General features: G+C 42.7%; 1 protein-coding gene across 1 annotated transcript; it reads right to left on the bottom strand.

Moving 5' to 3' along the window:
* Positions 1-42695: 42695 nt before the first annotated feature.
* LOC110520033 (protein Wnt-10a-like) lies at positions 42696-70688 on the bottom strand. Its single transcript, XM_021597002.3, has 4 exons — positions 70188-70688; positions 68426-68691; positions 65125-65498; positions 42696-43768 (listed from the first exon to the last, which is right to left on the bottom strand). Exons 1-4 carry the CDS (start codon positions 70289-70291, stop codon positions 43307-43309), a joined length of 1206 nt encoding a protein of 401 aa, XP_021452677.2. The 5' UTR covers positions 70292-70688; the 3' UTR covers positions 42696-43306.
* Positions 70689-72089: the final 1401 nt, after the last annotated feature.

Here is a 72089-nt window from a genome sequence, read left to right as displayed (position 1 = left end):
GGTTCAATTCAGCTCTTTTATGTGTAATTGTTCAACAAAGTTGAATTAAGTATGCCAATAACTGGTCAGGGCCACCAACAACCCAAACCACTTAGCCGGGTGTTTTTGTTTGGAAGTTAATGATTTAATTTGAGTTGTCAGAGACCCAACGTGTATTTCAAGGATATTTATTTTTTCATTTAGTCTCCCACTCGATTCCAAGAAGAAATAGAAACTACTCCGAACACTACTGCACATGGAGTGACAGTGCTATTTATGATAGTGTGAGTGCCAGTGCTGGTCCACAGGCTGGTCTATGCCATGGGGTTAATTAAAGGGTCCGTCTGAGATTCAAACAACAACAATGTGATCACTTTGGTTCTGTCTTCTGGTAAGACAGTTGAACTAAGCTCACGAGGCATTTTAAAGTGATACTCTTCACGAATCAATGTCTACGTTATTATTAATCGGACGCTAGAATCCACGTTTGGAGAAACGGCGCTGCTGTTCGACCCCCCCCAGCGCCTTTGTTATTGTTTTTGTTCTGTTGATGAAATGGAGCAGAGGAGCGACCGTCAGTGTTCGTTGTTTGAAGTAGCTTCTTTGTTGTTGTAATATCACAAGCGGAAGTGATATGGATTCTAGCTTCAAAAGTCCAAAAATGGATGTACCAATCCCATATAACCCCTTTAAGTGTGTAGTCAAGTAGTGTGCTGTGAGAGCCCCAGCGGGGATGTCCTTCTACCATCCATCTGTGTCGGCCAGCTTTGTCTGTCTAACCACAGGGACCCAGGGCCCTGGGCTGTTCCGACTTTCTTGTGGAGACCGCTCCTCAATGCCTGTAAAAGGTGTAATCTTGAAAGAATGCCAAATGGGAGAGAAGCTTCCCTGAGCCAAACAGGGCTGGGAAAGTAGCTCAGCCAGGTATAAATGACAGCTTTAAAAACTTTTACCCCAGACAGGGTCTCTGCAGTGCAAAGCCTGTAGATGGTCATTAACAAAGACGGTGAAATCAACGTGAAATACTTACGTCGGGCAGTGGCTGCCAGAGCAACATAATATCAGGTGTTAGTAGGACGGAACAGTGAAAAAGGAAAGGAATAAGTTAATATTTTGACCAACATGGTTAATTACATTTTCCAAAGCGTTAGGTCTGACCTAAATCTGGCAATGATGCGCTAAAAACAACTCGTAAAAACAACTCGTTTATGTAATGTAACTCATATAGAGAGTATTTTGTCTATCATGTAAGGTCATCATGATCAGAAGGGTGTGTGTATGTGTGTGCGTGTGTGCATGTGTGCGTGTGTGTGTGTGCGCGTGTGGACGTGTTTAACTATACTTGTGGGGACCAGTTTGACTAACTGGGGACATTTTGTTGGTCCCCACAAGTTCAAATGCTATTTCTAGGGGTTTTTGGGTTAAGTTTTGAATTAGCATTAGGGTTAGAATTAGGTTTAGGGTTAGGGGCTAGGGTTAGTTTTTGGGTTAGGAGCTAGGGTTAGGTTTAGGTTGAGGGTTAATGTTAGGTTTTAGGGTTAAGGTTAGGGTTAGGGTACGGGTTAGAGTTAGGTTTAGAGTTTTGTTTAGGGTTAGGGGTTTGAGAAAATAGAATTTTGAATGGGACCAAATTGTGTGTACCCACAAGGTTAGTTTGTGTGTGTGTGTGTGTGCACGTGCATGTGTGTGTCTGTGTGATTTGTTTATATGTTATGCTCTGCCCCCAACATGCTCCCATTGCATTGAGCTTGGATTGTGGGATGATGCTACGACAGAATGTATGACGGGAATGCACCATACAGATTGGAGCTATTGAATGGTTTATCAGCTGGAGGATGTGGGTGTGGTTTCTCAACGACATAGACATGTTAACACACTGAGAGCCCACAACCATGATCTATTCAATGTTGGGCTGCAAGGCTTGGGCTGCACCCCAGATTGCATCCCTATTCCCTACAATGGCCCTGGTCAAAAGTGGTGGACTAGAAGGGTGCCATTTGGGACACAGCCTTGGTGCTGGTTCTCGTTATTGAGGAGAAACTAGATTAAAACAAAAATGTTTTCATATCGGCCTCCTCTGGAGTCACTCTAACCTCTCAGCTGACCTTCCCTTCTCAGCTAGCTGTTATGGTTTTGACCTAGAGATCTCAGCTGTCATTTTTTCCAGAATCAATAAACCAAGAAAGAGTTTACAGTAGTACTGGATACACTCTGTTATCTGACATCTGTTGTCTGTGTAGTGAATTTTTGTTGAGATCAGGAGGCCTATAAAACGTAGGCCTATCTGTAACAGAGAGTGCGTTTCCCGTTCTGTCCTGTAGGGAGAGTAGATCCCCAGTCTCGGCCAGCCCTGCCGCCACAGCTGGTTACACACCTGTTAGCCAGATGTCACAGAGAGAGGAGAAAATGAGCTTGACGTTTGTAATTTTGTGGAACTTCTCTTTTTTCACCCATTTTTCTTATGCTGGCCAGTGATATTATTTCTCTTTCCTCGTCCAGAGCATGTTTACACAAGTGCATATTAATGTAGAAGAAGGTGAGGTGTAGCAAAGCTGCACCTGAAGACAGGACAGCAGGCATTGGGGAATCCCGACCACGTCAACCACTCCTTAGGCAGAAAGGTCATGCCATATCAAAAAGTTCTGTGGTTAAATATTTAAGCAATAAGGCACCTCAGGGGTTTGTGGTATACGGCAAATATTCCACAGCTAAGGGCTGTTCTTAGCCGTGGTATATTGGCCATATACCACAAACCCCTGAGGTGCCTTATTGCTATTATAAACTGGTTATCAATGTAATTAGAGCAGTAAAAATAACAGTTTTGTCATACCCGTGTTGTACGGTTTGATATACCACGGCTGTCAGCCAATCAGCATTCAGGGCTCAAACCATCCTGTTTATAATTGATTTTAAATCCTCTTTTATATGCTTTGACACATAACTGTAATTAGTGTATGTGGACAGGAGGGGGTGGCAAGCAGAAGCTCAATGCTCTAGTCCTGGTATTCCCAAACTGGGGTACCCGCAATGCCGTCGAGGGTACGCCAAATAAAAATGGGATTCACATTTTAAAAAACATTTAAGATAAAAAATATTTTATTTAACAAAAAAATGTCTTCACATTTTCAAACAGGCCATTTATATTTTCCAATGGGGCTATACATTTGGGTGAGTTTTTTTTCTCTCGTCTGAGTAGCCTAGTTTCACTAAAAAGTAATTGAAACCATCTAGTGTTCAGCGAAATAACAACAAAATGTCAGATACAGGTAGCCCAGTCAAATAATTAACATCCAATCACATTAGATGGTTTAATTAAGATGACTTTCAAGCAGTAAGACATGTATAAAAGCAACAGATACCATTAATAAGAAGGGGCTAGAAGTGTATTATATGGTGAGCTACCGAGTGGTTAGGACAGACAAGCCCCATACGATTGTGAAGGACTTAATTCTTCCTGCTGCAGCAGATATGGCTGAGACAAAGCTGGGGAAAAGACCCCAAAAAACAATACAGACAATGACTTCATCAAACAACACTGTTTCACGACGCATCAGTGACATGACAGGAGATGTTTTGACACAATGACTGCTTCGCATACAAGCCAGTGAATTCTATGCGTTACAGCTGGATGAGTCAACAGACGGGCTTCTGTAAAAATTGAATTCAATCTGAACCCACTGCCAGATTTCTGGATTGGGCTCCGCTCAGAGTATGCTGCCTTGGCACATCACGCTGTTAAGACAGTGATGCCCTTTGCGACCACTACCTACAGCCGAGTGGATTCTCGGCCCTCACTAGCATGAAAACTAAATACAGGCACAGACTGTGTGTGGGAAATGATTTAAGACTGAGACCCAACATTGCAGAGTTATGTGCATCCTTTCAAGCACACCCTTCTCATTAACCTGTGGTGAGTTATTCACAATTTTCGATGATCAAATGAGGTTTTATATGTAAGATGGTTAAATAAAGAGCAAAATGATTGATTATTATTATATTATTATTTGTTCCCTGGTCCCATGAGAGCTCTTTGTCACTTCCCACGAGCCTGGGTTGTGACAAAAATTCACACCCATTCTTATGTTTAATAAATGTATCGTGTAGTGTGTGTGTGTGTGGCAGGCTTACAATGATGGCAAAAAAACTCAAATTTGAGAGTGCGCTGACCCTGGTGCTAGAGGGGGTATGCAGCTGGAGGTTGAATGTTTGAAGGGGTACGGGACTATAAAAAGTTTGGGAACCACTGCTCTAGTCTACTTGATCTAATGTACATTTGTGATTCAGAGGTAAAAAAAACGACAAAACAAAGGGAGACACATAATATTTTTTTCAAGCCTGCATGAGAAGCTGTAACAATCAAATGCTTAGAGTAACATTGTGGTGTCTTCAATCTAGTCTTTCTGCAGGTAAAAAGTGTTTCGGTTCTAGTTGGTTGCAGCGTAAAGCAGGGCCTTGGCTTAATTATTCCCTGTGTTCTGAGTAAATCTGCTCACACATAGGCTTGGCTTTGAAGGCAGTCCTGCTAATCCCCAACCTGTCAGCTGGAGAGAGGGAGACAGGGAGAGGGGGGTAGAGAGAGAGAGAGAGAGAGAGAGAGGGGGAGAGAGAGAGAGGGGGGAGGGAGAGAGAGAGAGAGAGAGGGGGAGAGAGAGAGAGGGGGGAGGGAGAGAGAGAGAGAGAGAGAGAGAGAGAGTATACAATGTTATCAACATCCATGTTGAATTCCCTCTACACAAGAATGCTCCTCCTCCTATTTTGACTGTTATAAGAAGAAGAAAAATCTGAGTGGCAGCTATTGGAGGTATTTTTGCAGATGGTGAACTGAACATGTGCATGTTTTCTTGTGTATTTTTGGATTTCACTCGATATTAAATGCACAAATGAATGAGTGCATGGCAGTTTTTATTTATGCAACCACAAAATAAAAAATAAAGAGAAGACATCTCCAAATGAAAGTATAGGTCTTTAATATTTGTAAAGGAAGCCACAGAGAGGGTGTTCCCGTTGGAGCAGGGGCCAGCAGCCCGTCAGTGGTGGCTGGAGTCCATAGGTTGTTTGATCCCTGAGTCGGATTCCCTGGAAACACTGAACGTTCTCTTCAACCAGACAGTTCAGATCCTCTGGTTCGCCTGCTGGAAGCATTAGTCAAGTCAGCAGTGGACTGGCCCTGATTCTCCTCAGCTGCACACTGCTCTACCAACGGGATCCGCTCAAGAACCACTCGAGAACCACTCGAGTACCTCAACATGTGTCATAGTCACATTTTTACAGAGAGCTGTGTTGTGAAACATATATATGCTAGGCCTTACCATAGTACTTACAAAGTTGTTTTCAAGATGGGAAGAAGTCCTACCTATGCCCGTTAGGAAAATCTCACATCCGACAGAAAAGATTAGGTGATACAGGCTGATATGCGGATAGCATTGGGGAAAGGTGACTGGAGTCCTAAGATGGAGTCCTCACTACTCAGGTCTTATTATCTGAAAGGGTCAAAGGTTAGGTTGGGGTTAGAGAGTAGACTATGTGCGTGACATAAAGAAAAGAAACATTGTTTTCGTAGAGTTCATAACAATGATTACCCCAACACCCAAATGAAGGCAAGCTGCAGAGGATCGGTTGCTGTGATCTTAATGGGTCCAATTAGTAAAATAACGACCAACAAAGCAATGGTGGATGGAGTTAAAGAGGTTTAGAGAAACAAAACAAAACAGAAAACATTTACACTGGAAAATGTAATGGCCCTATTACATTTTATGACAGTGAGAAACCAGGACAGACCCTGGATGCCTCCCAAATAGCACCCTAAATAGCACGCTAGTGCACTTCTTCTTGACTAGAGCTCTATAAGCCCTCTTTAGGGAACCATGTAGGGAATAGGGTGCAATTTGGGGGGCGCACAACATGGGAACAGAGACAATACAAGACAAAACATGAAGTTCTTATTATATCTTATTTTCTTGGGGGTACAACTTTGAAAAGAAGATACAATCACGCTTTGATGTATCAGCCGCTACCTCAAAGAAGGGCTCATAGGCCGTCGGTACAGGCAAGGTGCAGGCAAGGAACTTGGGGAAGTGTAATCATCTGTGTGTGTGACCACAGCAGAGCGTTCACTGATGGCGGTGGACTGGGCCCTGACATTCCCACGGAGTCATCCTGATGGGCATCGGCCATCGCCATGTGTGAAGTAGCACAGGGGAACCACATCATCGGCCGGCCCCGCCCAGTTAACCCACAGCTCCCAGTCACACACCAGATAGGAATCCAACAGATCCCTCCCTAGCAGCAATGACCATTAAATACACAGAGACAGGCCCGCCATATGGAACCAAGCAGGATTTGTCGAAAACTCATTTTCAGAATCGTGTGGATATGATTGTGGTGTGCGCTGGTGGGAAAATTCACAAACAATTTACAGTGAAGCATGGGAAAGCAGTTTGAATTCAATAATACTGTGCTAGATCGACCATCTAATGCAGTCTGTCACTCTCTGAAATATTGGGATTATTATGTGTAATTGAAAGGCATTACATTTCTAGCATGTTCCAAATTTTAAACGAGTGAAAATATATGATTGAGGATTTATCATGGAGAGTCTGGGGGTGTTGAAACAACACATGTTGTACAGGTTCTCTACATAGCGCGCAACTTTGGACCAGGCAAATGGCACTGTATTTTTTCATTTTCCATTGGTTTTGTCTTGTCTTCCATCACACCTGGTTTCAATCCCATCAATTAGATGTTGTGTATTTAACCCTCTGTTTCCCCTCATGTCTTTGTCAGCGATTGTTTGTATGTTACATCGGTTGTATGCTAGTGCAAGTCATGTTGCTGGTGTGCGACGGGTTTTCTACCTTTTTATATTATTTGTGTATATTTTGGTTCAGAGTTTTGTTAGCATTTATTAAACTGCTCCATTTATACCAAGTTCACTCTCCTGCGCCTGACTTCCCTGCCACCAGCACGCACCTATTACACCCAGGACCAATTTTTGGTGTTCAGTCAATGTCCACAAACGGTAAAAAAAAAAGGAAATACATTTAGGTTTACCCAAATAAAAAAAGGTAATGTTGCGGTTTTATAAAAAAAGGAAGGATTTTTTAAAATCTCTCTTTTAAACAAAAAAAGGGGGCAGGTAACCTAGTGGCTAGCGCGTTGGGCTAGTAACCAAAAGGTTGCTAGATCGAATCCCCGAGCTGACAAGGTTCAAATCTGTCGTTCTGCCCCTGAACAAGACAATTAACCCACTGTCCCTAGGCTATCATTGTAAATATGAATTTGTTCTTAACTAACTTGCCTAACTAAATAAATGTTACATTTTTAAAAAATGAAATGAATGCTTTTTGCATTTTTATTGAGGAAACCACTAGGAAAAATGAAGTGTCACTGTCCAATGTTAATAGAAGTTCAGAAGAATGCCATTATGAGGAATGATGAACGCTTTTGACCTTTACAGTAGTAAATGACTTAATTATTGCAACAGGATGTTAATAGGTACTTTGTGAGTTCTCTGGTGTCTGGTTGTCTCTATAGCTGGCAGCTCTCCAGGAGCAAAGACATGTCGCATTGATAGCAGTAAAAGATCAATGAAAATATCATTTTTGTGACTTATGTTTATGTTGTATATACCGTATAGCATGTGTATCTCTTATGTGTGAATAGTGCAGTTATATGTTTACTACATATCTTTCTTTATCTTATCCGACTCCATTATTTCACCATAAAACAAAACGACATTTGACCATTTCAAAATATGCATAGATTTGTCACCTCATTGCCATCTGGATCTGCACAAAGAAAGCACGTCCAGAAAAGTACCAAGGAAGACCATTTCATATTTTCTCTGAGAAACATTTTCTTGCTAAATGTATTCCCTATTTGATCATATCCATTTTGAAAAGTAACAAAGCCAGACTGAGGAGGTTGCAATGTTGTGATTTAAGGATAAAATGGTGGCGGGGCACATAGTACAATGGCCAGAACAAGTCATGTTTCAACTGCTCCCTGATTCAGCCACCACTGGCGGAGCACAGAGCTTAAGATGAAAGTCTGTGTTTTGTGATTCATATCTCAGTGATGTGGTCCCAGCTGGTCTGTCAGGTTTACATGCCCTGCTCGTAAATTGGCACCAGAGTGTCAGGGCACCAGAGTGTGTGCAGTGTGGCAGTCTGTGGCGGGTGACTATAAAGGGCTGGATTATCATCTGGATACAATTGTGTCATTACAGTCTACTTCTGTCTGTAAGTATGGGGACGGTAAATACCCTGACGATAATGACTGAAATACCCCCCCCCCCCCCCACCCCTTAGACTCACTCAAACCAATCACTGAAGCCACACAAGTCGTGACAAGTAAGTTGGACCTACTTTGACCTCTGACCCCTGTGACTCACTCCTTCCCATAATGTTTTATTTGGACAAGTAGTCATCCACTTTTCACTATGTTTGGTAAGTCCGTTAAAAACAGCGCAGGAAAGAGATCACTTGTCGATATGACTGGAACTGTGAGAGGAATCCATGAGAATACAAACCTTGGGAGTAATCACAACAGCAGACAAATGCACTATTTGCACGTTTACTGCTAAGACTGTTCTATTCGCCAGCTTTCTTTTGTTTTTTTTAATTCCCTTGGAAAACTAGACCTGAACTAGTTGTCACAAAAATGCCTGCAATTTATCCTCAAGAGAATTGTCCCAAATCCAAAAGTGATGATGACTTTTAAATATATATATATTTTTACGGCAGACAACTTGTTTTAATTTGAACCGCATTGCAGGTCTTCTGAGTCCAGTATGTCTTGAGGTTTCAAGTTACACCTGGGAATTGAGTTAAGTAGTCATTACCTCATCACAAAATACTTTAAGTAGGTCTCTGTCATTTCCCCCCTTACAGGATCTTATATCCTGCCTTTAGCGACTCATTAAACATCTTTATCCTTCGTAAGTGACAACCGTTCATTCTCGGGCCCTGCGATTAACATCACCCTGTTATTTGGCTTCAAGCTGTCTCATCCCTCACAGAGGACAGGTCAAAGTCACAGCTATTACACTTAAGCTTGTGGTCATAACTTAGCCTGAAATCAAAGGCCTAACTGCATGCAAACAAACTGACTCCCCTGTGAGGTGTTTGACATCTTACCTGCGAGAGGGGCTCAACCAGTAATTGTCTAAGTTTACAGTTTACCCATGTCATGGCACTCTTTAATCTAGATATGCAGATTGGATGGGACGTCATGACGGATGGAAACAAATTAAGCCCTGTGTGACAGAGGTTTGACTAGTTGTGTGGTCTGATTCCATCAATGTGGCCTGCAGATGCCTGATCAGAAAGTCAGTCCAAATACAGCCAGGGATTTTAACATCCTATCTCTTCTAATGTTTTGACGACATCCAAATAAAAAAAACGGCCATCCAAAATGATCAGTCAAATAATAAGTTATTAGTCACGCTTTCCATATTGGGACAGCCTCAGTCACAAACAACAATGTCAAACCTGCCATCCAGCGGTTCCAGGATGGCCTGGTTTTGATGTTGAGATCATGTGTACTGGGATGTCTAATGAAACTTAAGGTCATTCTGAAGAAAGCCACTGCCTCTTTTCTACGACAACTATTTGGACAAACATGGGTACAGGGTCAAGAAAGAGGATTTCGACACCCACCATCTTAGATTGTTCTGAAATCGTTTCTGTAAACAGATAGTAGTAACAGATACAATTAGCATTCCTGAAACATTCATTTTTTGAAATCTAATTTGATCTCTGAGAAATAAAGCTAATTGGTTGCACCCAAATTGGCAATTTAAATGTATAGAATTCAGATAATATTCATTTAAAATAGTACCCAACATCCGATTTGGACCAAACTATTTCATACCAATGAGTAAGATTAGGAATACCCCAAAAATGTCAAAAGCCACCCACGGACCCACCACACCCCAACAACCAGTATACAGTATAAGTTCTATATGTTTGACGAGGAATATGGATCTTTGGCTTGGAGCATTGCTTCTCCATACTATGTAATGTATTTTGTTTGAGTTATTTGTGTATATTTTTTTTACCCTGTTCAGAGAAATTAGTCAGTAGCTAGGTTTCAATCCAATTGGCGAAAGATCTTCATGTGAATATTCTAAAATCAGCATACAAACATATCCCCACCAGAGATTCCATTCAATTGACTTGTTTCCATTCAATTGCGGATAAAAGGTTGTGCATGATTACGTGGTGAGCATAAAATAACTTTTGCTGTTAAATTGCCATGTACTGAATAAAAAAATACAAGTTCAATGGGTTTACATCACATTTTCAACTCTGCTGATGGTTTTGTCACAAAAAAGGTTGCATTATATCATTAAGGATTACTTATACCATATCCATCATTAAGTTTGCTGATGGTGGTAGGCCTGATCACCGACAACGATGAGACAGCCTATAGGGAGGAGGTCAGAGACCTGGCAGAGTGGTGCCAGGACAACAACCTCTCCCTGAACAACCTCTCCAGGTGATACTTTGGACAGACCGCACCACCCTCTGGAGAGCCCTGCGGTTGAGGGGAGATGCCGTTGACGTACCAGGCGGCGATACAGCCCAACAGGATGCTCTCAATTGTGCATCTGTAAACGCTTGTGAGGGTTTTAGGTGACAAGCCAAATTTCTTCAGCCTCCTGAGGTTGAAGAGGCGCTGTTGCGCTTTCTTCACCACACTGTGTGGGTGGACCATTTCAGATCGTCAGTGATGTGTATGCCGAGGAACTTGAAGCTTTCCACCTGCTCAACTGCGGTCCCGTTGATATGGATAGGGGGGTGCTCCCTCTGCTGTTTCCTGAAGTCCACAATCAGTTCCTTTGTTTTGTCGACATTTAGTGAGAGACTGTTTCCTTGGCACCTCACTCCAGGGCCCTCACGTCCTCTCTGTAGACTGTCTTGTCATTGTGGGTAATCAGGCCTACTATTGTTATGCCGTCTGCAAACTTGATGATTGAGTTGGAGGCATGCATGGCCACGCAGTCATGGGTGAACAGGGAGTACAGGAGGGGGCTGAGCACGCACCCTTGTGGGGCCCCTGTGTTGAGGAGGGCTGATGTGGAGGTGTTGTTTCCTACCTTCAACACCAGGGGGCGTCCCGCCAGGAATTCCAGGACCCAGTTGCACAAGGCGGGTTCAGACCCAAGGCCTCAAGCGTACTGATGAGCTTGGAGGGTACTATGGTGTTGAATGCTGAGCTATAGTCAATAAATAGCATTCTTACATAGGTATTCCTCTTGTCCAGATGGCATAGGGCAGTGTGCAGTGCGATGGTGATTGCATCATCTATTGGGGCGGTAAGCAAATTGAAGGGGGTCTAGGGTGTCAGGTAAGGTAGAGCTGAAATGATCCTTAACTAGCCTCTCAAAGCACTTCATGATGACAGAAGTGAGTGCTATGGGGTGATTGTGATTTAGTTCAGTTACCTTTGCTTTCTTGGGTACAGGAACAATGGTGGAAATCTTGAAGAAAGTAGGGACAGCAGACTGGGATAGGGAGAGATTGAATATGTCTGTAAACACTTCATCCAGCTGGTCAGTACATGCTCTGAGGACGCGGCTAGGGATGTCGACTGGGCTGGCAGCCCTGTGATGATTAACACGCTTAAATGTCTTACTCACGTCGGCCATGGAGAAGGAGAGTCCACAGTCGTCTGTAGCGGGCCGCAGTGGCACTGTGTTATCCTCAAGGTGGACCGAGAAAGTGTTTAGCTTGTCCGGAAGCAAGACATCGGTGTCCGCGATGTGGCTGGTTTCGCCTTTGTAGCCCATGATTGTCTGTAGATCCTGCCACATATATTTCGTGTCAGAGCTGTTGAACTGCGACTCCGCTTTGTCTCTATACTGACGTTTTGCCTGTTATTTTTGCCTTACGGAGGGAATAACTACACAGTTTGTATTCAGCCATATTCCCAGTTGCCTTGCCATGGTTAAATACGGTGGTTCGAGCTTTTAGTTTTGCGCGAATGCTGCCATCTATCCACGGTTTCTGGTTAGGGTAGGTTTTAATAAACTCACCAAAATAAGAAGCATCCTTTCACTGTCAACAGCGTTTATTTTCAGCAAACTTAACGTGTAAATATTTGTATGAACGTAACAAGATTCAACAACTGATACATAAACTGAACAAGTTCCACAGACATGTGACTAACAGAAATTGAATAATGTGTCCCTGTACAAATGGGGGGGATCAAAGTCAAAAGTTAGTCAATATCTGGTGTGGCCACCAGCTGCATTAAGAGCTGCAGTGCATCTCCTCCTCATGGACTGCACCAGATTTGCCAGTTCTTGCTGTGAGATGTTACCCCACTCTTCCACCAAGGCACCTGCAAGTTCTCTGACATTTCTGGGGGGAATGGCCCTAGCCCTCACCCTCCAATCCAACAGGTCCTAGACGTGCTCAATGGGATTGAGATCCGGGCTCTTCGCTGGCCATGGCAGAACACTGACATTCCTGTCTTGCAGGAAATTACGCACAGAACAAGCAGTATGGCTGGTGGCATTGTCATGCTGGAGGGTCGTGTCAGAATGAGCCTGCAGGAAGGGTAACACATGAGGGAGGAGGATGTCTTCCCTGTAACGCACAGCGTTGAGATTGCCTGCAATGACAACAAGCTCAGTCCGATGATGCTGTGACACACCGCCCCAGACCATGACGGACCATCCACCTCCAAATCAGGACTCTTGGTAATGCTCATTCCTTCAACGATAAACGCGAATCCGACCATCACCCCTGGTGAGACAAAACCGGGACTCATCAGTGAAGAGCACTTTTTGCTAGTCCTGTCTGGTCCAGCGACAGTGGGTTTGTGCCCATAGGCGACGTTGTTGCCGGTGATGTCTGGTGAGTACCTGCCTTACAACAGGCCTACAAGCCCTTAGTCCGGCCTCTCTCAGTCCATTGAGGACAGTCTGAGCACTGATGGAGGGATTCTGCGTTCCTGGTGTAACTCGGGCAGTTGTTGTTGCCATCCTATACCTGTCGTGTAGGTGTGATGTTCGGATGTCCCAATCCTGTGCAGGTGTTGTTACACGTGGTCTGCCACTGCGAGGACGATCAGCTGTCCGTCCTGTCTCCCTGTAGAGCTGTCTTAGGCGTCTCACAGTACAGACATTGCAATGTATTGCCCTGGCCACATCTGCAGTCCTCATGCCTCCTTGCAGCATACCTAAGGCACGTTCATGCAGATGAGTAGGGACCCTGGGCATCTTTCTTCTGGTGTTTTTCAGAGTCAGTAGAAAGGCCTATTTAGTGTCCTAAGTTTTCATATCTGTGACCTTAATCGCCTACCGTCTGTAAGCTGTTAGTGTCTTAACAACCGTTCCACAGGTGCATGTTCATTAATTGTTTATGGTTCATTGAACAAGCATAGGAAACAGTGTTTAAACCCTTTACAATGAAGATCTGTGACGTTATTTTGATTTTTACGAATTAGGTTTAGGTACATCTCCTATACACTTCCTAATAAAGTCAGTCACCTTATCCGTGTATTTGTCAAATGTTATTCTTTGAGTCTTCCCAGGAACATATCCCAGTCCGTGTGATCAAGACGATCTTGAAGCGTGGATTCCGATTGGTCAGACCAGCGTTGAAAAGTCCTTAGCACAGGTACTTCCTGTTTGAGTTTAGCCTGTAGGAAGGGAGGAGCCAAATGGAGTCATGATCAGACTTTCCGAAAGGATGGTGGGAAGGGGAGGGCCTTGTTTGCATTTCAAAAAGCTGAGTGGCAGTGGTCTGTTTTCTCAGAGCGAGTGCTACAGTCAATGTGTTGGTTGCGTTTTCCTCAAATTTGCTTTGTTAAAATCCCCGGCTACAATAGCCTCTGATCCAAAACCAAACAATTTGTCATTCTCTTAGCAGCCTAATGCTTCAACCCAACTCGTTAAATAGTCCAACAAGTTACAGGGCTGTGGTGCAATTCTCATATTAAGTTTTCCTACAAGTCCAAAAAGTTAATAGAGAATTGGTCTAGGTATCACATTTGAAGGGAAGGCCCAGGTGCAGACAATGTCGAAGTAACAAAACTTTATACATTTGAACACGATCAGGCAAAGGTACAAGACGGCAGGCAGGCTCAGGGTCAGGTCACGCAGAAAGGACAAAACCGGGAAAACTAGAAACAGGAAAATAGACGGCAGGAGCAAGGGGGGAAACACTGGTAGGTTTGAGGAACAAAATGAACTCGCACAGACAGACAGAAAACAAAGGGATATATGGGGAAGATGGGCAACACCTGGAGGGGGGTGGAGACAAGCACAAGGACAGGTGAAACAGATCAGGGTGTGACACTAGGGATTCAAAATTGTGACAACCCTTATAAAACCCAATAAAATAGCATGGCAAAACCCTATACAGTGTGTGTTTTGGACTTTTATAATGAAAGACCATTACAGACCATGACATTGAAACCATTATGACTGCTGTAGTCTTATGGTTTGCTTATTCACCAGGAATGGTGAATTCAGACCTTTTTTGAAGGGAATAATGAATTCCGACTAATTCAGATCTTTTTGAAGGGAATAAACCACCCAGGGGTCCGTTTCCTGGACACAGATTATGGGTAAAAGAAGAACAAACGGAATATCCGCAGATGTAATGACTGATCACATTTTATTTGCTCTTCTTTTCAGGACAAACACAACGCACACTGAGCATGTGTTCCTGTGTTCTGAGAAACAGAACAGTGTCTTTATGCATTAATGAACAAGAATGCTGGTGTATAAATCCACACACTGTGTCACACCCATCTTTATCACCAGATGCAGAGGTCTCTTATGCATTTTAAACTAAATTGTAAGCATCACGAAAGCCCATTGGAATGTGGAACTACAGGGACATCACTCCTCGTTGGTTTTAATAGCTACGTGAACACCAAGGAAACAGAAACATTATTCACCCAACAAACCATTATTCGGCTGACTTTCCATTAGCCTGGTCCCAGATTTATTTGTGCTATCATTTCAACTTCTAGGCACATGTTTGGCATGATAGCACAAACAGATCTGGGACCAGGCTAACGTTTCATTACCCTACAGTCCCCTGATAATGTAGCCTAACTTCAGGTCTCCCTTGTAAAAGAGGTATTCTGGCCTCAATGGTACTTCCTGGTAAGATAAGGGTGAAATAAATAAAAAATAGCTATATTTTTCAACAAATCAAAGAAGTGGACAAGTGTGTTGACCGTTGCTTTTTCCCAATGACCTGTCTGCCACTGGAGAACATCTAACAGTGATGTATATTAAAGCCAATCTTCTTTACATAGCCCTGCTGGCCTCAAACCTGACAGCATCTGAACTCTGGGAGAAACCACTTGAGTCCTATGAGCCCATTGCATCCATCATCCTCATTTTATCAAATAGGAGATCCATGACCTCAGGGCCAGATGTGCATGCAGCCAGGCAGAACTAAGGGCTCACGGCCTGCTGTGGTTGCCACTATTGATGATACTGTACATCTGCAAATGAGGCAATTCTTTGAAATGGATGAGGACAGCATACATTAGCTAATGGGTTATCATTGGACCATTAAAGTATGTGTGTATTGCCAAAATAATATGATGTAAAGAGTTAATCTGGACAATTACTTTGTCTACTATGATGATATTATGTAATATATTTCATGATTTATTTTTATTTTTTAGGTTTTAGCTTTAACATTGCATCATTTTCAATCCTCATATATATTTTGTAAATATACTGTATATCTATAAAACATATAGATATTTAAAAAATATATATTTTCCTTTCTTTTTTTCCACTAACCCTACCACCTCTCCCTTAATTGGAGTAAACTAATGGACAACAACACTTACGTTTCTACTTCTAGCTTATACATAACTATGTACATTTTACAGACACAGTATATTTTACAATACTCATATTTTGTTTGTTTTTAGTCCCATCCAGCTTCCCTCAACCCCTCCCATCTATCTCGGAACACCATCCATTTTTGATTTCTCTTTGCCATATATTTTTGAAATGTGCTGTGTTATTTCACAAAAGTTCAGAACATTTCTATTCTCATAGTTTCTACACATTGTAAATCAAAGATAAACATATTTGCTAAAAGTATTATTATATTATTGAGCGATTGATTACAGTATAACTTTTCAAATCACCCAGCAGTGTTATTTGCAGTGTTAGCTCCATGTAAATGTTGCAATTCTTCAGCCATTCCTGTATCTACGACCAAAAACAAGCTACATATGGATAGTACCAAAACAAATGATCTAATGATTCAGTTTCTTCGCAGCAAAATCTGCAGAGCTGGGAAGGTTGTATCCCCCATTTAACATTCTATTGGTTGCAAGAATTTTACATAATAATTTAAATTGAAAAAATGTAATCCAGCATCATTGTCACACCCTGATCTGTTTCACCTGTCTTTGTTATTGTCTCCACCCCCCTCCAGGTGTCGCCCATCTTCCCCATTATCCCCTGTGTATTTATTCCTGTGTTCTCTGTTTGAGTGTTTTATGTGTCCAGAGTTAAACCCATGTTTCACAGCCCTTTGTCTCCTGTTTGTCTGTTGCCAGTTCGTCTTGTTTAACAAGTGAAGCAGCATTTTTTTTGTCTCAGCTCCTGCTTTTCCCCAGTCTCTCTTTTTCTCGCCCTCCTGGTTTTGACCCTTGCCTGTCCTGTCTCTGAGTTTGCCTGCCTGACCACTTTGCCTGACCACTTTGCCTGCCCCTGACCCTTACATGGAACCCAAACCGGCTGCTCGCGTGCGCCATTTTGTGCCATCGTGCATACATTTATTTTGTCCCCCTACACCAAACGTGATCATGACACGCAGGTTAAAATATCAAAACAAACTCTGAACAAATGACATTAATTTGGGGACAGATCGAAAAGCATGAAACATTTATGGCAATTTAGCTAGTTAGCTTGCACTTGCTAGCTAATTTGTCCTATTTAGCTAGCTTGCTGTTGCTAGCTAATTTGTCCTGGGATATAAACATTGAGTTGTTATTTTACCTGAAATGCACAAGGTCCTCTACTCCGACAATTAATCCACACATAAAACTGTCAACCGAATCGTTTCTAGTCATCTGTCCTCCTTCCAGGCTTTTTCATATTTGAACTTATATGGTGATTGGCATCTAAACTTTCATAGTATTACCACGACAACCGGCAACACAGTTCGTCTTTCAATCACCCACGTGGGTATAACCAATGAGGAGATGGCACGTGGGTACCTGCTTCTATAAACCAATAAGGAGATGGGAGAGGCAGGACTTGCAGCGCGATCCTCGTCAGAAATAGAAAGGACTTCTATTTTAGCCCTTGGCAACGCAGACGCTCGTTGACGCGCGCAAGCAGCGTTGGTGCAATATTTGAATAACATAGATTTCTACATTTATTTTGCAATGCTCGCGCACCCGACGTGAGTGGTGTAGTCAGGGTATTAGCCTGCTTGCAGTCCTGTACCTTTGCCCCACCACTGGATTACCGACATTTGCCTGACCCGACCCGACCCGAGCCTGCCTGCTGTCCTGTACCCCACTACTCTGGTTATCGACCCCTGCCTGCCTTGACCTGTCATTTGCCTGCCCTGTTGCTGTAATAAACATAGTTACTCTGGGTCTTACCTATAAACCTGACGAACTGGCGATGACTGACCCAGCAGACCCGGGCCAGCTGTGTGATGCCATCTCCTCCCAAGGAGCTACCATCAGAAGGCACGAGGAACTGCTTCATGGCCTTATGGAGGGGGTCCAAATGTTGGCTGAATGCCATGACTGTTTGCTGGAGCAATTCCGGGGATTTTCTGGAAGGCAGCCTGCCATGGTGGTAACCCCACAGCCCCTCAGTAACCCAGCTACTACCAGTGCCATCTCATCGGCCACTCCACCTCCTCGGGAGCCCCGTCTACCCCCCCAGGAACCCTTAAATGGAGAGCCGAGCACCTGTCGGGCGTTTATAGCTCAGTGTGCCCTCATTTCTGAGCTTCAGCCCTCCTCCTTTGCCGCTCCAACATAGCCTATCTCATCACGGTGATGTCCAGGAGGGCTCTCACCTGGGCTACTGCTGTATGGGAACAACAGCCGGCCATATGCGTTAGTCTGGAGGGGTTCGTGAGAGAGGTGAAGAAGTTTTTACACCCCGTTCTCCGGTAGCTGCCCAGAAGCTAATCCAGCTTCGGCAGGACTCCTGCAGTGTGGCCGACTATGCGGTGGATTTCCACACGTTGGCAGGGGAGAGTGCTTGGAACCAGGAAGCACTGTTCAATATGTTCCCGCATGGCATCTCGGAGGAGGTCAAGGAGGAGCTTGCTGCTCAGGAGTTACCTACAGACCTCGATTCCCTCATCGTTTTGACCATTCGAATCGATGGGTGACTACGGGGATGAGGGAATGAGGGAGAGGAAATTCGACTTCGCTCGCACGTCCAGGGATTCCACCTTGCCTCGGAGTCATCCCAGATGTCCACGACGATCCCATTGCCAAGAGAACCCGAGGCTTCCCGGCCTTTCCCTGAGAGTCACCAAAGATGACTAATTCACTGCTTCCCGAGCCTATCCCTGAGAGTCACCGAAGCTCTAGGTAGAGCTGGGCTATCGTCAACGGAACGGCAGTACCAGATCAACATGAAGAGTTGTCTGTATTGTGGGACTCTTGGTAATTTTGTGTCCTCTTGTCCTTTAAAAAGATCAGGCTCACTGGTAGGAGCGTGGGCCATTTGGAGAACTTTCCTGCTTCCCTTGCTCGCACCCCTTTTCATGCCATTCTGGTGTGGGGAAACCAGTCTAAATCTCTCCGGGTCCTCATTAACTCTGGGGCCGAGTCACTCATATTGCCACTCCCATCAACCTACGGGTGTCAGGGGAATTACAGCAAGACTATTCAATTCCTTTTCATCAAGTCTCCTCAGATACCCGTGGTATTAAGATTCTCCTATCTCCAGCGACACAATGCCCTCATCAACTGGTCTACTGGTGCCATCATGGGCTGGAATCTGTTCTGCCATGCCCAGTGTCTGAATTCAGCGCAACCTGCCCCGGGACTTCTTCCTGGGGAGCCCGGGACTTCTTCCTGGGGGCTCGGAAGGTGCCCAGACCTTCGGGAGTACCAGGACCTTCGGGAAGTATTCGACAAGTCCCGGGCCACTTCACTTCCGTCGCACCGACCATATGACTTTGGGATTGACCTTCTCCCTAGCACTGTTCCGCCCCAGGGACGACTGTACTCGCTGTTGAAACCGGAGACCAAGGCTAGCTGCAGGATTTATATGTCCTAGTCCTCTCCCGCCAACGCAGGGTTCCTCTTTGTGAAAAAGAAGGATAAGACTGTGCACCCGTGCATCGACTACTGGGGACACGGTGAAGACGGTGAAGAACCGCTACCCTCTACCACTCATCTCCTCGACCTTCGAGCCGCTCCAGGAGGCCACCGTGTTTTCCAAGCTGGATCTACGGAATGCCTACCACCTGGTGTGGATATGGGATGGGGATGGGTGGAAGACTGCCTTCAATACGGCCAGCGGCCACTACAAGTATTTGGTCATGCCATTTGGCCTCACCAACACCCCTGCTGTGTTCCAGGCTCTGGTAAAGGATGTTCTCCGTGATGTGTTGAACCGTTTTATCTTCATCTACATTGATGACATCATCGTCTTCTCCCGCTCCCCCCAAGAACATGTGCTCCACGTCCGACAGGTTCTTCAGTGCCTCCTGGAGAACCAGCTGTTTGTTAAGGCAGGGAAGTGTGAGTTCCATCGCTCCACCATCCCCTTTTTGGGGTACATCATCTCCGCTGGAAGTGTCCAGATGGATACCGGGAAGGTGAGAGCGGGGGTGGATTTTCTCCAGCCTTCGTCCAGGTTGCAGCTGCAACGTTTCCTGGAGTTCGCCAACTTCTATTGCAGGTTCATCCGGGGTTACAGCATTCTGGCTTCCCCCCTGTCAGCACTAGCCTTGGTCTCCGGTTTCGACAGCAATCTGGACCCTCTCTTTCTTAAATTATCTGCCGAAATTGTTGCAACCCCTATTACTAGCCTGTTCAACCTCTCTTTCGTATCGTCTGAGATTCCCAAAGATTGGAAAGCTGCCGCGGTCATCCCCCTCTTCAAAGGGGGAGACACTCTAGACCCAAACTGCTACAGACCTATATCTATCCTACCCTGCATCTCTAACGTCTTCAAAAGCCAAGTTAACAAACAGATTACTGACCATTTTTAATCACATCGTACCTTCTCCGCTATGCAATCTGGTTTCCGAGCTGGTCATGGGTGCACCTCAGCCACGCTCAAGGTCCTTAACGATATCATAACCACCATCGATAAGAGACATTACTGTGCAGCTGTATTCATCGACCTGGCCAAGGCTTTCGACTCTGTCAATCACCACATTCTTATTGGCAGACTCAACAGCCTTGGTTTCTCAAATGATTGCCTCGCCTGGTTCACCAACTACTTATCTGATAGAGCTCAGTTGTCCGGACCTCTGGCAGTCTCTATGGGGGTGCCACAGGGTTCAATTCTCGGGCCGACTCTCTTCTCTGTATACATCAATGATGTCGCTCTTGCTGCTGGTGATTCTCTAATCCACCTCTACGCAGACGACACCATTCTGTATACTTCTGGCCCTTCTTTGGACACTGTGATAACTAACCTCCAGACGAGCTTCAATGCGATTACAACTCTCCTTCCGTGGCCTCCAACTGCTCTTAAACGCAAATAAAACTAAATGCATGCTATTCAACCGATCATTGCCCGCACCTGTCCGCCCATCCAGCATCACTACTCTGGACGGCTCTGACTTAGAATACGTGGATAACTACAAATACCTAGGTGTCTGGCTAGACTGTAAACTCTCCTTCCAGACTCACATTAAGTTCTCCAATCAAAAATGTAATCTAGAATCGGCTTCCTATTGTACAACAAAGCTTCCTTCACTCATGCTGCCAAATATACCCTCGTAAAACTGACCATCCTACCGATCCTTGACTTTGGCGATGTCATCGATAAAATAGCCATCGCCTCAACGCCACGGAGAAAAACTATGATGAGGAAATTGTGAGCTTCTCGCAGAGATGATGGCTTTGGAGGAACGGAGGCACTGGCTGGAAGGGGCGGAACACCCGTTCAGCATATGGACCAACCTCAAAAAATCTGGAGTATCTCCGCACCACCAACAAAAGCCTCGAATCCAGGCAAGCTAGATGGGCCCTGCTGTTCATACGGTTCAATTTCTCCCTCTCATATCGGCCGGGATCCTAGAATGTCAAGACGGATTAACCTGGAGCATGCGACCATCCTTCCCACCTTGTGCCTGGTGACGGCACTCAGCTGGGGTATAGGGAAACTATAAGGAAAGAGGTCCGGGAGGCACAGCATTCCCAGCCGAACCCCGGGGGTTCGCGGTCCTGGAGTGACCCACTCCTTCAGACTGGCGTGCCACCTGGGCTCCCACTGGACCCTGATGTCAGGTTACAGGAGACCACAACCCTACAAGATTATCTCTCAACCCCAACAGAGCAGGAGAGATCTGTGGGTCTGAAGACGTGGGGGAGTTTTATGGCCCCACGCCCCTGGTAAATCTCAGGCCACAGACAAATTCCTTTGTCCTGTCACTATGGAGAATCAGCCTCAGAACATTAAACATGAAATAAAGGGACTTTGGAACAATGGTTTCCCGTCAGCCACAATGGTGGTCATGACGATAGGTGGACTATGAAAATATATGTCATTTTTGTTCTGTTATTAAAGGTTAATAGATTACGTTATTACGAAAACATTGTAATGTGAAGGGTTTTCCTAATATATGTGTGATGTTTACACATTGTACGTTGTATGGAAAATATCCAAATCAAAGAGAATGTTTTGGGGAAGATGAAATGTTAAGTTAGTTGTCTAAAATGGGATTTGAGAAAATCTAGCCTTGCCACTTCTGACCCAAGGGTATAAAACCTGTGAGTATAGAATTTACAACAGGACTACGTGACCCCAGCTGCAGCAGGGTCTGAAAAAGTCAACCAACCCCGAATGCAACGCAAGTTTGAGGACAAAGAAATCCTTTTCTACACAAGCTACGGATGAGTAGCTGTGTCTAAGCGGGTGAATTCAAGTCGAACCACCTAGCCTCCATCTCCCATCGAATCGTGGTATCTAAAGGGTTTCATTCCTATGCTGTGAGCTCTGAGCTACAGAGCTGTCTGTCCTCAGAAGACCCCTTCCAGAGAAAGGGGTGAGGTAACAGACTCCTAAGCCAAAAGGGACATGGACACCGGGAGGACGAGCAACGAGGTGCGCAGGAGAAGTGCGTCATCGAACAACGGAACGGTCCACGCAGAGAATCCCCGGAGATCACCCCTCACATAATTACATCATTATATATTCTGACCCATAAGAGCGGCAGTTTGAGGCAAGGCTAGGGTTAGAATAGCATAGCTGACAAATTCACCCAAATGTATATTTCTCTCGTGTACTCTTTTTTTCTCTCTCTCTTGAAATTCCCATTGTGGGTAACACGCGCCATAGTGTGTTGGCCTGTTATACTAAGTTCTAATCAATAGCCTATAATGTGTTTTGTCTATGTGTATCTTTTATTATAATTTTAGCTTTTTAGTAAATAACTATTCAATTAAGATTGGTGTGGTACGAATTCATTAGTGGGACCCGGGTCCGTGCAGATGCAAGGGCTATACGACGTTCAGATTATGAGACTGATAGAGGAAACTGGTTAATTAGCGGTTGTTGTAAAATCGATATTCTGATATTCTTTGAGTTAATTTGGGAAATGTAAACTCAATAAAAACATAGTTTCCCATGGTGCCCCAGGTTAATGAGTTAATAATTGCTTGATTCAGTTAATCACGTAAATAAAAACTTGCAATCATTCGATGAGCAACAGTTGTCACATTAACCAATACAACGTCACAACACTGGCTTTTGTGTGAGGATGCTTTTGGTGGCCGCTATGACGTCTCCGCATTCGTTGCCGCTTGCACGGTGTGCGCACAAAACAAGACTCCTCGACAAGCTCCGGCTGATCTCCTCCAACCTCTGCCTGTCTCTCAGCGTCCCTGGTCCCACATCTCCCTGGACTTTGTCACGGGTCTTCCCCCATCTGATGGCAACACCGCCATCCTGATTGTGGTGGATCGGTTTTCCAAAGCCACCCATTTCATTCCTCTCCCCAAACTACCCTCTGCCAAGGAGACGGTCCAGCTCATGGTGCAGCAAGTCTTCTGGATCCATGGCACTACCGGTTGACATGGTCTCTGACCGGGGCCATCAGTTCTCATCTTGGTTTTGGAAGGCGTTCCGCACCCTCATAGGGTCGTCGGCCAGCCTGTCCTCCGGATTCTACCCCCCTCAAGACCACCTCCAGGTATTAATGACAAGAGAATCCCCGGTATTGTCTCGGACAGACGGTATGGCTATCCACCCGGGATCTGTCCCTCTGGGTGGAATCCCGCAAACTCTCCCCCCGGTTTATCGGCAAAATGACTAGCCCCTCTGCTGTCTTCTACTCTTCGTATACATCCCAACTTTCGCATATCCAGAGTTAAACCCATGTCTCACAGCCCTTTGTCTTCTGCCCATTTGTCTTGTCAAGTCAACAAGCGTATTTTGTATCAGCTCCTGCTTTTCCCCAGTCTCTCTTTTTCTCACCCTCCTGGTTTTGACCATTCTCTGTCTCTGAGCTCGCCTGCCTGACCCCAACCTGAGCCTGCCTGCTGTCCTGTACCTTTCCCCCACTACTGTGGTTTTCGACCCCTGCCTGCCTTGACCTGTCGTTTGCTTGCCCTGTTGCTCCAACATAGTCTGCATCTGGGTCTTACCTTCAAACCTGATAGTCATTTTGTGTATCAGCTCATAAATCATGTTCCATGGAATCATTACATCAAAAATCTCTTCCCAACTATTTTGCAATCTACATTGCACTATGGGACTCGCCAATCACAGCCGGATGTGATACAGCCTGGATTTGAAACAGGGACTCTAGTGACACCTCTTGCACTGAGATGCAGTGCCTTAGACCACTGCGCCACTTGGGAGACATTCTTGAGACGTTCTTACTAATCTGCTAGAGAACTAGTTCAGATTTAAGTATAACTTTTGTAATGACTGAAGCCTGCCGTGAGAGGTCTAATGATCGGATTCGAATGAATTACTGAATTACTGCTTCAAATTCATGGAATTGTTCTCTTATGACTGGCTAGCGTTTATAATCACTTTGATTTATGATCCTAGATCTGTTAAGTGATTGGGAAACCTCCCCATTAGTCATGGAAGCTCAGATAAGGATCAATGTGGGGACTGGGTCTGGGAGAGACAGATCATTATCATAGTGAGACGTTACATGTTCCTCTGGAAATGACTAAAGATTAAAAACAGTAGCAATACTCGTGCATGATGCATCATGCATTAGTCGTAGAGCAGGAAAGACCACACCTGCATGTCCTTCCTTTATAATAGTAATTGGCTGCAAATATACACCGTGAATGTATTCACTATTATTTATTTATTTCCTTGTCTATTTAATGCCATTGACCAGACTTCATGGCTAATGAAAATGCCCTGGGTCCACCGCACCTCATTGTGTTATATCATATCAGAAAACTCTTGAAGGTGTGGTCGGTATCTGAAGTTATCTCATGAACTTTGATACAGAGCACAACTTATTTGCATGTGTAAGGTAAACACTTGCATTCCTCTCATGTGAGGTGAAGTGCTTTCCTCAGACCGATCCCTGTGGCCACCGATCACCTGGGGCACATTTGTACGGGAGACATCTTTTAGCTGCAGCACAGTATCTCCCTCTCAACCCCCTGTGTAACCTAATGATGCACACATGACAAACCCTCACGTTGACACCACCTCCAAAAACATTACCTTGAAGAACTTCTCATTCTTACTATGTTGATAGCTCCCTGCTGTGACATGAACAGGTTGTAAATGAAAGGCGGCAAACCACTTCAAATCTCAAAATGGTGCCTTCTGATAATGCACAGTCTTGCTTAGCTAAATTGTCTATTTTAAACTCAAATGTAAAAACAAAGGGACTCTGCAAAGTGTGTACTGTTACTCCAAAGTTAGGATGTTCTCGTTCTCTCTCTCTCTCTCTCTCTCTCTCTCTCTCTCTCTCTCTCTCCTCTACTTGGAAAGTCCCCCTGTTTGGGAGCAATGTAGTGGAGGCACGCCACTTGCAGCTGCATGACCACATGAGAGGGAGGTAATGAGAACCTCGGTGCTGTCAGCCGCGGCCAGCTGGTCTAGCCAGATTAAAGACCTGCGTTTATTGCCCGTCTAACTGATGTGCTCGGCGCTGCCGCTCCGCTCCACGCTGTGTGGCTTCTGTCACCGTCCTGGCTGGATGGCTGGCCACTCAATAAAGGCCCAATCCCCTGAAAGACCCTCAACCCATCCATGTCACCTGCTGCACACCTTTCACCTTTCTCATAAGGCAGTCCTAATATGGACGTCGTATTCCTATTAACCACAGTGTTTATTAATGCATGGTGCATCTACTGTAATGCAGTTTGGTCCCTGCGTGGCTGACAGTTGTATTCACCTGTCTGTTTAAAAGCTATCCTGTGGTTATTTTTGCATGAATATACAGTATTTCACCTAATATCACGTTACACAGTAGCAGCAGGACAATGAAGGATCTCCAGCAGTCAACGGGAAGTGGGAAGAGCACACCACCAGTGCAGGTCTTTCTTGTGGGATTCCTAAGGTTTCCTTAAAGTTCATTTGACAGTGCTTTGCTGCCGATTAAAATCATCAAAGGCTCAGCTGTGTAGGGCTTCACAACACATTTCGCAGAGGGCTCTGTGGAGTCGGCACTGGGCTCATGCTTTTCCTTGTTTTGGTTCTATGGCTGTCTCATACATGCAGCATGAGCATAGGCTCTTTCTTACTGAGCTTCGAAAGAGTGTATAGTGAGTGACTCACTTGTCTTCATTCGAAACCGCCAACCTGGCATCAATGCCAGAGAAAAGAGAAAAGGAGAGAAGGAGAGAGGGATTCCTGCTTGGAGAAGATTGGACAATTAGCTATCTCTGGCAGACATTTGCTCTGTAATAGTTTTCTGTATAACACACAATTGTTCCTTCACTAAAGTGCCTAGAGAAGCTGTTGGTTCTATGTCAAGTGCCAACCATCAAACATTGAACCAGGGTGAATGAGAGAAAAAGGGGCTTTTCTTGATACAAATACAGCAATGCTGTTCAATATCAGAGCTGACTTTGATTCCATAGCCCACCGACTCGAATGTCAATTGAGCTAAGCTAAGCTAAGTAAGCTAAGCTAAGTGTATTCCATCAGTCAGATGACACAGAAGCCTCCCAGGTGCTCAGTTGTGGTTTCCACATTGAGATGAGGAATATACCCATAACACTGGCTGTTTGGATCGCCTGCAAGGTACCCACCCATTTACGACCTCTTGTTTTTTATTTATCTGGAGGAGAACAACCTGATGTCGTAATCTTTATAAAGGTTGCCTGTTCCAGATGTCACCCCTGTGTTGTTTTAAAAAGCTGCGTGTCACTATCTTGGCAGATCACGTAAGAAGAATTACACCTCAGAGGAAAGACGTCTATCGGGACCCCCTCCTCCCACCGCCACCCCTACCCCTCCAAAAGGTACGGCGTCAAGGATTTAAAAAAGTTAGGTGGGTTAAAAAATGGTATGCTGTGAACAAGACGTGTGCGTACTGTAGTAGGATGCTGATGTCACATGACCAAGGTTATGTCATCTGATTCAGGCGTCGTGTTTGGCGCAGGTAATGTCTGACACACACATCAGCAGGCAGGTTTCAACATTAGGGAACAGTGAAGCCTCGACACTCCCCTTCAGACATGTCCCAATCTGTCTCTCCCAAGTCATTTCTAGCGCTGCTTAAGACGACTCTAACATACCAAATAAGACGAGAGAGGGAAGGGTGGTGGTAGATGACACCCTAGCGCTGACACACTTTCATTTGACTTCACGGGGCACCCGTGAGACGTCGAGCGTGAAAGTGGAGTGCATTCCTGTCCAGGCCTTCCCTGGATACAGTTAATGTATACAGCTGATTCAACTGGTTCACAGTATACTTGTATAGTGTGCCACAAGCGGTATTAGACATATTTCACTGGGAAAGATCTGCAGGGTTGAAGGAGGGAAACATTTCTGGAATGATCTCTGAACTCAGTACTACAGGTCTGTGCAGAGCATGTTGAACTTTTGTTTAAGGTAGCAGAAATGCCCTGGGGGTTTGTCTTTTTCGGAACAAAGAGCTGTTATTGATTAGCCTATATTCTAGCCTCACGTAGCCCAGTGTCATGTCCCTTTACCAATGGTTTATTGATAATAAATACCCTCTGATGTTTTTTACGAGGTAAATCAATCGTGTGGAACAAGTTTGCACATACTTTTTTGAAACCGTAGTTCTACTGTTTGTCTTGGAATACTTGTCAGAACTTCTGTGTTCTGCTTGGACCGAGTATTATGCCATCCCCCAACCCAACCCCCCCCCCCCCCGTCCTCATTGTCAGGCATGCTGTAGCTCAGAGGTATAAATGATTCATCCCGGGCCTAATGGTCAGCCAATGAGTGGCAATGGCATACCTGGTGATTTGTTGTTCTTGAATTCAAACTCTTTACGGTAAAGTCCGTTTTGAAGTCCTTTTTGAAGTGTGACCGCAGTAGAGGAATGCAGGTTTTGGCACCAAAGTGTGTCCATTACATTGGTCCCATTATAAATCTTCATCTGAAGAGCTACGTCTTTGCAGTTGGAAAGACTTGAGATAATAGCCATCCGTTTGGCCATGCAGTTGTGTAGATGGTGGAGATTTGTACTGAAATTGCGAGAATTCCTTTGGGCGGCAATCAGCAGCTGAAACAATAACAAAGTGCTTCCCCGCCCCTGTTTCAATAAATAGCTGAGGGATGGGGCTGGAGAAATGTAAGAACTGTCAAATTAATATAACATACAGAGCGACTTACAGCGCATACATTCTCGTACTGGTCAACCCGTGGGAATCAAACCCACAACCCTGGCATTGCAAGGACCATGCTCTACCAACTGAGCCACATGACAGAGCTGTGGCTGAAAAGACTGACAAATGAGTACATACAGCATCACAAGTCCAAAACTGGACGTCGTAACTGCTGATTGCCCCTTTAAAACATTCCGTAGTTATAACAAAACAGAAAGAAAAAAAACCCCACAAAAATCATTCAAGTACAAAATCACACATGTTCCTGTAGCTGTGGCACCTATTCCCATCTCTAGTGGTCTGGAATCTTCTCCAGATGCTTCAAATGACTGTGGAACATTGTTTTCACTTCGACAGTTCAGCTCCTCAATTTATTCACAAGTGCTTGGCTCCGTTTCTGTTCAACCTTCGCCCCTCATATCGGTTGATAAAAACACTTTACTATCCACAGCTCAGATTTAATATTATGTGACCATAAACTGTGGCTTGTGGGTTGGTGTGGGTCAGCAATAAACCCCCCCCCCCCCCCACACAATTTAAAAAAAATAATAATCTGAAGAGCCTAAGATTAAAGGGTAACGTTGCTTGTACTCTTTAGAACTTTTGAATGGTCGGTTCGATGATGCAGTTATTTAACTCATTTAGTGCAGATCACTTTGATCAAAGCTGTAGAGCCCTGGGTCAGTGGGTGGGAGAGTGCCAGGGTTTTCGGAGGTATCTCCAGGGACACAGGGAGTACCATTTTATTCCCATGATGACCAAGGGCTGGAGTCAATCTGTATGGTTGGAGTCAATCTTCATCGCTGAAGTTCAGTGTTCAAATCAAAATCAAATCAAATTTTATTTGTCACATATACATGGTTAGCAGATGTTAATGCGAGTGTAGCGAAATGCTTGTGCTTCTAGTTCCGACAATGCAGTAATAACCAACAAGTAATCTAACTAACAATTCCAAAACTACTGTCTTGTACACAGTGTGAGGGGATAAAGAATGTGTACATAAGGATATATGAATGAGTGATGGTACAGAGCAGCATAGGCAGATACAGTAGATGGTATCGAGTACAGTATATACATATGAGATGAGTATGTAAACAAAGTGGCATAGTTAAAGTGGCTAGTGATACATGTATTACATAAGGATACAGTCGATGATATAGAGTACAGTATATACGTGTGCATATGAGATGAATAATGTAGGGTAAGTAACATTATATAAGGTAGCATTGTTTAAAGTGGCTAGTGATATATTTACATCATTTCCCATCAATTCCCATTATTAAAGTGGCTGGAGTTGAGTCAGTGTCAGTGTGTTGGCAGCAGCCACTCAATGTTAGTGGTGGCTGTTTAACAGTCTGATAGCCTTGAGATAGAAGCTGTTTTTCAGTCTCTCGGTCCCAGCTTTGATGCACCTGTACTGACCTCGCCTTCTGGATGATAGCGGGGTGAACAGGCAGTGGCTCGGGTGGTTGATGTCCTTGATGATCTTTATGGCCTTCCTGTGACATCGGGTGGTGTAGGTGTCCTGGAGGGCAGGTAGTTTGCCCCCGGTGATGCGTTGTGCAGACCTCACTACCCTCTGGAGAGCCTTACGATTGAGGGCGGAGCAGTTGCCGTACCAGGCGGTGATACAGCCCGCCAGGATGCTCTCGATTGTGCATCTGTAGAAGTTTGTGAGTGCTTTTGGTGACAAGCCGAATTTCTTCAGCCTCCTGAGGTTGAAGAGGCGCTGCTGCGCCTTCTTCACAATGCTGTCTGTGTGAGTGGACCAATTCAGTTTGTCTGTGATGTGTATGCCGAGGAACTTAAAACTTGCTACCCTCTCCACTACTGTTCCATCGATGTGGATACGGGGGTGTTCCCTCTGCTGTTTCCTGAAGTCCACAATCATCTCCTTAGTTTTGTTGACGTTGAGTATGAGGTTATTTTCCTGACACCACACTCCGAGGGCCCTCACCTCCTCCCTGTAGGCCGTCTCGTCGTTGTTGGTAATCAAGCCTACCACTGTTGTGTCGTCCGCAAACTTGATGATTGAGTTGGAGGCGTGCGTGGCCACGCAGTCGTGGGTGAACAGGGAGTACAGGAGAGGGCTCAGAACGCACCCTTGTGGGGCCCCAGTGTTGAGGATCAGCGGGGAGGAGATGTTGTTGCCTACCCTCACCACCTGGGGGCGGCCCGTCAGGAAGTCCAGTACCCAGTTGCACAGGGGGGGGTCGAGACCCAGGGTCTCGAGCTTGATGACGAGCTTGGAGGGTACTATGGTGTTGAATGCCGAGCTGTAGTCAATGAACAGCATTCTCACATAGGTATTCCTCTTGTCCAGATGGGTTAGGGCAGTGTGCAGTGTGGTTGAGATTGCATCGTCTGTGGACCTATTTGGGCGGTAAGCAAATTGGAGTGGGTCTAGGGTGTCAGGTAGGGTGGAGGTGATATGGTCCTTGACTAGTCTCTCAAAGCACTTCATGATGACGGAAGTGAGTGCTACGGGGCGGTAGTCGTGATTGAAGTTTAAAGGCATTGGTCCCGTGTGAGCGGAGACTGCATTCACGTAAACGCTGCAATATGTCTTCTCATTTGGAAATGACCTTAAAACTTTGATTGCGCAATCTGCAATTGAACCCAGCCCCAAGTGTAAACATTTTGAAACAGTATATTATTCTCCAGGAGAACTCTCATGAAGGCAAAAAGGGGCTGTTACACCAGGGGCTGTCTGTGTTCGTGAGAATGCAAGACAGATGACCAAAATATGCATCCTAGCACAGATAAAAGATTGTTTTCTAATGGCGTTTTAAGTACATTCCTATGTTTAAAGGCAACCATGGATGAAACTGTCTTAAAATCTACCTAAAACAACTATTGGCCCTTGAGTAGAGGCCAATGATATCGAAGGCTAAGATAGCATCTGTATAAAAATGCCACCCATCAGGAAAAGTGATAAAATGACTATTTGATGACATTTTTCATTTTTTACAAACTCCATTAGTTAGTTGGGAAAATCTGTGGACTGCCCCAATTCACTCCAGAGTTTCAAGACGTTAGGTATGTTTCAAACACTCTCTTTTAATAAACTAATTCTTAACTGACAAAATGTTCCCAAAACTGCACGACGTCCATTAGATCATCATCCTCAGCCCCCATTAGGGCCAAAGGACATGATGTTCTATGAGGGATGCAACAAGTGACTCAAGGAGCCCTTTTTAAAAGAGAACTCGTGAAGTATTTAGGACGTCACAACAGAGCACGAGAACCGATTTGATCTAATGACAGACGGGGACCTGGGGAGGTGGAGTGGGCTGGCTGTGAGTCGAAAGCTTTCCCTCTTAGGGACCTAGCTGGGCCGAGAGCTTGTGGTTCCTATCCGTTTATAGCACTCGTGGTGAGGAAATATTTAACCCCGCTAATCAATATTTCAGTGGATTGCTCCTTGTGTCACTCCAATCTCCTGCCTGGTGAAGACATGGCCATAGAGCCTAAGCTAGTGTAAATTGGGAACAGTCACTTGGGTGAGCAGGCTTCATAACCCTTTTCGCAAAGCCTTCAAGAAAATGGAACTAAAGCTACTTGTGGTGTCGGCTTAGGTCACCCAGAACATGTTGCAAATGGTGTTAAAAGCATGTACTTGCTGACCTGCTCTGAAATATTTCATGAATATGGCCCACAAATTATCCTTCTTTCCTCCTCGATAGCATTCATGCTAGTACAGGCCATTAAAAAGTAATAAAGATCAAACTGTAATGTTAGCACAGATCAAGTATTTGTAAAGAAGCTGACAGAATGAGGTATGTATGTATGTATGTATGTATGTATGTACTGTATGTATGTATGTATGTATGTATGTATGTATGTATGTATGTATGTATGTTTGTATGTATGTATGTACAGTATGTATGTATGTATGTACACTACCTTTCACAGAGATACAGTGTTGACATTGTTAATGTTGTAAATGACTATTGTAGCTGGAAATGGCAGATTTTTTTATGGAATATCTACATAGGTGTACAGAGGCCCATCAGCAACCATCACTCCTGTAATCGATTGGCACGTTGTGTTAGCTAATCCAAGTTTATCACTTTAAAAGGCTAATTGATCATTAGAAAACCCTTTTGCAATTATGTTAGCACAGCTGAAAGCTGTTGTACTGATTAAAGAATCAATAAAACTGGCCGTCTTTAGACTAGCTAAGTATCTGGAGCATCAACATTTGTGGGTTTGATTACAGGCTCAAAATGGCCAGAAACTTTCTTCTGAAACTTGTCAGTCTATTCTTGTTCTGAGAAATTTCTATTCCATGCGAGAAATTGCCAAGAAACTGAAGATCTTGTATAATGCTGTGTACTTCACAGAACAGCGCAAACTGCCTCTAACCAGAATAGAAAGAGGAGTGGGAGGCCCCGGTGCACAACTGAGCAAGAGGACAAGTACATTAGAGTGTCTAGTTTGAGAAACAGACGCCTCACATGTCCTCAACGATGAAGAGGTGACTCCAGGACGCTGGCATTCTAGGCATAGCTGCAAAGAAAAAGCCATATCTCAGACTGGCCAATACAAAGAAAAGATTAAGATGGGCAAAAGAACACAGACACTGGACAGAGGAAGATTGGAAAAAAAGTGTTATGGACAGACGAACTAAGTTTGCGATGTTCGGATCACAAAGAAGAACATTTGTGAGTCGCAGAAAAAATGAAAAGATGCTGGAGGAGTGCTTGACGCCATCTGTCAAGCATGGTGGAGGCAATGTGATGGTCTGGGGGCTCATTGGTGGTGGTAAAATGGGAGATTTGAACAGGGTAAAAGGGATCTTGAAGAAGGAAAGCTATCACTCCATTTTGCAACGCAATGCCATACCCTGTGGACGGTGCTTAATTGGAGCCAATTTCCTCCTACAACAGGACAATGACCCAAAGCACAGCTCCAAACTATGCAAGATCTGTTTAGGGAAGAAGCAGTAAGCTGGTATTCTGTCTATAAAGGAGTGGCCAACACAGTCACCGGATCTCAACCCTATTGAGCTGTTGTGGGAGCAGCTTGACCGTATGGTACGTAACAAATGCCCATCAAGCCAATCCAATTTGTGGGAGGTGATTCAGGAAGCATGGGGTGAAATCTCTTCAGATTCCCTCAACAAATTGACAATTAGAATGCTAAGGTCTGCAAGGCTGTAATTGCTGCAATGGAGGATTCTTTGACGAAAGCAAAGTTTGAAGGACACAATTATTATTTAAATTAACCTTGCCAACGTCTTGACTATATTTCCAATTCATTTTGCAACTCATTTCATGTATGTTTTCATGGAAAACAAGGACATTTCTAAGTGACCCCAAACTTTTGAACGGTAGTGTATGCATGAGGTACAGTATGTCTGTATGTACAGTGAGGTACCGTATGTATCTATGTGTTTGTAGCGCATATTTTACCTATGCTAGCGACGCAGTCTTTTCTTTCATATTTAATCTCAATTTGAACTAAAATAACAATGAATATACTGCACCCATCAAGGTTAATTTACATTTACGTCTTCTAGTGAACACTCTTTTACAGAGCGGCTTACAGCTGCATTCATCTTAATTAAGATAACTAGGTGAGACAACCGCATTTCACAGCCGTCGTCAGTCCATTTGTCCGCAATAAAAGTAGGAAAAGCCAAGTGCACGTTTTTAATAATATTTTCTTATATCAACGATGGAGCCCTCCGCCAATGACAGCCAAGAACCTGAGGGAGAAAAGCATTTCTCCAAACTCGAGCTGAGTATCGAAAATAAGTCAGGATTATGATGTTTTCACCAAAGCAGGATGGCAGTCCAGAGTGTTATCATATTGACCACAGAACAAATCCGACAATAAAGGCGCGTCAAAAGTGATCCATCACAGTGTAACCTGAGGGAGAACAAGGGCCTGGATGGGATTAAACGTCTGTATGTGAGTTCTCGTCTGATCTGACCTGAGCTCTTACATATCTGCTCTTACATATCTGCTGACATACTGACTGTGGCGTCTCTCAGACCACTGGTCACTTACAGTAGGCTACTGTCCGTTGTCACCTAGAGCAGCATCAGGCCGATTCATTCAACCGCCCATCCCATGAATGTCTTTGAACATCACCCGCTAAGACGTTAGAATTCTATAAAGTATTGTAGCATGTGTGTAACTCCATATAACTCAACGGGGCAGCACTCCAATGCTCACAATATCATATTTGACATTGTCAAGAAATAAAACGTGTGGTTGTGTCTTGTTATTCCCCACTGCTACTTCTGAGCTTGGTCTGTGATAGGGCAGAGCGACATTTTGCTGGCGTTCCCCAAATTCCCAGGATTTTGGAAGACTCAGCCAGGATCTCCAAATAAAAACCTGGGAATTTGGAAAAGTCTACTGGAATTTTGAAACCCTGTTCTGTGATTAACCATCACGCTACTGGAATGGTCCATTTTTATGTGAATTATTATCAACAAGTGGCACAACGATTGTTTCGCTACACTCCTTTACGAACATGTGTGTGTCTCTAGAGGAGGTGTCCTGTGGCCCCGTTCAGCCACTCAAGTCAGGACCACAGGCTGAGTGCCCATAGGAAGGGAGTCCGTAAACAATGGGTCTGGTAATCACCAAGCCCTTCCCCAGATGAACGGTATTGATAGCAAGGAGCACTGCCTCGTGATCACCTCCCTGACTGCAGCCACAGTAGCGTACCTCTGTACCCTGTCCATATTAGGACACCCCCTAATATGGACACTACCTACCTGTGCTAAGCTATGATTGATAGGCCACGCACTGGATGTCAAAACATGAGAAAAGTGGTTGTTTTCTGTTGGATTGTAATAAACCAATAATGACTATGCTTCATGGTTTGTCAGCCTTCAGCAGAGCTTGCTCCTGTCAGACACGTCAAACAGACCAGTAATCCTACACCTATAACAGCACTCACGTGTGGTCTTCGTGCTGACGATAATGTCAAAATAATAATTCCTCTTTCCGAGTATGGCCAAACAAGCATAAACGAGTCATGTAACACTTTCAAGAAACATGCTATGGTTATTAACCCTGAATTGCAGTGTGTTTGCGTTCAACAAAGGCAATCACGAAGACTTCTTGCAATAAAAAAAACTGTTGCTCAGAAGTTCACGTGCTGTGTGCACTCTCTTCTGTTTGGTACCTGTGCTGTGTGTACTCTCTTCTGTTTGGGACCTTGCTTGTATGGACTGGTCCCTTGAATCTGCTTTAGGCGATCCACCCTTGGGGGGAAAAAATGCACAGAGAACATTTATTCCAAATCAGGCTTTGGCAGTGCAGACTGTTTTCCATCTGCTAGCTCTGAGACTTGCTCTGCTCTTCTTTATGGCGAGTGGCTTTCCCTGACGTCTTTACACCACAAAGAGCAACGCTTGTTTGTGGAGAGTAATGGACTAGCATTTTCAGTTGCTTACATTTTTTGGTCACCAACTCTTTAAATATATGACTGGTGAAACAGTTCATGGTTTTTAATTCAGAGCATGTAGGTTCTATGCCCCGAGGTCAGACATCGGGCAGCAGTGTTTTCTGACATTTAAAACCACTGATTAAAATGCAAATGGAAGGTTTTTCTGCTATTTCATGGGACTGGGCTGGAAAAGGGTGTGCTATTGGATAATGAGTGCGTGCAACGATAAGTATTTGTTCAATGTAGGTCCAAGTGTGTCCTCGTGTAATTATTGCAGCATTTGAATGTTTGTTTTTGTATAAAGAGGTTTATACCACACCTGCCAGCTCATGCAACAGGATTAAAAATCTCATTCTCAATCACCAACCTAATGTTAGGTACTTTCAGAGCCACTGAACATTTCGCTTGGCACGTGTTTTGTCTGTTGCTCATTAGAAAAAAACGAGATTTCAGTCTTGGAGTTGTGTTTCCTAACCGATTCCGTGGCTGGTTAATGATGTCTGTCCCCCATGGGACACCGTAGACATGGCAGCCTATTTCACTTCCTCAAAATCCCCAGAATGAATCGAAGATAACTCAAGAAATCTGTCAGTCATTTTGACGTTTTTGCAGAGGACATTTTAGTTAACTAAGATATTTGGTGGAGTATTTCTCAAGCTAAAAAAAAATGTCTTATGTAAACAAAGTCAGAGCTGCTGAGCAGGTCTGTCTCACTGTCTCTGCTATTGGATGGAGAGCAATCACCGCAGCTGTTCACCCCATGTTACCGGGCAAATGGACCATCCTCCAATCAAAACCCATCTTTCATTTACCTGTTACGACCCACGGATGTTCCAAACGTATTTTTTTAGGCGAGACTGACTTTCTGACCAAAATGATCCTATGTACACTTCGCCGTCAACTTTGACACTAGAATCACTGTTTCTGACTCATACACAGAAGACGCCACATCAAAGGAATTTGTTTATTTTTTAAAGGCAGTCACTCTTTACGTTTAGAATAACTTTGGGACATACTCTCAAGATCAATAAGAGATACCATTCAAATGAACTAAAAGTCCAGACAGGGATGCATGCACCAGTGATGGCCAACAATTGAGTGCTTTCTTTTTAATTTGATATTTATGAAGTATTTCTCTGGGTGATTATACCTATTCATGATTCAAATGGAAATTCCTCTTTTTTTTTTTTGAAAGACAGAAGGAATGATCAAAGGGAAGCTTAAAAATCATCCTACGCAAGTACTGTTTGTTAATTTCTGGTACTGCCTGTTTATATAAGGCAAAAAATGATCAACTCGCTGCAATTTGGCTGCTGATGAAGCTCACTGTCGGCTGACAGAAGGCCTGGGGATATCTCCGTGCAGATTGCAAACGCTACATGTCAACCTAGGGTTTGAGGCACGACATGTTCTCACAGTTCAAGCAGCTCTTACCAAGGCAAAAAAATGAACCAAACTAGTACTGGATGCCAAGCTACTATTATAAGACAGTAAAGAGGGAGAGCTTTTTTTTGTTCTCTCAGCTTGTGCGTTTAGATAAGAATAGGTCTGTATGACTTTTCCACATGAATAGTGCACATCTATTGACTTTGAAAGCATATCTCTCACATTCTTACACTTGACTTGGTCACTTCATCCTACACTAGGGAACTGAGAATGCATCACTAAGCCAGGATGCCCCGGTGCTGTTATCTGCAGCTGCACGCAAACAACAACATCTATGAGAAGGCAACAGAGTCGGAATGATGTGCATCACCAGTAAAGTTGCTGACTCATGACCAGATCCATTTTTGCACTTTATTTATTATTATTATTTTTTAAATGTACTCTTCTCTTTTGTCATCACATTAAAGTCCCTTTAAAAAAAAAAAACTTTAGTTCTTTATTGTTTTACAAATATTAAGTCGTCCACAAAAATAAAATAACTTAGAAAATAACCAGGACCAACGAAGATGAAAAATAATACATTTATAACAAAATGAATATTGCTATGTTACATCCCCAAAATACACATTCTCCAGAACAAAATTAATGTGCAAACTACTAAATCTGCATCAAAATAATCTAACATTTTACCAGTAACATATCATGTGTTTTTTTTTAACACAGACCCAATGTATTTGCTCATAATAAATAACCCTAACTGACCGGTTCTTTGATAAAATGCATTTTGATATATTCTATGCAGAAATTCGATTTTCATAATAAAACACACAGCCAGGCAAACAATGGACCTATTAGCAAACAATGGACCTATTAGCAAACAAGGATGCACTGTAAAAACACCCACAAATCTAGTTGTTTCAACAAATTATTATTCAGTAACTGGTTCCACAGACTTTTTTCTGTTTACTCAACTTTTCATTCCAAGTGTTACCTGAACAGAAAATGTATATATGGCCCAAACCTAAGCTCCAACTTGAGGAAACTTTGACAAAAATTCTGTCCTTTTAAAATCATGTGTTTGCTCAACTTGTCTCATATGTTCATTCAACTAGACATTACTTAGGCATCTTAACTAAAAGAAAAGTCTGTGCAACTGACAGTGATTTGAACGCACATATTTGACACACATGATTACATTGTGCGTGTTTATTTAAAGGATGATTATATATGCACCTGGGATTTGAACTCACAAACTCTTGGTTGATGGCATTCCGATCCTCCTGCTACACCACCATGTCTTGGTGGATTGTCTCTTAACCTGACTATTCTCTCATCGTTGATTTGATGGACTTATTTAAGTGATTCTTGTTTTTTCTGTATAGTTGTCTAATGTTTGGCGGAGCATATTACTCTGTTTTTATGTTACTCCTGAATCACTATGACGAACATAATAGCTTTTCTTGAGTGTACTTTTAACAGAGCTGAGATTTACAGTGAAGTGCAACGTGTAGCAGTACAGGTGAAATCAGTCGTTGACACAGACATGATAGTGTAGCAGGAAGATTAGCGTGCCAGGAAGATTAGCGTGCCGTAAACCAAGAGGTTCAGAGGACATGTTGAATATGAATGACTTTATAAATGGACATGTGCAATGTCTGTCAAATATGTACGTTAAACACACTGTGTCTGTTTAAATAGTTCCACAGCTGTTTTTTTTTTTAGGTAAGATGCCCAAATAATAATTTCTAGTTGAATGAACATATGAGACAATTTAAGCAAACACATCATTTTAACATGACTGGATTTTTGCCTAGGTTTTCTCATGTTGGAGCTAAGTTTGGGCCCAACTAAAAATGGTAACCCTTTAACTGAAAAAGGTGTGTAAACACACAAAGAAAAGCTGTGGAACCAGTTACTTAATAGTATTTAGTTGAAACAACAATTATATATATTTTTTTACAGAATATAGACAACCATATATTTGCATTGAGTTTTAAGGTTTGGAAGAACTTACATCAACCATTCATCTGTACAACATGGTGGTTTACAGCTAACTTAATTGGGGACAGTTAGAAATGTACTGGGGATGGGGGTCTGGTCCAACTTGAGGTGTCATAGAAAGAAAAGAATCGCCCACCTCCGCAACATCTGAAATATTTTCACACAAACCTCCCCTTGTACTGTAAAATAAAATGCACCCCTGGCACAGAATTAACAAAAAATGATGTTTACGACCAAAATCACAATATCTGTGATTATAAACGTGGATATCGACTTTGCCACTTCTGCATGCTTTTGTGGCACAGTCGGTGCCACGCAGGGCTAAGGGCCAGAATGTTGAGGGTATAACGACCACCTCGGACAGCTAACTCTCCCTGCCTGTTCCATTAGACCTACACTACGATCAGAGCCGGCTGCAGACAATGATCAGCTAGGGGGAAATCCGATTTTCAAGATTTTGATGCTATATTTATAATTCTCTCTCTCTCTCTCTCTCTCTCTCTCTCTCTATATATATATATATATATATATATATATATATATATATATATATATATAAACAGGTTTTTCACAAACAGGTTTTTGTACCAATGCACCACAACCAATAAGCAAAGTAGACCAACTTGGTTTGCAATTTTAACACCACAATCTGCAGTTTGGATGCTGGAATTATATTTTGGACGAATATGCAGAAGTAGCCTAAAGGAGGCTTTTTGAAGTAGCCTAAAGGAGGATTTTTGAAGTAGCCTAACCGGATTAAAACATTGTGACCGGTTGTGTTTACGCCACACATAAAAGGTCATACATTTTAACAGCGAAATGACAAATATTTCGGCTATATTGAAGCGTTAGGTTCTAGGTGCGTGAGGAATAGTCGCTCAGATCGGAGAGAAGGCAGAGCAGTGTTAAAGGGACACATTGGGATTTTGGCAATGAGGCCCTTTATATACTTCCCCAGAGTCAGAGGAACCATTTGTATGTCTCTGTGTCCAGTTTGAAGGAAGTTAAAGGTAGTTTTGCGAGCCAAAGCTAACTAGCGTTAGCACAATGACTGGAAGTCTATCCCGAAGTAGCCTTTTCAGCTTTCCTGAATAACTGGGCCTGCTGGGAGGATATGTGGCCCCAATATTATAAGACAACTTGGGAGAATGATGATATGCAACAGACAGCGCATCGAGAGTAAACCCACAAACGATCCAAATGGAATTAATGGAATGAAATGTTCAAATAACAAGGCTTTTTCAAGTTACATTTTCATTGCAGTTTAAAGCCTAGAGCATGAATTTTGTACTCACTTGAAATGATGGTGTTGGTTGTAGGCTAGTTTAGGTAGGATAATTGTATAGTCCCTAAAAAAGATCAATACGGGATGTTTTAGAGTTGCGTGTCTCATGTCTTCACTGTTCTTTCATACACTTGGCATCTCCGTTTATATTGAAAGTTGGTGCCGATTTGAATGATTTTATGTGTGGTATGATTGCGACTTAGCATGTATCAGATCTGGATAAATTATCCACAGGTTAACATTTTCTGACATGAATCTTGTTCTGGACTTAGCTCTGCACTAGCAGAGCCTAACCTAACCTAAACCTAAACTTAACCCTAACCTTAACTACACTGCTAACCCTAATACCTAACTCTAACCTAAAATGAAGACCAAAAAGTATTTTCTTTTCATACATTTTTACAATATAGCCAATCTAAGGGGACGTCAACCTGCAAACGATCCACCTACCACTATTGTCACTATGAATGGTGGATAGATACAGTGCCTTGCGAAAGTATTCGGCCCCCTTGAACTTTGCGACCTTTTGCCACATTTCAGGCTTCAAACATAAAGATATAAAACTGTATTTTTTTGTGAAGAATCAACAACAAGTGGGACACAATCATGAAGTGGAACGACATTTATTGGATATTTCAAACTTTTTTAACAAATCAAAAACTGAAAGATTGGGCGTGCAAAATTATTCAGCCCCCTTAAGTTAATACTTTGTAGCGCCACCTTTTGCTGCGATTACAGCTGTAAGTCGCTTGGGGTATGTCTCTATCAGTTTTGCACATCGAGAGACTGACATTTTTTCCCATTCCTCCTTGCAAAACAGCTCGAGCTCAGTGAGGTTGGATGGAGAGCATTTGTGAACAGCAGTTTTCAGTTCTTTCCACAGATTCTCGAATGGATTCAGGTCTGGACTTTGACTTGGCCATTCTAACACCTGGATATGTTTATTTTTGAACCATTCCATTGTAGATTTTGCTTTATGTTTTGGATCATTGTCTTGTTGGAAGACAAATCTCCGTCCCAGTCTCAGGTCTTTTGCAGACTCCATCAGGTTTTCTTTCAGAATGGTCCTGTATTTTGCTCCATCCATCTTCTCATCAATTTTAACCATCTTCCCTGTCCCTGCTGAAGAAAAGCAGGCCCAAACCATGATGCTGCCACCACCATGTTTGACAGTGGGGATGGTGTGTTCAGCTGTGTTGCTTTTACGCCAAACATAACGTTTTGCATTGTTGCCAAAAAGTTCAATTTTGGTTTCATCTGACCAGAGCACCTTCTTCCACATGTTTGGTGTGTCTCCCAGGTGGCTTGTGGCAAACTTTAAACAACACTTTTTATGGATATCTTTAAGAAATGGCTTTCTTCTTGCCACTCTTCCATAAAGACCAGATTTGTGCAATATACGACTGATTGTTGTCCTATGGACAGAGTCTCCCACCTCAGCTGTAGATCTCTGCAGTTCATCCAGAGTGATCATGGGCCTCTTGGCTGCATCTCTGATCAGTCTTCTCCTTGTATGAGCTGAAAGTTTAGAGGGACGGCAGGTCTTGGTAGATTTGCAGTGGTCTGATACTCCTTCCATTTCAATATTATCGCTTGCACAGTGCTCCTTGGGATGTTTAAAGCTTGGGAAATCTTTTTGTATCCAAATCCGGCTTTAAACTTCTTCACAACAGTATCTCGGACCTGCCTGGTGTGTTCCTTGTTCTTCATGATGCTCTCTGCGCTTTTGACGGACCTCTGAGACTATCACAGTGCAGGTGCATTTATACGGAGACTTGATTACACACAGGTGGATTGTATTTATCATCATTAGTCATTTAGGTCAACATTGGATCATTCAGAGATCCTCACTGAACTTCTGGAGAGAGTTTGCTGCACTAAAAGTAAAGGGGCTGAATAATTTTGCACGCCCAATTTTTCAGTTTTTGATTTGTTAAAAAAGTTTGAAATATCCAATAAATGTCGTTCCACTTCATGATTGTGTCCCACTTGTTGTTGATTCTTCACAAAAAAATACAGTTTTATATCTTTATGTTTGAAGCCTGAAATGTGGCAAAAGGTCGCAAAGTTCAAGGGGGCCGAATACTTTCGCAAGGCACTGTAGCAGTATAGACAGTTAGACTGGTAGACTATATTGACCTGTGGTATAATTAACGTGCGGAAAAGCGCAGTGCATCAGGGAAGTACCAAAACACCTTGATAACAAGCAGATGATGACATTTGGCTAGGATGGAAGAAATCATATATTAAAATCTGCAAAATGGCAAATGTAAACCAGAGAATAAATGCATTATACCCACCCCTGTGCCCAATAGAAAAACACCCCTCTCCTATTTTGGACCACCACCACAACCCAGTCAATTTCTAACTGTCCATTGAGTCAAACCTATGAGATAACGGTAGTGCTTTATAACATTGACTACATGTCAACAGTTAGTCGTGTGAAGGCAGGGCTATAGATGACCCGATTTTGCATAGACCAACCAACGGGCCCAGTCTCTTCATCGTTTCAGCCTTCCAGACATGAATCAGCTCCACCATTTGCCCTCGGGCTGTTTCTCATGTCCGTTCTGTGTACTGTAACTACTCATGTCTCTATCGCTTGATCATCTAATCCTCTGTCTTCTCAACTCCATCCTTGCAAGAGAACACCCGCAACAGTCAACACTCTAGTCCACATTTTATTTTTTTTTTCCAGTATGGACAAATGTACTGTTGTGAGGGACAAGGTAGCCATTTTGCAGAGTGACATCTAGAATTGCCATATTTTGTAACCTGAAACATTACAACACATTCGAAATAAGTTGACATGGTTAACCTGTCGCTCTGAGTATAGCAAGAGTAGATGTAACATTCTGGAACAATCTCTAGCTTTTCCCCAACTGCTGCTTGTCTTCTTCTTCTTAAATTACCGGGATCCCATGCAGTTGTTTTAGTCTAGAGATAACAAAATCAGCCATTTGTCATTTTCGGGAAGCCTTGTTTAAATAAATGAGTGCTCAGTAATCAATACCATCCATAGTATCTCACTATCTTTAATCTAATGTATCCTAAAAACACTTTCCGAGATGAAAGGCAGTGCAGATCTAGAGTCTCGGAACTGTGGCGGTTGGACACATGCTGTGCACACATTGGTAATGCACCTCTTTGAACTGGCTATATTCCAGTCTTGTTTTCGTGCGATCCATTCTATTAAATGGAAATGGCAGTCCATTGCAAAGGGAAGGGGTGTATTGCAGTCTTTCTCTGTTTTAAAAAAAAAAGGTAGATTATTACATTTCGCCATTTCTTCATTTGCAGACACTGACCCACTCTGTTATTCGACACTCTTCGCAGACCACGTAACAGCACCAGTGGAACTTGCAGTTGCATCGTTCACTGCGGGTCTGCTGTAAAATGTTACGGCCTCGCCCGCAGCAGAGGCTTTCACAGTTGTCCATTTCGTGACTCGTCTTGTTACAGATCCTCCCTTGCGTTCCGGCCGAGTCGGACCGCAGATCCCTCTCGCAGAAGTCCGGGGACTTCTCAAAGTAGACCAGCTCGTTGAGCCGTCTGTGTGTGGGGTGGTGGGCGTGCTCCAGCTGGCCCGTGTTCCTGTTGTGCGCTTTGATGAGGGTGGCTATGTGGAAACGCTCCTTGAGCAGCGAGCCTACCACCCTGAACTCCGGTGTGACTTGCCAGCAGGTCTTCAGCTGGCAGCTTCCTGATGTCCCGTGGCATTTGCATTTCCGTCTCATGTGGTTCATCACCACCTGTACAGAGGGGAACAGGGAACTGCACGTTAACATCCTCCTTCATCCCATCCCTGCAGCAGGACACACGTTCAGTCAATCAAATTAGGCAAATGAACTAGACTGTGATTAGACTCCTCTTTCACTCTACAACTGGCAACACTTAGGACGTATAATTGTCACTAAAATAACTGGCTTGACTTTTCTGCAATAATGTTCAACAGAAATAAACTTTATGTACACCATTTCTCAATCTAAGGTGGTGGAACTCCCTTCCACTTGATCCTGGCCCCCTCTCCCAAAATTTGATGTGTGTGTGTGTGTGTGTGTGTGTGCTTCACATTGCTGAGTAACCAATTAGGCATCAACAAAAATGACAGGCATCACAAACATGTAGGTACAGTAGCACTAGCCTAATATTGAGCGGTTTTAAGTGGAATAACTGACTCGCCGAAGCTAAACTGTAGTAACGTTTTTCATGACAATGTCAAGTTCACATCCCGACTGAGGATGTCCCTCCGACACTCCCAGACCTCCCATTCTCTCAACAACGCACTCATCTGTCAGCCTGAGTTATAAACTTTTAGATCCAATTACCAACAGGAAAAGGGGCCACCCTCAGCACTGACAGATGCTTCTTACACCCACCCCTATCAACAGCACAAGCACAAACACACACCTTCAGCACTCACACATTCTACTCTCTCCTAGGCCTCTAACCAGCTGCCCTGGGACACACACACACATGAAGACGATTGGAAACAAGTTTAGTCTGCTGAAAGCCAAAGGATGTAGGTTTCTACTAGTGCAGTATGTGAGTCACAGATGAAACGAGCTGGGGTGAAACTGGACTATTTAATGTGCTGGCTTCTCTTTCTTTGTTTTGAGATAGAATCCGCTGAAGAGCGAGGAGATCCCGAAACGTGTTTTCCCTTTGGTGAGAAAGAGTTGAAACCCAACTTTATTATTCAGCTGTGTTCTGATCCATTAAACAGAGCGTTCTGACGGTTTGAGCCGAGGACATGGTCGTAACCACTCTCAGACTAAAGGTAATTTTGAACAGTTGCCAAAAGCAGATTTACTTTGTGGAGAAGCAGGACATACTTTTTTTGAAGGCTTGGGTTTGTGTGCTGTGGGTTTCCATTTCAGGGCCTCTTGTAGGTGTTTCCATTGAATAGAGAGAAAGTGCTATTCTGTGTGAATGAGAGTTGGAGAGTGATAAATTGACCCACTTGAATCATCCATTAGGAATGATAAGGAAAGAGAAACAACACCTGATCTCACTGGGGCCAAAGCTAACAACTATTGATCACAGCCCATTCAGGCCAAATATCACAAACCTGGCTAAATACTTTTATGCTTCGTTTTTACGTCAGGGCATTGGGTCCCTGAACTGCATCCTTCTGGCTTTACATACACCCTGTAATTACACAACAGTTACCCACTTAACCCTTTAGATACACACTGAGCGGGACGGTCTAATTGTATCCTTACTGTAGTTTTTTCCCTGGGAATTCTCACAATCAACTGTCTATCTAGAATATTTGTTAACTACAACAACAACAAAAAAACATCTGGATGAAGCGATATCTTAGAACCTGTAAGCGAAGAACGCAAAAAAAAGGCACACTAAAACGAGAGACGACTGAAACCAAAACGGGTGTAAAACCCTCATCGCTGTTCACAGTTTAGGGAATGGGACCAGCCTGCTCATGCCATAAGTGGCCCGGTATGACATGAGTGCGGTGATGATGATCAGATCGACAAGCTTGTTCCCTTTACTCCACGCCGTGTCCAACCGTGCACCTGGGAGCCTGAGCTGAGTCCACGTGCCTGTGGCACCGGGGGGAAGCCTGTGTGAGGTGCCTGCCGATCTATGTTCTCCCCTCCAGGCTTGTCTAGCCGCTGGTCCTATGAGTGAGATTCTAAAACCCAGTCAGTCAGGTGCCTGCCGAGCTCTCCGACAGGTGACTGACTGACGAGAGATGCTGACAGTGATTTAAGGAGCCCTTTTGGATACGGAACTGACTGACTGGGTTTTAGAATCTCACTCATAGGACCAGCGGCTAGACAAGCCTGGAGGGGAGAACATAGATCAGAGTACAGGAACTGTCTGATGCTCATGCCTGTGTCTGCCATCCACTGATTAGCAACTCCTAATCTGAGTCCCAAATGGCGCCCTACTCCCTATATAGTGCGCTATTTTTGACCAAAGCAGTATGGCCTATGGCAGGTATACTAAAGTACAATTTGAAAAAGTGAGGTCACAAATATTTCCTAGATGGCAAAGGTCCGGATGGATATTGTCATTTATCGGCGTAGTAACAAACCCCCTCCTTGCGACCCTGCGATGCATGCGACCCCAAACTGTTCCCACCCCCTCTTTTTGGGAGAGAACATTTAGCAGTTTTAAAGTACATTTTCTGCAATCCTCAACAGGCTCAGAGACAGTTTCTATCTACAAGCCATCGCAGTGCTGAACACTTGAACTGGACTGACCACCTGCACTGACCCTCCACACTTTAGTACACATGCACTCACTCACGCACACACCCACACAGATATACACTCATCCACACACACACACACACACATGCACCAGTAGAGGCTGCTGAAGGGAGGACGGTACAAAATAATGTCTGGAACGGAGCAAATGGAATGGCATCAAATGTATTTGATACCACTCTACTAATTCCACTCCAGTCATTAACACGAGCCTGTCCTCCCTAATTAAGGTGCCACCAACCTCCTGTGACACACACACTCACACACATATTTACATTCATGTTACACATCACAACTGTTCCTATCAGACTCCCCCTTCCCCAAAACAAGTGTAAATATTGGACTATAAATTGTGCATTCCTGTGGGGGTACCCGCGATCCGTATTGAACCCATTCTGGGACCGGATCCGGACCGCGGTCCGCCAGTTGAGTATTGGTGGCCTACAGTGTATAGGGATGCCATTTGGAATGCAACCTAGCCTAACACTGGTCTCATTACTGACGCTCACTGCTAACACTGCCTGTCCTGTACAGGTCTCACTCTATAGCAGGGTTCCCCAAGAGATGGTCCGCAGGTGATTTTATTTAATTAAAACATATTGGACATAGAAGACAGTAAAATAACTTTCCCCAAATGTTCTTGTGTTAGAGTCTGAATTTAAAATAGATTAAATGGAGATTTTTTGGGGTCACTGGCCTACCCACAATCCCCAAAAATATCAAAGTGGAATTTTTTGTATTTATTTTTTGACAAATTAATAAAAAATGAAAAAACAAATTGGTTTAACAAGTCAAATAATAAGTTGCATGGACTCATGGATGTCTTCCAATGCCTCGCAAAGAAGTGCACCTATTGGAAGATGAGTAAAAAAAAAAGCAGACATTGAAATTCCCTTTGAGTTTGGTGAAGTTATTAATTACACTTTGGATGGTGTATCAATACACCCAGTCCCTACAAAGCTACAGGTGTCCTTCCTAACTTAGTTGCCAGAGAGGAAGGAAACCGCTCAAGGATTTCATCATGAGGCCAATGTTGACTTTAACAGTTACAGAGTTTAATGGCTGTGATGGAGAACTGGGGATGGATCGACAACATTGTAGTTACTCCACAATACTAACCTAATTGACAGAATAAAAAGAAGGAATGCCTGTAAAGAAAACAAATATTCCAAAACATGTTTGCAACAAGACACTCAAGTAGCACTGCAAAACATATGGTAATTTTTAAAACTTGTTTTGTCCTGAACACAAAAAATTATGTTTGGGGCAAATCCAATACAACACATTACCACTCTCCATATTTTCAAGCATGGTGGTGGCTGCATCATGTTATGGGTATGCTTGTAAACTGTGGAGTTTTTTCAGGATAAAAACATTTACGGAATGGAGCTACATGTAAGCAGAGGCAAAATCCTAGAGGAAAACCTAGTTCAGTCTGCTTTTCACCACACACTGGGAGATGAAGTCCCCATCCAGCAGGAAAATAACCTAAATGTCCAAATCTACACTAGAGTTGCTTGCCAAGAAGACAGTGAATGTTCCCGAGTGGCCGGGTTACAGTTTTGACTTAAATCTGCTTGACAATCAATGACAAGACCTGAAAAGATCTGCCGACAATGATTGACAATCAATTTGACAGAGCTTGAAGAATTTTGAAAATAATAATGTGCAAGTGTTGCACCATCCAGATGTGGAAAGCTCTTAGCGACTTACCCAGAAAGACTCACAGCTGTAATCACTGCCAAAGGTGATTCTAACATGTACAGTATTGACTCAGGAGTTGAATACTTATCTATTCAATATATATTTGTGTTTTATTTTTCATAATTTCTTTTAATAAATGTCTGACGTTTTCTTCATCTTTGACATTATTTTATGAGTATTTTGTGTTGACAAAAAAAAATGACAACGAAATCCATTTTAATTCAACTTTGTAACATAACAAAATGTGCAGAAAGTCAAGGGGTAAGAATATTTTGTGAAGGCACTGTATCTGTTTGGGATTCTTGCTGTCAATTTGCGGTGTACAAATGATTTATAACAATGTTCCGCCCCTCCGAACTCCGCTCAAGGAAAAATCGTCCCAAGGCTGAATTTAATTGGGGACCCCTGCTCTAAATTATATTCACACAATAATCCATCATGTTTACAACACATACTATATTATACATGGTAATCACTGTCAGATGATATAAACAAACAATACATACAGTATTTACAGTAATACCAAAGGCTACTACCTCTGTATTACAACGGTATCTTCTTATCATCTGTATCATCTTATAAAACGATTCTTTGGCTGTCCTCATGGGAGAACCCTTTGAAGAAACCGTTTTGGGTTCAAGGTAGAACCTCTTTTTCGTTTCATGTAGAATCCTTTCTTTCCACATTAGGTTCTACCTTGAACCCAAAAGGGTTCTTCAAAGGGTCCTCCCATGGGGACATCCAAATAAGATTTTTTTCCTAGTGTATTGCCTCGATTTGAATGCCCTCTTATATGAGGAAACATGAATGTCTAACTACACATGGTCATATCCTCCAAAGGCCCCTATCTCAGGCCTTTGACTGTCAGTCTCACTGAAGATTGTGTGTTACATATGTAGGTCTTATAAACTGTAGTTATGCAAAGAAAAAAAAAATGAAAAAAAAATGTACTTTGAAGTAATTGCCCCCAAATTCATTGGCAGACCACCGTTAGAAACACACATCTGGGCTGTTTTAATTGGGGAAGAGTGCGACAGACTCCTCTATAAACCAGCCTCAGACGGAGATCAAATAAGACCTATTGGTAGCAGAGTAGGACCACAGGCAAAACGAGGTATTACATGGTCTACAGAGGACTCAAACGCTTCACTATCTCTCTGTCCCAAATACAGCCCTGGTCAAAAGTAGTGCACTTTATAGGGAAAAGGGTGCCATTTGTGACGCAAGCCTTGCTCCTTCCTTTATCAAATGCTGTGTCTGTTTAATATTGTCATCATTCTTAATCCTCTTACTCCTGTCATCCTTATTGTGTCATTAAAAATGGGGTTTAATTGTCTATTAAAGTGTTATGACCTAAATGACTTCAGTTGACTGTCTTACTTGTGAATTGTTACTGGTATGTTGTCTGTCTTCAATGGGATTAACAGTACGATAACGACTCAATGTTTAGCAAATATGACATTCAATTATGAAGCTCGCTACAACCACTAAGATATTTGTGCTAAATATATCTGTCCTGGAATTGTAAACCGCCATTTTTTTACGAACAAAAGTTGGCACACTGCTTTATGTCGTTCCATTCAAAGACATGTAACAGCAACCATAAAGGGATGGGAAGCCACGATTTCAAAGAATATAAACAAACCCACGCCGTATTAAGTTTCAGCATCACTGAAGGAAATCAAACACAAGTCATCAAAGGACGGTTAAGATGGAGACACGCAACAACTGACACTAAACAATCATTTCATCTCAAACCAATAAGGAGACCAAATGAGAACCGTCTACTACACGCCAATCATGTGCAGGATTACTCTCTGTTAATTGTACACAACATTCACCGATCCAATTTGGCCTTCCTAGTAAAAATGTTATCCGTAACAGTTTCCACCTGCCGTGCTTTAACAGTGGTGCACATTTGTTCTGGAGGCCAAAGGAATGCTCCCTCTCCTCAGATGATGCTGCATGCCTCTAATGGAGATCCAACAGGCAACATAAAGGATTTACAAAGGCCAGACCAAAAAGTCACAAAGCACAGTCAATGTGTAATAAGCTCTGCTACATAGTAGAGAGAGAAGAAAAAACAGCATCATTAATCTAAATATACAACATAAAAGCAGAAAGATAATTGTCACCCACAGCACCAGCCGCTCAAAGAAGCTATCCCGAAGGTATAAAGAAAAGCTCTGTTTGCGTTGTCATGAAATTACCTGCATTTACATGTAAATGTGTCCTACAATCTTAGCACATTGCTCGGGCTCGTAGCTGTGAATACAGACATGCTATGTGAAATTATGTCAGCATTTGTGGTGGGTGTGCAGTTCCAATTGAGTGATTCCAATGAAAATATTGTTGAACGGAATGTACTACCATTGCAAATGTCTCCATGTTGTCGACAGCCACTGTAAACATTTAATCATGCAGCGGGAACCTCAAAACGATGTTCCAATCAATCGTGACATCATTATACACAAACATACTGCTGTGCAAGGGCGTAACTTTGTGTTGGATATTTTTTAATTATTTTTTTTTATTTTACCTTTATTTAACTAGGCAAGTCAGTTAAGAACAAATACTAGTCCAACGCTCTAACCACTAGGCTACCCCGCCGCCCCATATTGGGGGGTAGGGGTCAGGTTCAAGGTCAATGGGTTCCCCGCTAGGGGGGTCTGGGGGCAATGCACCCCGAGAGAATATTTTATATATATATATATAGTTGTGAAATTATTGTTTGAATTTTGAAGGTAAAATACATCCAAAAATGTCCTGATAATTTGGTCAATATACCCAAATCACAACTGAAATACCAATATGTTTCTGTTTTACGTTAAACTGTGTTGTTACTCTTAACAGTTCAGAAAATCCCTACCACACACCTTCTTTTTTAACTACATTTAAATGTCAAAACCCATTATTCTATTTGTGTACCCTTCACCACGGGTCAGATCTTCAGTCTCAATTCACTTAAATGCGTCAAATTCCTGTTTTAGCCTGTCACTGACAGATTCAATTCTGGCATATTGTTTTCCTATCTTTGGAATCCAGCTTTTCCTGGTGGATATGATAGACGACAACATGGTTCAGTCTGCTTTGTGTCTTTGTTGAGCACAGCCACGTCTTCACAATCAAATGACAACCAAATGAAATCAGAATGCAGGCAACAGCATTTGTTATATCACTTGGGATACAGTCAGAATAGATGAGGAGTTGAACCGAAAGTTCCAATCTGTGTGCAATGTAAATTGCTGTGCAATGTGCTTTACCAGACTGTCTTATAACAAAAAACCCTGCAATAATCATATGACCAAATACCATTATCATATACACAAATAGCTAGCCTTAACAATGATGGGGTTAGCTTATTAACATTAATTATATTCTGCTTTTATGAGCTAAATTATGTATTTACTGTCAGGCAATAGGTATAGCTAGCTAGCTGACTACATAGTACCAGTCTATTATTAATGGTACAGTAGCTAGCTAGCTATGTAGCCATTCGTTAATTTACTTACAGTCCTCTGCACTGCCCCCCAAAATCGTATGTCCTGCACTTTTCTCTTCTTTGGCATTGGCACCTCCATTAAGGGCACCAGCAATTTTTTCACTAGACTGAACATTGACTCACTGAGTGCTGCTCATCTAAAACTATAGTTGAAAAGGGAAAGATCCAGATACTGTGGTGCTAGCTTTGGGACTAGCTTTACTAGCTAGATAACGTTATCCTAGCTAAAAATAGCCAACCTAACATTGCATCACTCGGTATAAATTTTTTTTTACACAAAATTATGTAATTACCAATAGTTTGCTAGTTACACAACAACGTAGGACTACATTTATGAAATGTTCATGAACTTTTACTCAATTGGAACTTTCTAAACATTCATACATTGGAGCGCAAACACCACAAAGAGAAAGAGTGAGAGGGGAGCGTGCGGTGCTGAGCTGTTACTGCAGACCAAATAAATAAAATGCAGACGGATGAAAAAGGAAATTAAGAGAAATTGCACATTTCTGTTTTTCTTACAAGCAGTACTCAACTCTTTTCCCTTTACCATGAACCGACCAGCTGCCTATGGGGACCAACCAAAATGGTATTTGGCAGTGGGGGGGGGGGGGGGGCAGGGGGGGGGATTCCAATCATAAAACGAGGAACTGAGTCACTGTTGTGCAAAGCCACATAAATCCAGTAGCTGCCTGGCGCTTTACAGTAGGGAAGTGTTTTCCAATCAATTAAACTCATCATGGTATATCATCGGGGGGGTTAAATTGACCTGTTACTAATATTGGTGGGGGTCACGACCCCCCTTACCCCGAAAGTTACACACCTGCTGCTGCGAAGTAAATTTTGCTAAACGTTTCGTTAAAATAAAGAAAAGAGAAATTAGTCAGAATGAGAGGGATGGGCGAGAGGGATTTTTTTTTTAAATAAAAAAACAACAAACTTTTCTCCCCTGATTAACTTCTCTGAAATCTGTATTTGTGGGGAAGGAAGGGCGAATCTCTTTACTTTCCGCCCTGTTTGATGTCTAAAATCTTTTGCTGGGTTTAAACATCTGTTTCCAAACAGCCAGCAGCCACTAATTAGAGCTTTTAACAAGACTGAACGTCATGAGAGCCAGAGGGTGGGCATGAGGCGACATGTATACACCACTTTGTTTTAGGGGAGGTGTTGGGGGAGGTGGTAGAGGGTATGAGGTATTATTTGAGACCTCACCTGTCACTGTTTTCGTTTTGATTTGGGGGGGCTTTCTGCTCTGTTTGAAGTAATCAAGGCACTGCCCTGGTTGCATTCATCTAACGATGCACCACTCCCTGAGTCATACTGTACCTCTGCTGTCTCTGTACACTACTTCAGTACATTACATTGACACCTTCAATTGTTTTCTTTTCCCAGTGTAGAACTCATTAAAGCATTGATACTTTGAGGTGTGCTAAGAGAACTGCACTCCACACGCCCAGAGCATTGTGCAACCTGATCTGAGAGACGACTAGCAGATGCACAGACTCTGCAGCATTGAACGCTGGTCATATCTGTGTCAAAACACAGCTCAGGTACTCTACACTGAGTTCATTGACACTGCTCACAATAAACTCAATTCCAAGTAGATGTAACAGAGCTTTACAGAAATGCATTTGAAGCCACAACTCCTTTAAATTACACAGTGCAACTGCTGATTGACGTTCTTGTGAATCTCCTTGTAATGGAAGTTTTTGTTTCAACTTATGAATGTTAATAGTGCCGGTTTTCTTGGCTCCCCTTGTGATCCAAGAAGCTGTCTCCAAAAAGCGGTTTTGACAGTTTCAAAGTGTTTCCCAGTATCAGCAGGTGACGTTTCTAACACAATCAGCTACTGTTGCCAAATAGGCCTCTTGGCAAAAACAGAGCTTCAATGTGCCCAAACTATGAAATCTTCCCCGCAACATTTCACCCTGAGTGTCGAATATAATTAAACGTTAGTAGCTAGCTATGCCTTTCTATCTTCCCTATATTGATAGATTTTTGTCATAACACAGCAGCTTCCTAAAAACCAAAGGGTGTAACATTGATCATATATCATTAATCTTGGGATCCAACTAAGAACAGAAGCCTCGTTATACGCAAACATAGAAACTCTGAAAATCTTAAGAAGAGGGTTAAATTGACTATTGATTTGGAAATTATTTATTCGTTTTTTTCAACTTATGTCATCTGATTGTACAGTATATCACTGGCCTCTTGAACTTTTCCAAAAAGCAAATGGTGTCATGGCCTATTGTGTCTATGCTATGGACAAACTCATGGGTCACTGTGTAGGGCCGAGCATGGCTTTATCATGCTGCACATGAGAAGCATGATTATCATCTGAGGCTCTCTATCTCTCTCTCTCTCTCCCTGCTTCGCTAAGTAACTCCACAATTGTGTTTTGTCTGAATAATCAAGGAAACAAGAAGTAAACTGATGGAAAGATACAAGACCCAATTACTGAGGAGGAAGCGTAGAACAATGAGCAATTTACTACTCCTTTTGTTTGTGGCAACAGTGCTGCCTGGGAGCATACAGAACTTATCGCTGTCATTTAAATATCAGTGTCCAGTGCATCAATAGTAACAATAGGTAGTAGAAGTAACAGTATCACTAGTATTAGTTGTAGTAATAGCAGTAGTAGTACTACTAGTAGCTGCAGTAGTAGTAGTAGTAGTTGTTGCTGTTGTAATAGTGTAAAAGGAGTAGTAGTAGTAGTAGTAGTTGTAGTAGTGGTAGTAGTAATAGTAGTAGTAGTTGTAGCAGCTGTAATAGTAGTAGTAATTGTTGTTGCAATAGTGCAGAAGGAGTAGGAGCAGTAGTAGTAGTTGTTGTTGTAATAGTGTAGAAGGAGTAGTAGTAGTAGTAGTAGTAGTAGTAGTATGAGCAGTAGTAGTAGTAGAAGTAGTAATAGTTGTTATTGTTGTAATAGTGTAGAAGGAGTAGGAGTAGGAAAACTAGTAGTATTAGTAGTAGTAGTAGTTGTAGCAGCTGTAATAGTAGTAGTAATTGTTGTTGCAACAGTGCAGAAGGAGTAGGAGCAGTAGTAGTAGTTGTTGTTGTAATAGTGTAGAAGGAGTAGTAGTAGTAGTAGTAGTAGTAGTAGTATGAGCAGTAGTAGTAGTAGAAGTAGTAATAGTTGTTATTGTTGTAATAGTGTAGAAGGAGTAGGAGTAGGAAAAATAGTAGTATTAGTAGTAGAGTTAGATGTAGTAGTAGTAATAGTATTAGTAGTAGCAGTAATTGTAGTAGTATTAGTAGTAGTAGTAGTAGTAGTAGTAGTAGAAGCTGTAGTAGTAGTAAATATTTTTATTGTTGTAATAGTGTAAAAGGAGTTGGAGTAGGAGTATTAGTAGTAGTAGAAGTATTAGTAGTTGTACGTGTAGTAGTAGTAGCAGTTGTCGTTGTTGTTGTAATAGTAAGGAGTCGTAGTAGTAGTAGTATTAGTAGTAGTAGTAGTATTCGTTTTTATTGTTGTTGTTGTAATAGTGTAGAAGGAGTAGTAGTAGGAGTAGTAGCAGTAGTAGTAGTCACAGTAGTTGTTATAATAGTGTAGTAGGAATAGTAGTAGTAGTAGTAGTAGTAGTTGTTGTTGTTGTTGTTGTAATAGTGTAGAAGGAGTAGTAGTAGGAGTAGTAGCAGTAGTAGTAGTCATAGTAGTAGTAGTTGTTATTGTTGTTGTTGTAATAGTGTAGAAGGAGTAGTAGTAGGAGTAGTAGCAGTAGTAGTAGTCATAGTAGTAGTAGTTGTTGTAATAGTGTAGTAGGAGTAGTAGTAGTAGTAGTAGTAGGTGTTGTTGTTGTAATAGTGTAGTAGGAGGAGTAGGAGTAGTAGTAGTAGTAGTAGTAGTAGTAGTAGTTGTTGTTGTAATAGTGTAGAAGGAGTAGTAGTAGTTGCAGTATCAGTAGTAGTAGTGGTAGTAGTAGTAGTTGTTGTAATAGTGTATACGGAGTAATAGTAGTAGTAGTTGTTTTTGTTGTAATGGTGTAGAAGGAGTTGTAGTAGTAGTAGTATTAGTAGTAGTAGTAGTAGCAGTAGTAGTAGTCGTAGTAGTTGTTGTAATAGTGTAGTAGGAGGAGTAGGAGTAGAAGGAGTAGTAGTAGTTGTTGTTGTAATCGTGTAGTAGTAGTAGTAGTAGTAGTAGTAGTAGTAGTAGCAGTAGTAGTAGAAGTAGTAGTGGTAGTAGTTGTTGTAATAGTGTAGAAGGAGTAGTAGTAGTATCAGAAGTAGTAGTAGTTGTGGTTGTTGTTGTAATAGTGTAGTAGGAGTAGGATGAGTCGTAGTAGTAGTAGTAGTAGTAGCAGTAGTAGTAGCAGTAGTAGTAGTAGTAGTAGTAGTAGTGGTAGTAGTAGCAGTAGTAGTAGTAGTAGTAGTAGTAGTACCGGTTTTCCCCATTAAGCAGCGAGTCGGAGTCAGAGGCCGAGCCTTCTCGTCTCTACTCCTCCCGGGGTCTGAGACGCCGAAGCTTCCCACCATTAGCTCTGACAAATTGAAAATTCTAGTCATTGGCGACTCCATTACCCGCAGTATTAGACTTAAAACGAATCATCCAGCGATCATACACTGTTTACCAGGGGGCAGGGCTACCGACGTTAAGGCTAATCTGAAGATGGTGCTGGCTAAAACTAAAACTGGCGAGTGTAGAGAGTATAGAGATATTGTTATCCACGTCGGCACCAACGATGTTAGGATGAAACAGTCAGAGATCACCAAGCGCAACATAGCTTCAGCGTGTAAATCAGCTAGAAAGATGTGTCGGCATCGAGTAATTGTCTCTGGCCCCCTCCCAGTTAGGGGGAGTGATGAGCTCTACAGCAGAGTCTCACAACTCAATCGCTGGTTGAAAACTGTTTTCTGCCCCTCCCAAAAGATAGAATTTGTAGATAATTGGCCCTCTTTCTGGGACTCACCCACAAACAGGACCAAGCCTGACCTGCTGAGGAGTGACGGACTCCATCCTACCTGGAGGGGTGCTCTCATCTTATCTACCAACATAGACAGGGCTCTAACTCCTCTAGCTCCACAATGAAATAGGGTGCAGGCCAGGCAGCAGGCTGTTAGCCAGCCTGCCAGCATAGTGGAGTCTGCCACTAGCACAGTCAGTGTAGTCAGCTCAGCTATCCCCATTGTGCCTCGACCTAGGTTGGGCAAAACTAAACATGGCGGTGTTCGCCTTAGCAATCTCACTAGGATAAAGACCTCCTCCATTCCTGTCATTATTGAAAGAGATCATGATACCTCACATCTCAAAATAGGGCTACTTAATGTTAGATCCCTTACTTCAAAGGCAATTATAGTCAATGAACTAATCACTGATCATAATCTTGATGTGATTGACCTGACTGAAACATGGCTTAAGCCTGATGAATTTACTGTGTTAAATGAGGCCTCACCTCCTGGCTACACTAGTGACCATATCCCATATTTCAATTTACAAAAAAAAATGACGTTTTCGTCTTTTGAGCTTCTAGTCATGAAATCTATGCAGCCTACTCAATCACTTTTTATAGCTACTGTTTACAGGCCTCCTGGGCCATATACAGCGTTCCTCATTGAGTTCCCTGAATTCCTATCGGACCTTGTAGTCATAGCAGATAATATTCTAATCTTTGGTGACTTTAATATTCACATGGAAAAGTCCACAGACCCACTCCAAAAGGCTTTCGGAGCCATCATCGACTCAGTGGGTTTTGTCCAACATGTCTCTGGACCCACTCACTGTCACAGTCATACTCTGGACCTAGTTTTGTCCCATGGAATAAATGTTGTGGATCTTAATGTATTTCCTCATAATCCTGGACTATCGGACCACCATTTTATTAAGTTTGCAATTGCAACAAATAATCTGCTCAGACCCCAACCAAGGAACATCAAAAGTCGTGCTATAAATTCACAGACAACACAAAGATTCCTTGATGTCCTTCCAGATTCCCTCTGTCTACCCAAGGACGCCAGAGGACAAAAATCAGTTAACCACCTAACTGAGGAACTCAATTTAACCTTGCGCAATACCCTAGATGCAGTTGCACCCCTAAAAACTAAAAACATTTCTCATAAGAAACTAGCTCCCTGGTACACAGAAAATACCCGAGCTCTGAAGCAAGCTTCCAGAAAATTGGAACGGAAATGGCGCCACACCAAACTGGAAGTCTTCCGACTAGCTTGGAAAGACAGTACCGTGCAGTACCGAAGAGCCCTTACTGCTGCTCGATCATCCTATTTTTCTAATTTAATTGAGGAAAATAAGAACAATCTGAAATTCCTTTTTGATACGGTCGCAAAGCTAACTAAAAAGCAGCATTCCCCAAGAAAGGATGGCTTTCACTTCAGCAGTGAAACATTCATGAACTTCTTTGAGGAAAAGATCATGATTATTAGAAAGCAAATTACGGACTCCTCTTTAAAGCTGCATATTCCTTCAAAGCTCAGTTGTCCTGAGTCTGCACAACTCTGCCAGGACCTAGGATCAAGAGAGACGCTCAAGTGTTTTAGTACTATATCTCTTGACACAATGATGAAAAAAATCATGGCCTCTAAACCCTCAAGCTGCATACTGGACCCTATTCCAACTAAACTACTGAAAGAGCTGCTTCCTGTGCTTGGCCCTCCTATGTTGAACATAATAAACGGCTCTCTATCCACCGGATGTGTACCAAACTCACTAAAAGTGGCAGTAATAAAGCCTCTCTTGAAAAAGCCAAACCTTGACCCAGAAAATATAAAAAAACTATCGGCCTATATCAAATCTTCCATTCCTCTCAAAAAATTTAGAAAATGCTGTTGCGCAGAAACTCACTGCCTTCCTGAAGACAAACAATGTATACGAAATGCTTCAGTCTGGTTTTAGACCCCATCATAGCACTGAGACTGCACTTGTGAAGGTGGTAAATTACCTTTTAATGGCATCAGACCGAGGCTTTGCATCTGTCCTCGTGCTCCTAGACCTTAGTGCTGCTTTTAATCCATTCTTTTGGAGAGATTGGAAACCCAAATTGGTTTACACGGACAAGTTCTGGCCTGGTTTAGATCTTATCTTTCAAAAATATATCATTTTGTCTCTGTGAATGGTTTGTCCTCTGACAAATCAACTGTACATTTCGGTGTTCCTCAAGGTTCCGTTTTAGGACCACTATTGTTTTCACTATATATTTTACCTCTTGGGGATGTCATTCGAAAACATAATGTTAACTTTCACTGCTATGCGGATGACACACAGCTGTACATTTCAATGAAACATGGTGAAGCCCCAAAATTGCCCTCGCTAGAAGCATGTGTTTCAGACACAAGGAAGTGGAAGGCTGCAAACTTTCTACTTTTAAACTTGGACAAAACAGAGATGCTTGTTCTAGGTCCCAAGAAACAAAGAGATCTTCTGTTGAATCTGACAATTAATCTTAATGGTTGTACAGTCGTCTCAAATAAAACTGTGAAGGACCTTGGCGTTACTCTGGACCCTGATCTCTCTTTTGAAGAACATATCAAGACCATTTCAAGGACAGCTTTTTTCCATCTACGTAACATTGCAAAAATCTGAAACTTTCTGTCCAAAAATGATGCAGAAAAATTAACCCATGCTTTTGTCACTTCTAGGTTATACTGCAATGCTCTACTTTCCGGCTACCTGGATAAAACACTAAATAAACTTCAGTTATTGCTAAATACGGCTGCTATAATCCTGACTAGAACCCCAAAATGTTATCATATTACTCCAGTGCTAGCCTCCCTACACTGGCTTCCTGTCAAGGCAAGGGCTGATTTCAAGGTTTTACTGCTAACCTACAAAGCATTACATGGGCTTGCTCCTACCTATCTCTCTGATTTGGTCCTGCCATACATACCTACACGTACGCTACGGTCACAAGACGCAGGCCTCCTAATTGTCCCTAGAATTTCTAAGCAAACAGCTGGAGGCAGGGCTTTCTCCTATAGAGCTCCATTTTTATGGAACGGTCTGCCTACCCATGTAAGAGACGCAAACTCGGTCTCAACCTTTAAGTCTTTACTGAAGACTCATCTCTTCAGTGGGTCATATGATTTAGTGTAGTCTGGCCCAGGAGTGGGAAGGTGAACGGAAAGGCTCTGGAGCAACGAACCACCCTTGCTGTCTCTGACTGGCCGGTTCCCCTCTTTCCACTGGGATTCTCTGCCTCTAACCCTATTACGGGGACTGAGTCACTGGCTTACTGGGGCTCTTTCATACCACCCCTGGGAGGGGTGCGTCACCAGAGTGGGTTGAGTCACTGATGTGATCTTCCTGTCTGGGTTGGCGCCCCCCCCCCCCCTTGGGTTGTGCCGTGGCGGAGATATTTGTGGGCTATACTCGGCCTTGTCTCAGGATGGTAAGTTGGTGGTTGAAGATATCCCTCTAGTGGTGTGGGGGCTGTGCTTTGGCAAAGTGGGTGGGGTTATATCCTTCCTGTTTGGCCCTGTCCGGGGGATGTCCTCGGATGGGGCCACAGTGTCTCCTGACCCCTCCTGTCTCAGCCTCCAGTATTTATGCTGCAGTAGTTTATGTGTCGGGGGGCTAGGGTCAGTTTGTTATATCTGGAGTACTTCTCCTGTCCTATTCGGTGTCCTGTGTGAATTTAAGTGTGCTCTCTCTAATTCTCTCTTTCTCTCTTTCTTTCTCTCTCTCGGAGGACCTGTGCCCTAGGACCATGCCTCAGGACTACCTGACATGATGACTCCTTGCTGTCCCAAGTCCACCTGGCCGTGCTGCTGCTCGAGTTTCAACTGTTCCGCCTTATTATTATTGGACCATGCTGGTCATTTATGAACATTTGAATATCTTGGCCATGTCTGTTATAATCTCCACCCGGCACAGCCAGAAGAGGACTGGCCACCCCACATAGCCTGGTTCCTCTCTAGGTTTCTTCCTAGGTTTTGGCCTTTCTAGGGAGTTTTTCCTAGCCACCGTGCTTCTACACCTGCATTGCTTGCTGTTTGGGGTTTTAGGCTGGGTTTCTGTACAGCACTTTGAGATATCAGCTGATGTACGAAGGGCTATATAAATACATTTGATTTGATTTGATTAGTAGTAGTAGTAGTATCAGTAGTTGTAGTAGTAGTAGTAGTTGTAGCAGTAGTAGTAGTTGTTGTTGTAATAGTGTAGTAGGAGGAGTTGGAGGAGTAGTAGTAGTAGTAGTAGTAGTAGTAGTAGTGGTAGTATTATTATTAGTAGTAGTAGGCGTAGTGTTAGTAGTAGGCATAGTAGTAGTTGTTGTAATAGAGGAGTAGGAGTAGGGGGAGTAGTAGTGGTAGTATTAGTAGTAGTAGTAGTTGCTGTTGTTGTAATAGTATAGTAGGAGGAGTAGGAGTAGGAGGAGTAGTAGCAGTAGTAGTAGTAGTGGTAGTATTAGTAGTAGTAGTAGTAGTAGTAGTTGTGGTAGTATTAGTAGTAGTCGTAGTAGTAGTAGTAGTAGTTGTGGTAGTATTAGTAGTAGTCGTAGTAGTAGTAGTAGTAGTTGTAATAGTGTAGAAGGAGGAGTAGGAGTAGGAGTGGTAGTAATTGTTGTATATGATCATTTCTATTATAAACTCTGTAATGCATGGGCACTTTCTCTTCTTTGTTTCTTTCATAAAACATACTTAACTAACCCATAACCCAATCCCCTGATACTGCTACTTCCTGTCATCTCTGGAGCAACACAAATCTGACACAAATCATCCACTTAGTCCAACACCAGAGCAATAATACCATTGTCAACCCCAAGCGTCTGTTCATGAAATCAACTACATTGTCTGGGAAAATCCCCATGGAACACCAAACTTATATTATTCGATTGATCACATATGGTATCATAACATCAATCAAAGAAAACTAGCGTTAAGTATAACCAATTTTTTGAAGGAAACTGTTCGCATTCCAGACCAATGCTATATGGCCATCATAACCAAGCTTCGTCATTAGCCACATGCTACACAGGGAAAGCCCATAGTAGAACGTTTGATTAAATAGAGCATTCATAAATTGCAAGATCCAAGTCACTTGAACAAGAGTTATGGCATAGACATCCACAACAAGAATAAGGGGGCACCTTGCTTTGAAACGTAAGAATGACCGGAAAATGTATGTATGCATGAAGGTGAGGTGTGGTGATGACACTGAATTTGCCAATAAATGTCAGCTATGATATTTATTTCATATCAATCAACCTATAGATAGATAGATATCTTCAAAACCATACTACGACGATGAGCACTTTCGAACACAATACGCAGCTGCGTCCTTGGGTGTTATTGTAACAGCCAGCTTACAAACATTACTAAGAATACAGTGGGATTGGAGGCCTGACTCAAAGAGACCACACTCGCAAGGCAATTGCATCATGTGGAGAAAATCAGTGAGTCATCTGTATTGATAGGTTAACTACTGACTTCTGGGCCAATAAAATCAGACACTGTGTCTCAAAATGACGGGACCGTTAGGATTCAAGTCATAATCATCTCATTCTTTACCTGCTTTCATTGGTTAATGTGTCTTGGCAGGGCGGCCCAGCCCCTAAAGTGACTCTTATCAACAGTATGTAAGGTTTCCTCTGTGTTGTCTTAGGAAAGCTGCATTATCTCACCAACCCCCACTCTGTCACACCTCTGGGAAGCAGCGGTTCTGTTGTCCTGACATTCTTGTAGGTCTGACGTCTGGTTGGACGTTAACTGAACAGTGATGCTATTAGTCCACAACTCAGATTTTGAAGTCAGATGCTTATAAAAGGGTCTTAGCTTTCCTTTCTTTGTTCTTGACCTGCGCCCGGTGAGATACACTCTCTCTTTCTCTCTCCACCTCTGGGACTCTTGGGGCATGACCTTTCAGGCTGACTTCCCTCTCTCTCTCTCTCTCCCTCTCTGATCATGCCTAGAATAATGTCTTGTAATGCTTGTTAATGCTTTGCAACTTAAGCTAATGCCATCATTCATTTTTACAATGTAATTACATCTATTTGCCTTTGATAGACAATTCTTATTGTTTTCTTGATGCTTTATTCCTGTAACTAAACTATAGTCTCTTGCATATTGCTGAATAGTCTTGATGGAGTCAGATTAACAATGGGCTTTGTTAACATACAAAGTGCATAGTCTTATCACGGGTCGCATGTGAAGTACAGTTGAAGTTGGAAGTTTACATACACTTAGCTTGGAGTCATTAAAACTTGTTTTTCAACCTCTCCAAAAAATGTCTTGTTAGCGATCTATAGTTTTGGCAAGTCTGTTAGGACATCTACTTTATGCATGACACAAGTAATTTTTCCAACAATTGTTTGCAGACAGATTATTTATCGTATAATTCACTGTATCACAATTCCAGTGGGTCAGAAGTTTACATACACTAAGTTGATTGTGGCTTTTAGCAGCTTGGAAAATTCCAGAAAATTACGTCATGGCTTTAGAAGCTTCTGATAGGCTAGTTGACATCATTTGAGTCAATTGGAGGTGTACCTGTTGATGTATTTCAAGGCATACCTTCAAACTCTGTGCCTCTTTGCTTGACATCATGGAAAAATCAAAAGAAATCAGCCAAAATTTTAGACCTCCACAAGTCTGGTTCATCCTTGTGAGCAATTTCAAAATGCCTAAAGGTACCACGTTCATCTGTACAAACAATAGTATGCCAATATAAACACCACGGGATCACACAGCCTTCATACCACTCAGGAAGGAGACGCGTTCTGTCTCCCAGAGATGAAAGTTATTTGGTGTGAAAAGTGCAAATCAATCCCAGAACAACAGCAAAGAACCTTGTGAAGATGCTGGAAGAAACAGGTACAAAAGTATCTATATCAACATAACCTGAAAGGCCGCTCAGCAAGGAAGAAGCCACTGCTCAAAAACCGCCATAAAGAAAGCCAAACTATGGGTTGCAACTGCACATGGGGACAAAGATCATAATTTTTTGAGAAATGTCTTCTGGTCTGATGAAACAAAAATATAATTGTTTGGCCATAATGACCATCATTATGTTTGGAGGAAAAAGGGGGATGCTTGCAAGCCGAAGAACACCATCCCAACCATGAAGCACGGTGGTGGCAGCATCATGTTGTGGGGGTGCTTTGCTGCAGGAGGGACTGGTGCACTTCACAAAATAGATGGCGTCATGAAGCTGGAAAATTATGTGGATATATTGAAGCAACATATCAAGACATTAGTCAGGAAGTTAAAGCTTGGTCGCAAATGGGTTTTCCAAATGGACAATGACCTCAAGCATACTTCCAAAGTTGTGGCAAAATGGCTTAAGGACAACAAAGTCAAGGTATTGGAGTGGCCATCACGATGCCCTGACCTCAACCCTGTACACAATTTGTGGGCAGACCTGAAAAAGTGTGTGTAAGCAAGGAGGCCTACATACCTGACTCAGTAACACCAGCTCTGTCAGGAGAAATAGGCAAAAATTCACCCAACTTATTGTGGGAAGCTTGTGGAAGGCTACCCAAAACATTTGACCCAAATTAAACAATTTAAAGGCAATGCTACCAAATTCTAATTGAGTGTATGTAAACTTCTGACCCACTGGGAATGTGATTAAAGAAATCAAATCTGACATAAATCATTCTCTCTATTATTATTCTGACATTTCACATTGTTAAAATAAAGTGGGGATCCTAACTGACCTAAGACAGGGAATTTTTACGAGGACAAAATGTCAGGAATTGTGAAAAACTGAGTTTAACTGTATTTGGCTAAGGTGTACATATATGTAAACTTCCGACTTCAACTGTATATATAAAATGCATATACCGTAAGTTCTGGACTATGAAGCGCACCTGAATCAAACCGCACCCACTGAATAAAAAATAAATAATGTATTTTGTACATAAATAAGCCGCACATGTCTATAAGCCGCAGGTGCCTACCGGTACATTGAAACAAATGAACTTTACACAGCCTTTAAACGAAACAGGGCTTGTAACAAAAATAAATAGGCTTTTAAACGAAACACGGCTTGTAACAAAAATAAATAGGCTTTAATGAAACACGGCTTGTAACAAAAAAATAAAAAATGGCAGTAAACAGTAGCCTACCAAGAAAGTCATCTCCTCCTGTGCACTGAAACCACTGAAGTCATATCCTTCGGTGTCAGAGTTGAATAGCCTCAGAATTGCTTCATCCGATGTTGGATCGCTGACCTCTTCAACACGCAGCAGTCCAGCCTTTCGAAACCCGTTGATGATAGTGGATTTTTTGACAATGCTCCACGCTGTCAGCAGCTCTATTTCCTTTTCCAACAGCCAGATCGATCGCCTTCAACTTGAAAGCTGCATCATATGCATTTATCCGTGTCTTTGCCATGATGAGGGTGACAAAATGACTACCGTAATCAGAATGATGGGAAGTTTGAGCGCGCTCGATTTACGTCACATTATGTGACGGTACTCAGTTTTTTGGCGGCATGAATCTTGTGAAAGCGGGAAAAATCCATAAATTAGCCGCGTCAATGTATAAACCGCGAGGTTCAAAGCGTGGGAAAAAAGTAGCGGCTTATAGCCCGGAAATTACGGTATATCAAATACTACCCCAATACATCTTTTCCATTCAAAACTCCTCAATGATTTAAGAATACGTCCCAAATGACAATCTATTTCCTATAAAGTGCGCTACTTTTTACCATAGCAACCCTACCACCCACCACCCCTAAACAGCCCTCGTCAGTAGCTGAAACGCCTCCTCTCACCTGCCTGCCAACTCTGTTGTTGTGGAGCCTCATCCTGGCATGGATGTCCTTGTATGTCTCGCGCGAGTCCAGGAAGTCCCTGGAGAACTTCTCCCCAAAGTCCACGTCCGGGCTGCAGCCTCCCCACTCCCAGGAGTCCTGAGGCCCGGGCAGGTCTGCAGGGAAGTGCTCCATGACTCCGTGCACCATGCCCTTCCCCCGGTGGATGGCCTCCAGCTGCAACCGGTTCAGTTTGATGCGGAAAGCCTCCTCATCGCCTCTCCGCTTCTCGTCGCAGCCGCACGCCTTCAGCTTCCCCATGGAGCAGGCATTGGACACGGCGTGGACCACGCCCGCTGCCGCGATGGCGTATGCAAAGGCGCTCTCTCGGAAACCTACAAGAGATGAAGAGAAAGAAAAGATTAACAATAGAGATACTATCCTGTTATAGTCCTTTTGATTCCTACTGCACATACAGTACAGCGCAGTAGATGACTATCTGTGGAGCTATACAGAAGTCCAATGAGCCCTGATGGGTTTTTGAGATACACTGCAGTACCAGTATAAACCCCCACCCTACCTCACAGCACAACAGAGGCAGAAACATCTGGGACAACAGCAATTAAACCCAAACACTTGCATGTCTCCAGGCCCAGGGGCTGAGAGTGAACAAACCCCCACCATCCTTTCAACATAAGGATCTGACAGTGATCATTAACAGGGCTGGAAGTGGCCGGTGGTGGTGCAGCAGATGTGAGCTCCGTATTGTTAATCCCCTTTAAAGCTCTCCCTTTATTGAGCTCTCCAGCATGTTTACAATTAACCTGGCTACTGTCGGAAACCATTTGATCTGCCTGCCAAATCACACACAGCAGCCGCACGGCGTCTCAGCCCTAATCAGGCCAGTATGGGCTGCTCTGTCATGCCATGCATGTTATGGGTGACGCAGCAAGGCGGAACAAAAAGTAATAGCAGAAAGTTACCAGTACTAAGGGTTTAAAAATTACGTTTTTTTCCCAGAAATCCTAGGTTTGAGGATTTCGGATTTCCTGCTTATTGCGTTCTGATTCCGGGAATCTTCCAACGGGGATTTCTGGAAAACCTGGAAAGGTTGGGAAAGTTACCAGAATTTTGCAGCACTTGACAGCACATGCTGTAAGTAGGCCCACATAAACACATATTATTCTACACATCTCTGACAGAAGGTTCACGTGTGTAAAGGCGATTTTGAGGACCTTACTCGTGTTGTTCGTGCAGAATCCTAACATTGTTACAGCAACTTAATGCGCCTAGAGTTTCTCTGTCCAGTACTGCCCATTCCAAGGGTTACCGGGTAACATACAGAGCATATTCCCTACAGGTGTCTGTCTATACTGTACTCTCCTTAGTGGTGATCAGAGCTAATAGCCTGTAACCATGACTCCCCGAGTTCCTGTAAAACCAGCCCTTCTCAGAATCACTTACAGAAGAGGGGAAAGAAGTGTTATAAAATAAACATGTTTAGAACATACTCAAGACTTTAAAGGGGAGATCTGCAGTTGCTACATCCATTTTTAGGCTTATAAATGAATGATAATGTACTAATTGATTCTTGAATATGACTTATCAATGCCTCATGAGCTTAGTTCAACTGCCGGAGTTGTAAATAAACACTATATTAAAACATGGTTAAAACTGTAATTGTGATAGCATGAATGGTAAGTCCTTGCATCTGTAGCCCTGCCTATGAATTTGAGAGTGATTGCATTTCTCCAGCTCCATCCCTCAGCTTTCTACTGAAACGGGAGGGGAGTACGATTTGGGATTGATTCAACTGCTTTCAGTTTGAGGGGAAAATGATATTACTACAAACAGTCCCAATTTGTCACTATTGTAGAGATGCTCGGTGTTACTTATCCTGTGTTACTTCAACTTGTGATATTTGTAACAAATGATCTTCTTACTTTTTGATGACAAAAAGCAGACATGATCAAGAAAGAATTAGATTGGTCATATTTGTATAATTTAAAAACTCCCAATTGTAACTGTTATTGTTAAATATCTATAGGTATAACAGTATCAATTAGAAATTACATTTGGAGTCCAAAAAAAAGTGCCGAAGTTTGAACAAGTCCTAAACTGGCCATGACCCCAGTTCAATGCATATTGGGGCTTGTAAAGAAAGCCTTAAAGAAAAGCATCCCAAGTGTATAGAGGATAGATAAGATATAGTCGATGATGTTCCATTGATCATCCCCTATTCACTCACTCATACACACGCACGTACACACGCACACACACACACAGTCGTTTTTCCGCCTCTCCAACTCCCCATGATTCCATGGGGGACGGAGGACCGCACTTAGATGCAGCCCAGAGACACAGACATGAAAACGCTGTTTTAGATTTCCTCCCTAGCAGACTGAGGCGAGAGACCTGGAACAAATCAATCTAACAAATAATTTAAAGTGAGAGGCACGCCCGGCTGAACTGATGGCTGAGGAAGTGGGAAAATGAATGAAAGATTAAAGAAAACTGTCACTTTGTGTTACAGAAACCAACTAAACAGGTTTATGTATTACCACTGAGAGTTGGGAAAGTGCTGTGAGCCAATTCACAGCACTTGCACTGGCAGAGAGTAAAAGCATTAGCCGGGCCCCGAGAAGGCTCACTTTATGTGTCTCACTGGCTTTTTAGCCTAGTTTTAATTCAGACTAACGTAGAAATATGGCCCCATAAAGTATGCCAGAATAAATCAACAAGCAGATACATGTTTGAGGTAAAGCGGATATGTTTCCTGTAGTAAAATTAGATATCCAAACAAACAATTGGATAGGGCATGCATAATATGCTGCATTCGCAAAATCCACTCATAAAAGCTTCTAAACTAAAACTTGCATTAGCTTTAATAGCGTCATACCTGTCGTTTCGCTACTGTCGTTTCGCTACTACTGACGTAGTACAAGAAAATATATTTCATATAATGCAACCATGTAACGAAATATTCATTCACAGTATGCATTTCTTAGCGGATGAATCAACTCATTTGAAAACGTTTGTTTTTGCCTCAGGCAAAACATACCCATCCATAACCAAACGCCAGAGATCTAACAACAAACGCTGTGTGTAAAGTGAATGAGTAAAAAGGGGACGTGTGGGATAGGTCACAAATGGTATCCTATTCCCTTCATAGGGTAATACGTTTTACAAGTAAGGGCACTGTAGGGAATAGTGCACTATAGGGAATAGGGTGTCATTTGGGATGCAGGTGTGGGAATCAGAAGCACCATTTTTTTAAACTCAGGAGGGGTCCCTACCCCTTACTGTCTGTTAGGTGACTCACCTCGTTTGAAAACCACACTATCGTATGGGATCTTGTTCCTGGTCTCCAGGCTGGAGCAGTTCCACCTGTGTCCTCTGAACTGGTGCTGGCACTCATGGATGGCGATCTGGATGCCTTGGATGGCCGAGGCGGTGACGTCGGGGTTTCTCATGCACACCTCCAGTTGTCTGTGGTTCAGTCCAGGCAGGGTCAAGCACACGGTGTTAGCATTGAGAATGGGGTCGATATTGGGGATCTTCAGCCCAAGAATCTTGTTGGAATCTACCCTGGAACACAGAAGGTTTGATGTTAAGGTGTGTCTGTACTGTAGCACATGATTGATACTTCTGTGGCATGTAAATCATTTGTAACAACTGTCATTTACATGACAGGAGTCGGGTGTTTTACAGTATTACACTTCTGAGAGTTTATGGTTGTAAATTGTTTCTGACAGTATTGACTCATGAAGTAGTCGAAGGTCGAAAAGTGGCGCGTTGTACATTGAGGAAATGAAAAATTCAGTTTTAATGATTTTATTGTTATGCATTTTAAATTATATTGCCTGTTGCACACACACACACGCGCACACACATGTGCACACACACACACACACACACACACACACACACACACACACACACACACACACACACACACACACACACACACACACACACACACACACACACACACACACACACATGGGGGCGCGAGCACACACACACACATGGGGGCGCGAGCACACACACCAGTCAATTTCATGAAGTTCATTACATAAATATCCATTTGTGCAACCATTCATATTGGCAGAGTTGTTACTGTAATGCCAGGACTGATCAAAGAAACATGTTTCTGAAATGTCATTGATAAAATAACAGATTGCATTTCTACAACTCATTGTGCCATGTCTCAAAGCACTCTGTGACATCAAACCTTAAGTCCCGCAATCTGATATGGAATGAAGGGGCATGTCACCAGAGAGGATGGACACCATGTTAACAGGAATGGAAAATAGACACTCAGTTCAAACGTGGTGGGATAACTTTTTAGAGTCATTGAAAAATCCTAAGAGCAAATTCACATCACTTTGATTCTGAGTAGAAAAGTACTTGGGAACATTTATGTAAATCATGAAAGAAATGTAGTCTGTCTGTGATACAGCATCCTCATCAGTAAAACAGTTACGCAGAAGTAAACATTTGATATCCCTTTAAATCAACTTTGGGTTATTACAATAGCCTAAGCAGGATACCTACACTGACCCAGTGTGGAACAAAGATCGTTTTTTGTTGTCGTTGCTGACATCTCCTAAAAATCTCCAAGTGCATTACATTATCATATGACAGTCAAGTTAGTCACCACGTCAATAATATGATACGTATTATTCAGTTATGACAAACTCATATAATGCTAAATGAACATGATTTGTGAAATTAAAGTTATTCTGAGTTATTTATTGTACAGTACTTAATTGCACAATATGATTTGTGAACAAGAGCAATGCCTACAATGAACCTATAGTGATTGTGCCAACATAGACTAGAGTAGAGTGTAAACTGTAGCTAGGTGCTGCAAAATGTAAATAAAATCACAGCCGAAAATAATGTAGCAACTGTAGGTTGTATTGTGGTGCAAACTTTAGATAAACTCGGCAACATTCATTATTTCATTAACTTGTGAGTATCGAAGATGAATGACTACACCAGCAAAAGTAAAATACGACTATTCAAAGAAATCTTCAGGTAAAAATATTTAAGTAAGCAAATGAAACTTCTTAACTCACCTTTGATTGAACATAGTGATTGCAATCACAAGACATATTAGGCGGCAGAGCGAGAAATCCATTGTGTCCATCGCTTGTTTTTGACAAAAGATAAGAAATGACATAGAGCGGTGTATAACAAGTTATATGTCCCTCTAATATCTGTCCACTCCAGAGTTCCGGGGGACGCGCTTTGAGGATGACAGGTCTTGAGCTCAAGTATGGATCTGATTTGAGAACTGATACAAGACTGACAAAGTGCTGGACGTACCTAACGACTGCAGGACAAGTCATTCAAAGAACGACACTAGTTTGACTGCACTATCTGTCAACTTATTGAATGAAGATAATAAGTTGGAAGAGAGACGACTAAACACTCTTGCATGCTATCGCACATCTGCACAATTGTACGACAGCTCCGCCAAGATATTTGCATTGGAATACATCCGAAAGTCGTGGGTGTACTGTACTAACAGCGCGCTATCTGGAGTCTCGTTGACTTGTGATGATTTGATTACACTGATAGCATTTCTAAACTACACCACTTAGCACTTTGCCAGCCCACCTCTACGTCACCCAGAGTAACTAATAGCGGCAGAGGAGGACAACCCACCGACTGGGCACACACTGGTTGAATCAATGTTGTTTCCACATCATTTTAACACAATGATGTTGAACCAACGTGGAATAGATGTTGAATGTATGTCTGTGCCCAGTAGGCACTGGGCATAAACTGGTTGAATCAACGTTGTTTCAACTTAATTTGTTAATGTATTGTGACATGGAAAATACATTGGATTTGCAAAACGTCATGCATTTAAAATGTTGTTTTGAGGGTGAAAATTCAACCACAGGGTTATGTCACCAGGGTAACCAATTTTCAACATGTTGTTTTGAGGGTAAATTTGAAACAATGTCCGATCTGGAACATTATATCCACTATCAGAAGAAAAAAAACAATAGGCTGGGCAGCACCTCCTACTGGAGAGTTGATCTAAGAACTTATAAGTCTTACATCAATTATTCTTTTTAGGCCTATATTCATGGATTTTCACTGAGAAATGTGCTAGCTAATGACAGACAACATTGCCATCTGTCTTGAAGCACATTTGACAACATGATGATAACAGCAAAGTTGTTTCCTGCTAAATATGTGCCTACTTCAGCGACGTCATTGTAGTCCCCGAGGTCCTATAATGTCATTTAGAGAACACAGCCATTAGCCCACGTTCTACTTTTGAGCATCATATGTGCTTCAGGAGTCTGCAGAATATTGATAACATTGGCAACTATGCGACCAAGTGATGGGGGTGCAACCCATGAATAGCATTTGCGAAGTCATCAACCGCTATTGCTTCAATTCAACTCAGGGTTCAACTAAAAATAGACAAAACATATAGGCCAAGGATTTCAAGCTTTGGTTGATTTCAAATGTAATCTTCAAGTGAACAATGAATGTGTTGGATTCACGTCTCCATCGCAGCTAAAAAAAAAATCTAAGTTAAAGAATAGGACTAAATCAAATCAAACTTGATTAAAAGTGCATTTAAAAGTTTGATTTCATTCGATTTGGTCCTATTCTTTCACTTTTGGTCGAGATGGAGACGTGAGTTGAACGTCTCGATTGTTCATTTGTAGACAAACTGGATATTAAATTGTGAGTTGTGTCAAAATCTAAAGTTGTTCAAAGCCATGTGATATTACTCATCTTGGGCTTTTACGAGAGTGGAATTTTTTATATATATAAATAACAACATTTAGCCACCAGTGTATTCTGGCAATGTGAAGTCACAACATGAGTTCATATGGTCTGAACTAGGGGGGCTCTATAAGACTGGGGGTAGTTATACTCTATTGCAAAGGTATCCCACTATCTTCTTCATACTGCTGCAGTCAACCACCACTGTGAGCCATTACAACTGA

The sequence above is a fragment of the Oncorhynchus mykiss genome, chromosome 3 (assembly GCF_057628025.1).
Source record: "Oncorhynchus mykiss isolate SJ-2025 chromosome 3, ASM5762802v1, whole genome shotgun sequence".
Taxonomy (NCBI): Eukaryota; Metazoa; Chordata; class Actinopteri; order Salmoniformes; family Salmonidae; genus Oncorhynchus; species Oncorhynchus mykiss.
Note: the sequence above shows the minus strand (reverse complement) of the source record. Positions and strands in the feature narration are given on the sequence as shown.

Excerpts from the sequence above, each read along its gene's own strand:
- LOC110520033 (XM_021597002.3), bottom strand. The coding sequence starts at position 70,291 with ATGTCATTTCTTATCTTTTGTCAAAAACAAGCGATGGACACAATGGAT. Across the intron at positions 65,499-68,425 it reads TAGTGTGGTTTTCAAACGAG|GTTTCCGAGAGAGCGCCTTT; the intron begins GTGAGTCACCTA and ends CATCTCTTGTAG. Across the intron at positions 43,769-65,124 it reads ACAACAGAGTTGGCAGGCAG|GTGGTGATGAACCACATGAG; the intron begins GTGAGAGGAGGC and ends CCCTCTGTACAG.